Below are 72,089 nucleotides of genomic sequence, written 5' to 3' on the forward strand. Positions count from 1 at the left end.
TTAAACATTCTGAATCATGTCCATTTTAACGGATGCCCAAGTTAACGGTTTTTCACAAAATATATATAGATAAATATGCTATTAGCATAACAAAGAAACAATAAGAAACTCACCATATATCTACAGAATAAAAACAGCTACACGTCCACAAATGAATGCTAATTACGAAAATTTCAACAATATATAAAGGAGAAAAAAAACCCAAAGAACAAAACCCCATTAACTCCTAATTGTATTGCCACTGCGTTCCTGGGCGTTGCCCATAAGTCGACTACATATGGACATAACGAATGCTGATTAGGGCTCTATGCTTTGCAGGACATGTTCTGCTTTTGAATGGAGGTTATCTCCCTTTCTTGTTGCTTATCATATATATGGTTCAATTGTTTGATTTTTACTAACACATATATACACATTGTGTAAGCATGAATGGGATGGTAGTTATTTTCACTTACCTACTATTGGAATTATAAACATATATGTTATAACAGTGTGTAGCACCTGTGCGAAGCAAGCTTTAAGACAATAAGATATATGGCGGTCGATGGCAAACAACAAAAGTATATATCATCACAGACAAGTACAGTGGATGATAGTTATTCCATACGGAGCAACAGCAGATGGTAGTTTTATTAGGAATGCCATGAAGGATGAAACAAGGAGCCCGTGTCTGCTTACTCAAAGCTATGTACCCATTGCGTATAAATATTTATAATTTAATTCGAAAGTAATTGATACTGAAAATTTTGTATTCAATCGGTACATTATCAAATTATTAGAACCAATATTCAGCAATTCATACTATAGTGTTTCGGTATAAAAAATCATTCATATACATTTTATTTTGTTTATGTCATGCCCAGATTATGGTTACATACATGAAGGTTTTAATCTTTATGAGAAAATATTTATTTTATTTTCATGTTTTCGTCAATCTCACAGAGATGCCTTCACTTCAATCGTCAGTCATCATTTTCTCAGATAATGCCACATAGCAATAGGTTTCCTCAATGACGTCATCATTTGGTTCCAATGGGATAATTCTGTACCGGAAGTGTTTGCTCCGACTATGATGTGGCCAAGAGATGGCGTGCGGTTCTCAGGGATCACTTCAGACACAGTAATCCTAAGCTGGACAGTCTGTTGGAGAGAACATTTTTAATTAGTGTGATTATCAACCAAAAGCTCCACGTATTTTTGCGGTAAAAAATACTGGATTGATGAGTGTAATTACATCATGCATTTCAGAAAAAAACTCAAATTCGTTAAAGTAAACATTGGATAGACTTTTGCTGCCAAAACATCATGATAAAATTATAGAGATTAATAGAAAGTATATTCCTCCTATTTCTGTTGTAATCTCATTGAGATACCAGTATTGATAAACCAAACACATACTTTACAATAGAATGGATTCAAATATTTCTATATCCACTCTATTTTCAGTAACGATAAACATACGAGAAAAAAAAACTGTTTTCAGTTTTTTTGCCATCAAGAAGTTGATTCCCATGTGTCAAACAAAATAAAACACGGAAATGAGTAGTTGATTAAAATGCTAGAGAGAACTGATGATTTGCAAACACAAATGCTATCAGTTGGTATTTGTATTGTAGTGGAAGAGGTAGGATGCGACCGTCACAATGTTCGGCGTGATATTTTAGGTGCCAGCTCCTGATACGTTGGATTTAATCCTAGATCAATTGACACCACAATGACCTTTTTGCACGAGAGACGATAAAACGATGTACGTAATATTGTGTTTGCGTGGATTATATCGAATTAGACGGCATGATTGCATATAATTCATGGAATTATTAGGAATAACAATCGACACTCATGATGTATGAGGTCAAACATAAGAAAATAAATACATGTATATGAAAAGTACATCTAAAATTCAATTCATCTTCTCAATTCGCATTTACCGAGTATGGATGACAATACATTCTTACGTTAGCTTGGATCTGAACGAATTATAACGACAATTAATGCTGGATATTTTCAGTTTTACTTACGGGTAAGGCCGTGGCAGGTACAGAGAAGATCATCGCCTCGTTAAATGTCGGGTGTCGCTCACGTCTTTTCACTGACGTTTTCTTCTTACTCACCTTCCTTCCATTCTGTAGAAGGTACACCTTCACGAACGTATCTGTTAAAGGAACATGTAGACACTATAGTTACAGCAGTGACAGTGTAATGCGAGAAACATACTGGTTTATCCCCTCATAGCACCACCATGGGTATGATCCCAAACGTCAATCAATGGTTGCATTGTGTGAAGTTGATATTCCATGTCCCTAGTTTTACCTTTGCTGCTGCAGCTGCTTTTAAACTAGTTAACAATATATGTTTTATAGATAACTAAGAGATAAAATTACATCTAATACTTTATCGTTAAATGTACCCCAACTACTTTTCATGAGAATGTACCAGTCATAAACATATCACCTTTAGCAGTATGTCCTCTATATATGAATAACTACTGAGAATTCTTCTAAAAACGAGAACTTCATATTACTAGCACCGCATCATGTATTTCATTCGCTTTAGGATTCTTCTTTAACAAAGGAAAATCGAGTTATCATTTAGATATTTATTTAAAACTTGCTTTAAAATTAATTTCTGTTTTCAAAAGTAGGACTTCAATTAATTGGAAATTGATTAACATGCATACTTATAATAAAGAACAGAGAAGAATTCCCTTCTTAATATATTCTCCAGGAATACACAAACTCAGATATTAATTTGTATGATCTTGACTTTAGGACACAAGTTCTCATAGAATGACGCCTAACCATATAAGTCAAAAGCAGATAAAGTAGAGAATGATTAACCACACACACACACACACACACACACACACACTCACACACACACACACACACACACACACACACACACACACACACACACACACACACACACACACACACACACACACACACACACACACACACACACACACACACACACACACACACACACACACACACACACACACACACACTTTGAAAATACGATGATTAAAATGAAATATGATTCATCTTTACTGAATAAACAATATGAATACTGTCTTTGAAATAAAGGAAACTTGACATATTGAATTTCTGCAGTCTGATAAAATCATCTGAATAGGAATTTGCTGTGGATCTTTTCCATAGAACATATGAAAATGAAGTTAGTGAGTGTTCCCACGAGAGGAGGCCTACCGAATTCAGTCCTTTTAGGACTATAAGAGAGTTCTCTAGTTGCGTTAAATTGGCATGTTTATCGAGAACCTACATCTATTTAGAATACATAGCACTTATATTTTGAAGCAATGATCGTCCTGCCAGAGCTTTACAATGGGTCCACTATTATTCCCTCTTGGAGGAAATTAAGATGTAAGTGCTCCATAAATGGATATTGTCTCCCAAACAGTGTTCTCATATGAAACATTCTCAGCAATACATTTTCGTCTCGAAGAAAACATTGCGCTGGCGCTGATGCTCCCATGAGAAAATATTAGAACCTTTACGTTCCAGTAACACCAATATTACTTCTGAAAACACAAATAAAAAAATATCCATCGAGCACCTAACATTAGCTTAGAGGTCTGGCACTTAGCCATTTAAGCTGGTTGGATCTTAGATGCATGTTTTGTCTACCTTCTCCTTTGAAAGACATTTTACACAACGGTATTAAAGGGGCATTAACATCTATAAGAGATACATCGTGTAGTTTTATTATACCTCCATATCTATTCATTGTAACACAACTAAGCATTCGATTCCTAAATACTTTAGATCAATAGTATATGAAAGATGGCGACACGGGTCATTGTATCTGCTGGTCCGATATGGAACATAGCAGTCGATTATCATCCAACAGCGTCAATTCGAGGACTCATCCCCATCAATTATTTCCCTAACGGCAAACAGGCGTCGTCTATCTCAACTAATTTGGGACAAGAAAAAAAAGCATATATAAATAAAACCCCAGGGGACTTTATCATCGTAAAAAGTATAGGAATATCAGTTGCCCCTGAAGGTGTTGTTATTAGTAAGTCAAAACTGCAGAAATGATTTTGAAACTAACCATTATTACCGAGGCGAACAAGTCTCAAGACGGTAACGACACTTCCATTGTTGGGAAGGACATATCAGTATATTGCAAGCAGTATATCCGACGTAAATAGTTCAATGAATCGAAAATGTAGACAAAGGCAGAGATGAATACCATTCGATCAAAAGAATATAAACAAAATCATAGTCCAAACTCGAAATTCGACGAAATGAAGTCAAAACATAAACAAAGGGAATATTTACACGGAGACCTTTTGAATATTTACAGGGAATAAGACCTGGTATTCAGGGAGTGGCATCTTAATTCGTCGAGGAAAATCGCAATGTAAATGCAGTTCAATTCAACAGCAAACGTAACAAAGATATGCACAAACACATTTATAAGAAACAGGTTATGCAACAAATAAGATTACCATTGGGATGGAGAAGTTGTATAATATAGAATATACAGTGTATGTGTATATTGATGAGGAAGACTGACGGATGGACAAGTTATGCAGGCTGCGTATATAGTTTATAAACAGTTATATACGCGTTTCTTTCCAGTGTTAAAAACAGTGATATAAATATATATATATAATAAAATATTTTGTTAAGTGGCTCAATTTTAAGTTTAAAATCAAGAAACCGCAGATGATGATGCATATCGTGAGCATATTTTGCACACCGTAGAAAAGCATTACGCTCTAGGTAATTGGTTTCCTATCATATGTCATGCAAATACAATCAACGCACTTAGCACAACAAGAGGATTTGAGAATTTAAATGAACACTGTTTTCCACTTCAGTAGAAACTGCGGCAAACAAAATAGGTGATGGAGTTTAGAACACAATGCACGCAATACAAGGCAAAACACAACGACGCATTTGACCCTGATTGTCAAGTTTTGTTTATCAGTAAAAGAGACCTTAAATGGATCCAGTAATGGACTGGATCAGCTAATCTGGACAGTACCAATATAACTCCAATGTCTTATCAGGAAAACAATGAAATATGCATTCCGTGTCGGCTTCATTTGTGTCGGAGTGGGCTGCAAGCCAATACCTCTTGGCAGTCATGTCGAATCCCGTCAATATTTCATACTGATCATACTAGTAAAGGACCGGGTAACAGAATACTTAAAATTAACCACAATGAAAATACTATTTATTAATCTAAACTTTATTAACACTACTTGTGGACTTGTTCCCAGTGGACTGTTAGTATACGTGGGTTGACGTAACTTGCATGCCACTTTCTAGTTTATTCGAATAGTGACTAAGTCGAGGAATATATACTTGTATGTGATCTTTTTCTAACCTTCACAGATAAAAGAGAATCACGTGATTTATTGAATTATGAGGCAATTGTAACTCCCCATGTAGAGTTAGATATTTCATACTATCAATTTTGGTTTCCTTTTTGCCCTTAATATCACTAACGCGTCGCAGAAGGATGAAATAGCTATCTGATGCAACTGAATGAACTATTCGGTTCTACTCTAATTCTAAATTTGTGTTAAAAACACTTTCAGATTGCATGTGATTAACATTGTTGGTGAACGTTTAATGTTAGAACCTGATGTTTGCGGCAACCTGCATGACACGTTCTAATTCATTCGGATAGGGGGACGTAGTATGTACCATGTTTAGATATGCACACATGTGCTTGATATTCTTTGGAAATTATCAGATATATGAACATTATTTAATTCATTAATTTACGGGGTTAGTACATCTTCCTATATAGATTGCGAAAGGACAACTCAGTTGTATGATATAACGTGTCTTTCGTGCAATCATAACTATAAAGTTTATGTAATAGACATCAAGAATCGAAGCAGAAACTAATAAGGTTAACAAGATAGAAATTACAATTTCAAAGGCGAACACGGTCTGTAAAGGTTCGCTCTTTTTACACCACATTCATCATTTTGTTGAAATGTCAGGAAAAGTGCAGATCACTGATCTCAGACATGTTGAACAATCATGGGAAACGACGAAGGTATACATTTGAATATCAAGTCAGCTTTAATGCCAAACTCAGAGAATGTAAAAAAAGAAGAAGAGATTTTCACTTGTAAAATGAGAAGCAAGAACGAAAAAATTATCAAACAATCATTATAAATACAGATACACAAAAAGTATTACAGTCATTCTTAACAATCAAATTATGTGTGTGAACCTTTTTTTCTGGCATCGAGAATATGTATAGCGCATTATTCCATACAAATGTCAAGTATATGTTGCAATGAATGTACTTTATGAACAGTTATGCGTGTTAGTTGAGCTTAATTGGTGACCTTTCAATCTCGGAACAAAATATTCATAAGTTTTCCCGTCGTTAACTGACATTTCCTATTTTGATTGACCAAGCTTTACTTGGCGGGCGTCGTCGATCAAGCAGAAGGCGCTTACTCTGCCGGGTCACATTGTCTAATTTTCCTTTCACTTTTTCAGGAGCCTCCGTTTGAATTTTCTTTTTGTAAATATTTTGCCCTAAATTGATTGAATATGAGTTTAGATTACGATTATATTGACGTTTTCGTATTTTTTGTTGTTTGTTGAATTTAGGAAATCGAAATAGTCAAGTAAAACATCTGGAAACACCAAACCACGTGGCCATGTTGGAACAGAGTTTCCCATACCCGTGATATATATTAAATTCCACAATCACTTTTACTATACTGCATCATGGGAAAACATCATGCGTGCTCAGTTGTAGTAGGAAGTGTCAAAGTAAATCACACCATCCTCAGCCCTCAATCGCATTTACTGGTCAATCTCGGAGCTTGTACCTTCATCTTTATCAGCTTTGGAACCCAGATGGTTTTACATGTATATATATACGAGTTCTCATTCCACTTTAGGGAATAACAGTAATACTACAAAGTCAGCATACTCGAAATAGCATTCATGCACAGGACGAGCTATATCTACGTTCGTATGCTGATCTAGATTTTGATAAACTAATTATGACAAATTATCTTATAATATCAATACATCTCCACTATTTATCAATTGAACACTCTTTGACATCTATTTGATTTTCGAATGTATTATTATCCACTTGTATGTATATTAGCATTGAAATGATATAATCTGGTTATATTTGTTATTTCAAACCACTTGATCAAAGAATTGGCTCATTTACTGAGTAATCTCCAATGAATACCAAGATTCGGTCCCTTTTCCTATATCGTATAACTCATGCTTTGTTGATATTAATTTCCCTCTTCTAGCATCGTGTCCTTCTTGCTCTTCAACGTTTACTTTATCCTTTGTTTACCTAACGAGTAGACAACCCTACATAATCAACACGACAGTTAGAATGTAAATAGTTTTCGATGTCTTTTGGCTTTGTTAGGTCTTCTAACCAAACCTTTGGAGAAGACACACATTTGTAACCAAACAATTTCGATGCTCCAGACCGTTTACACGGAGGAAAGACAGGAGATTTGGTTAAATCGGTAAATGTCTCATTAACATAATGATGAAGGTCATTCAAGGATGGTGCCTACTCGATATGAAGGAACAACCAGTACAATGCTTATATGCCACATAAAGAGAATTTAGACTGATATCATCAAATCGTCCATCTCAAATATAAAGAAAAATAGATATATGACGTATGTAATAGACTCTGTATCTTTATCTATTATGCAGTCATCCTTGTTCTTCTATCGGCCTGAAACTCACATCCAATATCTTTATCTGTTTCATACACGCATTATGTATCTTTATCTGAAAAAGTAGTTATACCTTATGTTTACTTATATCTACTTCATATTTACCTATAGTTTCTTAAAAACACCTTTGTATCGGTACCTCTTTTTATTTCATCAGTGCTTAACCAAGTTTCTTATTAGTTACTCACCCTCTGTATTATAATTTAGTACTTATCACTGTACGTATATTTAGTATTAGCATCCTGTTTGCTTTCTTTGTTAAATATTCATCTTTTGTATCGTTACTAATTTGGTACTTACCCAAGTACCTTGATAAAGTATTAACTCTTTTTTGTTATCTTAGTGAAATATTAACCCTCTGTTTGTATTAATTCAGAAAAATAACCCAGAATCTTTATTTAGTACTCATCCACTGTTAGGTATCTTTGATAAATACTCACACTGTATATCTTTACCTTTTAAGTGATAAACCTGATTCCTTTATTTAATACTCACCCCCAGAATCCTTGTTGTCGCACCATTTGAGGTTCCTGGCCTTGACCACAACCACGGTTAGACGTTGAGCAGTGGGAAGATAACTCAGGGAAAACATAATGTCGCCATATTCAGTAGGTTTCTGTACAATGAAAGAACGTGTTAAATTAGAAAATTGTTAATAAGTCTTATCAAAACACAAATACAGGTAGTCTGCTTATTTACTCCTCAGCAAACCGAAGAAGGTTTCATGCACTGTTCTTAACAATAAACCGTTTAATCGAGCATCACTTGCACTACTTATGTGCTGCAAATGAATATAGATAACTATTGAACTTAAAGCAATAGCATCACACTGGAAGTAACGATAACACATCTAGATAAATGTGCAGTACAATAATTCATATTGAATATGCACCAATTTAAATGTTTATTTTTTGGTGTTTCATTTTCTCGTGGTTTACCAAAACCTTGAAACTAATATGACGGGAAATTATGAAAAAGACTGCAGTTTGCTAAAACAATATTATGTTTCTCCTCGACAATCTCGGAAATAACAGCCCCTACTCTATTCAACCTACGTGTACTATACACGTTTCAACTACTATTTTTCCAGTCAGGGAAACAAATATCGTAAAGTTTTGATCTCACTATTTGCAGATTATTTCCATCCCTAATTTTTGCTGATGTTTTCCATAATTAAATGGTATTATTCAAATTTTTATGCAGAAACCCTGGATTGAATATTAATTTTAGCATTGTCACCAATTGATGACCAATGAAAATAGTATGGTGAAAATTATGACACGTTGAAGATTAGCCATATTCACTGACAACGAACACGACACATACAAGTATAAAGCCTCTGTGTTAAACTTATGAACAAACACAAGGCTATAAATGGATACATCCCTACCAAGAGAGGAGGCTCGATAATCAATATTGATAGATTACCGGAAATACTGTTGCGAAGGGATTACAATGACGTCATAATTAAGTGATTTGTTTCCGATTACCGGCGAAGGAATCTCTTTGATAAGTAGAAATACAGTTGACAAAAGGAAGTTGGAACAATCTACGCGCCCACGCCATTACACGGGCAAACACGAGGTTAATTTGAGCTGAAAGCTTGTATGAAGAATGACATAAAATTAATCTTTCCAACATATTGTAATTGATATGTTGAAAGGGAGGGGCTGTATGAAGGGTGACTTGAAACAAAAACATCAAGAGAAATATTGTATCAAACTTACAATTTGATCACAAGCACTACTAACATATGTACGAAATGTACTGTTTGCTATTGAGCTGTTTAATGGGGTATTATAAATTTGAATCCGTAGGGGAGCAATTTTAGCACGAGATTAACAATACATAAGAGCAACAGGGACCATAGAGCTAAAACAATTCGGTGTCTTCTGAGGACAATAGAATAGGGATTTCAGCTAATTGTAGGTCCTAATTACTTTTCTTAATTATCAAATCAAATATGACCCAGATGTATAATTCCAATGTCTAATGCTATGTCAACACTATCTTAGTTTGCTGGCACCATCCTTCCCCTTGTTCTGCACATGTCGTCAGCTGGAGGTGTTACCGCGTCGCCCGCATAGGGAGAGGGAGTGTTTAAATTAGATATCGATCGTGTTGTTATGATACATTGTTTAACGTGAAATTAAAGCTAAAAATAAAATTGGAAAAAAAGGATCGTCGTTCCATGACAGTTTGATTAACCGTTTAAAACTTTCCGTTTTTTTCACTGATTAGTGACATGAGCTATGCAGCTATTGGTGGTCTGAGGATTCCTGACAATGAATATGTATTGCAATTCCGTATAAAATTGTCTTTGCCACCAGCCAAATATGATTGAGAATGCATAATTTAAGTGGTTGAATCAGAACCATAATGACAAAAGTTTTATTTATTTATGCTTATTTGTATATCATATATTATTTGTATATAAACTTGCTTTGTAACTCAGAAACAAATTTGTACATGCATAAACCCAACCAATTTCTCATTAAAGCAACATTAGTCAAATACTTTGGACAGAGTAAATGCTTCGAATTGTGAATACTTTTAAATTTGATTTCTTCTAGAACCACTGTTAATTTTACGAATATATTAATATTGACGCAAATTTTTATGTGGCTTCTTCGGGTAATATAGCCAAACATATTTTAAACATTATATACTGTTACAGGACTGATACCTTTCTGATACTAACTCCTATGCTTAAGTAAAGAATATTCAGAAATAAATTGAGAAAAGGTACAGTTCTAGACAGAGACATATCAGTTAAGATGGCTACAAACACCAGGCTTCATGAGGTAAAACCTTTATATATATATGTACAAGAAAAATGAAAAAGGACGGATAGGAATGAAAGTAATCAATATTCTATTTAAAGCCTAAAGAACCGAAAACAACAACTGCAACACGTACACAATACGCCGTCGGTGATGCCAATCTCTTACCTCATCAATATCGCGGAGATTGAGCCACATTTTGATAGGAATACGCAGGTCTATGTCGCCTACCCTGATTTCGGACTCGCCAATGACCTTGTGACGAGCGTACTTGTCTACAGAGAAAACCTGAAAGAGAATTGTCCTGCTATCCAAGTCTTCAGGCTCTACTCCAAACAAAAACCTCTCCTTAAACACGGGGTCTGTCGAGTTCTTCTGTATCTATAAACAACAATGTATATCATATTGCTTAATTATTTCATCAAACAATATGTTTAGATCACAAACGAAACGGAAACAAATGCATAAAATTAGAAATTTCTAAACTATATATAAACTTTCACGAAGTTTACTGTATGAATAAGAACCTCACGTTCGATGAAACAAGGGTAAAATATGAACAAAAGAAATATTTACAAGGACACCCGACCTGTTTTCATAAAACCATTTTTATACTTTAATACGCATTTTGTGCTGAGGCTGAAATACGTTCGCTGATAAATCTGATAACTGAATTGACTTTTTTATGAAGACGTCAAGTGAGATATTATTTTCAATGCCTAGGTTTTAAGCGAGTCTAACGGAAGTTGGACTTAGTACAAATTTCATTAGCATGAAATTGTTTAATGATTACAAGTAACATCAGGTGTTCCAGAAGGGTAAGTGTCTTCAGCGCATCGACGAATTTAGTTGAGGAATAATTGATAGAAATTAATATAGTGAAAGGGTCAGGTAATTCACGAATATGTGTACACATACTACACCAAGCTGTTCCTACAGTGTTTTAACGACATTCATACAGTGTTTTATGGATCAGAACATGAATGATTCATTTCATCTCATACTTAGTTTAAAATGTCTTTATGGATCAGAATGTAGCTGATGATTTTTGAAGGAATACATTAATGTATTAACCAATAGTAAATACCGATGTGATGAGACATATTCATCATACTTCTACGGATCACTTTGTAGCGACTAGCTGCTGCCAAAGCTCCTTCTAATCACATTACAGAATGTGTAGGCATGCCAACAAAATAGTATACCATATCGATTTACAAATCAATCACTGCAATTAATTTGTGTTTTAGGTCTCGGTTTTGCTTGGAATTTACATCAGAAACGCATTAAATGTTCATTATAAACGCATACAGGCGTTGTTAGTAAATGGTGAAAGAAACAACGTTTGATGATTTGTTATCTTCTACATGCACTTAATTTAATGTTTCCTAGCAGGAGCGACGCTCCGGAAGAAACACGTGTGAGTTACATCAATATCAACAGTCTCTCCAGAAACACTAAATAAGTTACAGAGTTCCAGAAAATGCAACGAATATGGCAACTTTATTTACGACCGCAAAAAAGACAGCATAATCGAGCCATGTGTCTATTCGATCAACATGACTTAAAGTCATAAAACTGCATTGAAAAAAATCCGGTTAAAACAATATATCACAAGTATTGATTACAGGAACCGCAGCCTTATTAACTGTTATCAGTTAACATTGGAGGCTTACACAAAAAACAGTTTACATCTTAATTGTATATTCACTAGAAGTTTCGATTCCCTCTGCTTGCAGCCTTGCAATCAGCAAGATCGGCATTGAAGCTGACTATTTATAACAAGGCAATGTAGGCGTTAAGCGTCGTCGTCATAAACTACCATCGCCTATCTTAGAAAATATTTGCTGGACCAGAATTTCACGGCTTCAACTGTAGTTTACTTTGTTTAAAGATCACGTAAAATATATTCGTTTTAAAACTTCTAGACAAATTGTTCAATGTAACGAGCTAGGTTTAAAGTCGTAACAGAGCAAAATTGTTCTTTTGTGTAAGTGGAATGACGTTAAAAATTGTATTAAATGTCGGCAGCAAATAACACTGATACACAAGTCTAATTATCGAGTGGTTCCATCAAAGAGTCCGGAAAGTGGGTAGACATTTTTATATATAAGAAATCGTCTTACGTCTGTGTATAGTTGCTAATTGATGATCAAAATGACTTTTATTACACTTAAAAGGCTTTTCATCACTAATATTCCCCTATTTAGAAATTTTAACCATAATAAGATTGATATACTTGATATTGCTTATATCTCCGATAACGACACTAAATACAGGAAGTATCACATCACATCTGGTAAACCAATTTTAAAGAAACATTTGAGCATTAAGTATACATCTCTAAAACTTCATTCGTGAAACATTTCGGCATCTAGAAATAGTTTTATTAAAAGAAGTTCTTGCATGCTAACTAGACAATGATGGCCTTGTTTGAGGATTCAGGTGAAGTATTTGATACAACGGTTAACATGAAAACAACTTTTTGTAATGGTTCCTCTGGGGTTAGAGTGAGCTGGATATCTGTGTTCTCCTCCGTCACATATGATATTTTCCAACGATTAACATACTATGCTCTCATAGTCAAGAATTCTAATGCATATATCATGTTTTCTAAATTACATACCTGTTATATCTAACGCAGACATAATGTATGGTCCGAGACTCTGTGCAAGACTAATGTATGATATGGTTTACAAGTCAGATGCATGTTATGATCTCCAAGCCTGTATGCTTTGACTTCCAATCGAATGCGTATTATTGTCTACAATTCAATGTTTGTTATGATCACAAAGTCAAAAAGTCTGTAATGATCTTCTAGGCAGATGTGTGTCATGGTCTACAAACAGAAGTTTGCTAGGTGTGTTATGGTCTACAAGACATGATGTGTTATGGACTGAAAGACAGAAGTGTATTTTCGTCTACAGGATAGACGTCTGTTATGGTCTACAAGACATAAGTGTTATGGTCTACAAGACAGACGTGTGTTATGGTCTACAAGACAGACGTGTGTTATGGTCTACAGGATGAATGTGTGGTATGGTCTACAAAACAAAAACGTGTCTTTGTCTACAAGACAGATGTGTGTCATGGCCTCCATGTCAGAAGTGTTTTATGGTCTACAAGTCAAATATGTGTTTTGGTCTACAAGTCAGGGGTGTGTTCTATATGGGTCTATAGACAGATGTGCGTTATGGTCTACAGGATGGATGTGTGTTATTTTCTACAAGACAGATATGCGTCATGGCTTAAAGGATAGAAGTGTTTATGGTCTACAAGTCAAATATGGGTTTTGGACTACAAGTCAGAGGCGTGTTTTATATGGGCCTATAGACAGCTGTGCGTTATGGTCTACAAGTTTGATTTGTTATGGTCTACAAGTCAGAAGTGTGATATATCTACAAGTCAAAAAGTCAGGAGATCGTTAGTTTTCCAAGTCAGGCAAACGCTTCGTCCAGTTAGCTATACGGTATGGTATTTCACCTATGTCTAGCTTACAGATTTCACTATCTATATATTGCGTGTTACCAACTTCCTGAAAACATGATAAATCTAAGCTTATTGATTGCTAGTCCCGGATTACTCGCGAAGATAAGCGCGACTCGGGAATGGACCTTTCCCTTTCGGTATATATGTTATCAAATTAGCATGTCTACTCTGAATAGGTGGCGCCAGTGTTTTTCGTCGGATCGCTAGAGTCTATTTTAGTTGCTGCAGAGAAGGAAATAATACATTGAAAAGTTTGTTTTAAAATAAATATAAACCTGATTAGCATGAGAATAAAGTAACGGCAGAGGAACATGCTAATTCTTACATTCACTATATTGACAACAGGTAGTACTTCAACTTGCATCCGCCTGGGTCGGTTTACATATTTACCATGAGAAGAAAAGGAGACAACATCGTTGATTTGTGGGAATCTCCTATATTGGAGCAATAATATTTCAACAAAGGGTTGTTTTTATTTTGTGGTTGATTCACGATATGGAATACATCGTTCAACTCTCTTGATGTAAACGAGTAAGATAATGAGAGCGAAGTCGTAACCTGATGTAACATTGGTTCAGTTTAAGATACTGAGACACAGGTAAGGCCGAATCCTGTTGTAATATTGATTATGTACGTTTTAAAATAACAGCGTAAGATACTGAGACAGCAGTAAGGTCGAAACCTGTTGTAACACTGATTCTGTACCTTTGTTTGGAACTTTGCGTCTGTATCTGGCTGCATGATACCTCGGATGTAAGTGTCCAATGTCCCTGAGTACTGGTTAGGTGTCAGGTCGCGCGCTTGTATGATACTGACCACGAGCTCAGATACTTCTCTGTCAAATACAAATATTTACAACGGTATTAAAACCAATTCCATTGTTATTTCAATCTATAAATAGGTGACAATGAAAATATGCCTTTCTAGCAAAGTAAGTGCCAAAGTATCATTCTTTACAGCGAGAATATATATAATATATATATATCTAGTACCACTCTGATTAATCACGTGATCAGGCAAACATGAATCAAGATATGTTACAGAATGTTCCTCCATCGTTAAACAAATGTTATACATATAGTTACACAGCTGATTCACACTCGACAAGTTTTCGCACGGATAACCTATTTAAATAATCACAAAAAATGAGATGAAATGGAAAATAAGTGTATTAGTCATGAGTTTTCTGAGTGTATAACGGAACCTTTTAATTAGGTTCTTGTAGATATTTAACGAAATACAGATACACGTACAAAAATATCGTAAAACAACTTTACGTGAAGTCGTACATCGTTATCCTCAAAACTGAAAGACAAACTATGTATTTAAGTTGAAAGTGTCTATTTCCCCAAGATACTGATCAGAAACGTGATCACGTCTTTAAAAAAACATGGATACTGTACGACAGGTCCATTGTAAAGACATTTGCAAAATGCAAAATGGCATATCATTTATTGCTGGCAATTGGCGCAACAGGAACGTTATAAGGATTACCGGAGTGTATAGGTAGGATTACTGGAATGTATAGGTAGGACTACTAGAGTGTCTTGGTAGGAAAACTAGAGTGTATGAGTAGGATTACTAGAGTGCATGGGTAGGATTACTAGAGTGTATATGTAGGGTTTCCAGAGTGTATAGGTTGAACGTTTTGATGTTTCGCCAAATAAACAAGTACTAAATATCAATATTGTTGTAGTTTAAAGTAAGCCATACAGAATGAATAGCACATATATAAAACCGACACTTCTTCAGTTTTTGCCCTTTGTTTACTTGAACAAGAGTCGTTATTTTCTCTACTTACAGCCATTTTGATTTATCTCCTTTTCTCGTAAGGTATTATTTTACTGGCACAGATCATCAAACATGTATTTCTGACTTTGCATGACACAAAACGTTTAACCAATAGAATTTTTAAGCACTTGATTCAGTAGATCGCCAGTGACATATTCAAAACAAGATTCAAAGAGATCGTAAAGCAAGATATACAAGTATCTTTCTTTTCTTATCCTTTATTCTCATGAAAAAGGCATGACATAACTCCATAAAGAGATGTTAGTAAACTCTACATACACAGTTAAGTCACTAATGGGGATGTTCAATCTGTTGCTAGTAATGTATTCTACATACACAGATAAGTGACAAATGGGGATGTTCAGTCTGTTGCTAGTAATGTCTACATACACAGATAAGAGGCAAATGGGGATGTTCAATATGTTGCTAGTAGTGTCTACATACACAGATAAGAGGCAAATGGGGATGTTCAATCTGTTGCTAGTAATGTATTCTACATACACAGATAAGTGACAAAGGGGATGTTCAGTCTGTTGCTAGTAATGTCTACATACACAGATAAGAGGCAAATGGGGATGTTCAATCTGTTGCTAGTAATGTCTACATACACAGATAAGAGGCAAATGGGGATGTTCAATCTGTTGCTAATAGTGTCTACATACACAGATAAGAGACAAATGGGGATGTTCAATCTGTTGCTAGTAGTGTCTACATACACAGATAAGAGACAAAAGGGGATGTTCAATCTGTTGCTGGTATTGTATTCTACATACACAGATTAGTGACAAATGGGGTGTTCAGTCTGTTGCTAGTAGTGTCTAATACACAGATTAGTGACAAATGGGGATGTTAATTCTGTTACGTAATTTGACATGGAATATTTAAACGGTCAGGCATATAAAGTCTGTTTGGATTATATATACATATTTCTTTGTTATAATTTAAGGGGAGTATGCTATTGACTGACATAAGACAATCAAGAAACATTGGATTTCCTCGTAGCAGGTAACTATTTCAAATCAATAATTTCGAATATAAAAACATATTGACTATTCGGTTTGTGTCTAAAACTATGTTATGGTAACTAGTCACTTGCCAGATGGGGAGTTAGAAGTGACCAACCTGTCGTATTCTAATGCAAATTCCAGCTGTCCAATCTTCGGCATATCCGGTTGCATCTCAAGTACTGATGAGTCCGAGGCAACACTATCGCATGACTCTGCTCTCCGTATCGTGTGAGGTATCTCCACCTCGGAGGCTTTAACGGAATCAAAAGGAGAAAATCTGGTCAAATAGTTCCAGTATACATGGTAAAACACTGGTAATCTACATGTAACATGCTATGAGACATATCTTTCGTGTTGGTAAGTACATTTGGACATTGGTTCCCTATGTATAACCAGTGAAAATTGATGTTTGGTGTTTCAGTTACCAGTCGATATGTAACTACCAGAGGATTTACAAACAGTAGTAAGGGATACGGTGTGATTCGATAACATGATGACTATGGCCCTGTTGATAATACCATTGTTATACATGATAAGTTTGATCGTTATTGGTGTACTTATATGTGGCAACGCTTGCAATAAATGGACAGATAGAATACCTTCTGGAACAGCATGTTGAAGAACCCAGTGATTTCTTTCTTTTTCTCCACTGGAGTTGCCCATATGGACTACATTTTTAATATATTATTGAAACATGTATGCCCGCAGAAATTAAAACGGGGAGAATTTGTTTATATTTGTAAATGATAAGTATTGCTATTTAACCTACACTTAGTTAAAATGTGAGTTTATCATAACAGTACAACAACAAAATATTGACTATATGATGAATTCAATTAAATATAGATTTTGTATTTCGTTAAAACTACTTAGCAAGTATAAGTTGAAAAACTCTGTAGGAAGGACGATGAAATAAATATGCATTAAAATATATGATGTCAATTTACTCTGCTTCTTACCGACGGACACCGGACTGCTGCGGGCACTTTCTTCTTGTCGCGGAGGCGAGTAACTGCGAGGTGGTGAGTAAGTTTCAGTCTGCGCGTAGTTGGGATCAGATTGGATGGTATCATACTGCACAAACTTTCCACTGGTGTCCAGAACAAAGTCTGATTCGGAGTTGACCTGTATAACACCAAGTAAGAAAATAATCGAATATGTCTATATATTAATAATGATTCACAATTAAGAAATATAATTACAACTGGTAATCTACCTTGCGATAAAAAAATACGGGATATAGAATTTTTTTTTGGGGCGATGGTTTGTTATCCGATATATTAAAGTAATTCCATGCTTTATCTGAATTAGTCAATGCATTTATACGGAAATGATATCGTTTAATGATGCGACCGATTTCGGGTAGTAGAAATTCCTTTCTGTTTTATTAAGAAATTTGTGAAATTTCAACTTTATGATTAACTTTACTTCTAACACGTACTTCATCGCAGTTAAATCAAATACTAAACACACCCTGGATACGCCCTCACAACAAGTGTATAAACACACGAAGATATGTTGTTGATGTTTATTTAACGGGTTTTGGTTTTATCACCTGAAAACAATTCGCCATAAAGCAGGTTACATCTCCGGAGTGTCATATAAATAATCAATAATATGAAAGTGGGTATTGACTTTCCGGGATATATATGTGTTTTATCCCAGGCGTATAGCAATAAAACGTTAGAAAAAACTGTAGATAGAGCTCATGTTAAACAAATAAAAGCTATTATCACATACAGACATAGAAACTATGTGTGGGTGCATTAATGGAGAATCATGTTTGTTTCTTGTTGGTTAGCAAATACATTTCATGAGTTGGACAGATTAGCAACATTTTACAGGAGTACGAATGCTGACTCGAATACATCAGAATTAAACTTTGGGTCATCAAACCGTTTTAATTATGGGAAGGTAGAAATTGATAAGTATTTATGTTGCTTGTACATACATAAGTCTAGAATATGCAAAGACATGAATATACATATAGATTAATTACAATCTTGGTAAAACTTTTGCTACATGTCACAGTGTGAAAGATATTAGCTTAGTTAAATTGATAGATTACGTAATCTCACCGATAACTATAAATATGGTGTAATTAAAACTGTGTAAATTACCAACAGCCCTAACGATCAAAGCATTAAATTGTTCTGAAGATGGAAGAAGTCTCCTCACATCTGCATTAAGTCGGAGGTACAATAGATTCACATTGTATGTGAAAACAACAAACCAGTATGGAGAAAGGGACCAAGGAGCAAAGGCGTTAGTTTCTTTTTATAGTGAAAAAAATTGTCCCCACTGGGTATTTGAAGGTGTGTCTTCAGCAGTAAGGTACATTAACAAACAATGTCAGTACATCGTAACAAATATCGAACGCATTCACGTGTCCAAAACAGCTGATAATTTGTGTTAATAGAATAAAGAAAGAATAAACGATGTTGTTTTATTTATGTGAAAGTCTGGGAAAGAAACGTTCTTTCACGAAACCCTCACCGCGAAGTACTTAAACACGTTTCAAATAGAGTTTCGGTTTTAATTGTACATTTATGTTTGGCAATCGAATGTGTTGATACGCAATGTGCATGTAATTTGGTACAGTGTCTTGTTTCAAAGCTCTGTTCGTTGAGATACGTACAAATATTGTCATGCAATCACGATCCAGGCCAATTCAATTAGCGCTGTTGTCGAGTTTCTGGTTATTATCCATGGGCGCATATTTCAGACGAGGAGTTATCTCCGGAACCGACCCATGCCCACGGGGACTCAGCTCTCCTGACGAAGTTTGCATTGCTAGATGATATCGCGTGATCTTTGTTGCCAATAAGTGTTTTTCGTTTGATTATATTTAATACCAAGTAGAAACCAAAAATGTCCAAGATGAATGTTCAAGTAAGAATGGATTGTGGATAATTATATTACAGTCAACAAAACCTTTTACATATTCCAAAATGGTCTGGGATAAAATGACACAAACAACAATGGAAGTCGGGTAACAGCAGGATTGATCGCAAGTGGTTCTATTGAAACAAAGTTCTGATAGCAAAAAGTGAGAAGACACTTGGACTGCATTTGTTAGCTATAATATGGACAACGTAACTCATCTTATTAGAGCCATAAGGATAACGCCAAGTTACACGTATTCGTAAATATCAACATTTGGAAACGACAGAGTAATAAATACTGTTCATCGATTGGTTGTCTTTTACCAAGGGCAACAAATGCAGTAATGTATCTCTAGTGAGATGTCAGTGATGGCGCTACCTCTCCAATGATATGGTATTTATAGCGCCGATTTACCCAGCTCTAGATCGTAATGTGGGACTAAGTCTAGCTTCAATAGTCCGAGTCTTTATCTTATCAAGAATCTTCAATGATAGTTCGATAAGAATACTTAAGAGTAGAAAAATGCATCCCACTGAAACTCTCTCAATTCTACAAACAAGATTCCAAACGTGCAATTTGATGCAGGGGAAATTATCTCACTAAATGGATAACTAATTCCTTGTCACACACACCAGTTGATTAAGAGAATGTCGTATTTGAAAACGAAAGAAATGCCAACAAGTTGATGGTATTGTAAATTGGGTTGTCTTTGTTATCGATTTTGGTGCATGTCACCTCGTGCCGTCAGGCAATGCATCATTTGTAATGCCGAGCCGTCACCAACATTCAGTCCTAAGACAGTACTGAAGGTTTATCTTCAGACGTTGTCTGATTGCACCTGTGATTAGCAAAGCACCATCACTACACACATTGATGTAATTGTTATATAGATTCCATCTCACACACAAATTCGATTTATTTGTTGTCCAATTCTGAAGAAAGTCACATTAAAAATGGATATTTCATCTACTAACCTTTTTAGAAAATACATAATATGTAACTGTTTTAAATTATTTTGTGATATTACATAAAATTTATATTTCAGTTGCAACCATAAAAAAATCCTGTTTATTCACCAAACAACTATTCTTCCTATGCTAGTTTTGAGTCATTATCGATATAATTTTAAATTTCATTAGAACATTTGAAGCATTGAACTTATAAAGTTGTTAACATTTTAATGAATATTATGTAATATTTTTTACTTACCATGTATCCGTTATACTGTTCATGTTGTGTTAATACAGCTTTCTCCTCCCCAGTGGCAAAACAGGAAGTGACGTTGTAAATCCCAAAAAGACGAATCAAAATGGCGATTACTACCGCCGCTACCATGCAAATCCCGAGAACCAGGAGAGCTATCCCCACGTCACTCATTTCTCCATGGAAAGAGATACGTCAGGTTGATGTAGTTTGCTAGATATTAACAGAACACACTGCGATGGGTTTTTTTTTCATTCACCTGGGGCACTGATGGGTCATAGCGGAATCTGAAAGTATTAATGTTACATTACAACCAATTAACGCTCAGTGTTACAATACGATTTCATGAACAGAATTAATCTACTAATTGATACATAAGACAATGTTTGACCAGCACACAAACCCTATATTAATAGCGTAAATGATTTCTGGGAATTGTATTGGGAAGTGCTTTGTATGTCAGACGATTTTATTCTCTTTCATCACCTACGGCTTTTGAGCAATCTTTAAAAGTTGATATCAGAATGGTGGTACTGTGTACTGTAGAAAAATTAATTTCATCTTCGGAAGACGTAGAGAAGAAATCGATATCAAACTTCAACGTTAATTAATATTGTAATCTACCTCACGGGACAAGTTCACTATTAAAATGTCACGGATTGTCGGTGGCATGACCGTATAATAGGGCTACGTTGATTACAAAACAGAGCAAACATCAAAAGTGTATGGCTAATGAGAAACTGTTCATGCATTATCGATGGAAAACACTTTTTCGACTGTTTTATGGAGGTATTTATTGGCTAACTGGTCACCCAGAACCGTACTAGTGTCTTCAAGTCAGTTGGTTCTAGAATATTGAATTTATAAATATTTCATATTTGTGATATTTGCTCTCATGAATATACATCCATCAGATAATACAAAATGTTTCGTATCAAATACAGACTTTACCTTTTTTGTTCAACAGTTATTGGTATAACCTCATTATCACAACCCTATACCAGCATACCTACCACGACCCTGCTACAAAAACACCCTACCACTCACTTACTACAGAATAGTTCCTACCACGATCCTACTCAGCATGTGATCTTACCACGATCCTACCAAAGAATGTGATCTTACCACGATCCTACCAAAGAATGTGATCTTACCACGATGCTACCAAAGAATGTGATCTTACCACGATCCTACCAAAGAATGTGATCTTACCACGATCCTACCAAAGAATGTGATCTTACCACGATCCTACCAAAGAATGTGATCTTACCACGATCCTACCAAAGAATGTGATCTTACCACGATCCTACCACAGCACGTGATCTTACCACGATCCTGCCACAGCATGTGATCTTACCACGATCCTACCACAGCACGTGATCTTACCACGATCCTACCAAAGAATGTTATAAAAGCAATAAAAAATGTAATCACGATAATTAGAATACAGGTTCAGTTACGTCACAAAAAATCTATGCACACTTCTGTGTATACTATTTTTCTTTAATTATCCACAGATTCTGTTACAAAAAAACCTGAAGATTTGAGCAGTAGTATAAAAATGTAGTTGTGTGTTCCTGCGACGCGTTCATTAAGTCAGGCGAGAAAGACTAGATTTTGTAACTGATGTTAGTACGGACTCTTAATTACACCGTAAGTGTACTTGAGAGGCTTATGGCTGTATTTACCTAAGCCATCAGACTGGTCTGTCAGCTTCGACAGCATGACGCTGCCAATGTAGACCACATATCGATTCTCTCCCTCCAATTACGATAGATACTAAGTTTTTTCTTCGTCTTGTTTTACGATTTTTTTGTCATCAATCTTAATTACGTTGTCTAATTACGGACGGTATGCTGTCGTGTTTGACACGGGGGGTCTGACATCAGATGTCACGTGAATTGTGACTGCTAACGCCACAATCAGACCGATAAGTTTGCAGTGCGAGTTTATTGACGAGGTCAGTCATACAAGACAAGTGGAAAGTAGGTTACATGTATTTTATACACGATATGACTATTATAAACAATATCCTTCACAAACCAGTCTAAAGGATAGCACAATACCTCTTAGTGTTTGGGCTCATCAAAATGTTTGAAATGACCTTCTAGTTTCGCCTCATAATGCCTACAAATTGCTGGTGCTAGCAATATTTTCTGCTTGGAAAATCAGAAAATGCAAGTCTTGCTTCTGTACAGCGGTATGCTCAGCACTCATCTGTTTCTGTGATACTTGGTAATCTGAACTAAAATGCATTGTTGATCCCGTTTATATGGTGAAGTCAGCATTGTAGCAGCGCTAGCAACTCTGAAAATGACACCTTTTTTGAAGATCTCCTAGGCTACTCTCTGAAAATTGATATATCAGCCAAACATTGTACATGTAATAACATGGAATGCCAACATCGCTCAATTAGTCGTACAACTAGAGTTTTAAAAAATTTGGTTTAGATTTCACTTCTGGTGAAATGAAAGACACATCTGTAAAACGTTGTAATAAAGAGTACAAAAACAATTAAACGCAGGAAGATAACAACAATAACGGAATGACAATAGTGATAGTATCAATTAAGGAAATATGACACGTTCCGACTGTGAGATACAAAATGCAGGGAATAATATCTATCTTATCAATAGGTACTTACTATTACAAATACCATGTTTTCGTCGATATGTCAAGGGAAGGTACGTATTAACCTTAGAGCTTTGTCATATATTATCAACTGCATACATTACCCGTGAAAACATTGTTTTTGTCCTATAGAACTTTCAACCTCTTTGTCGATATTTTTTGTTTTAATTTTGTCTAAATTTACACTATGTTAATGAATCTGTTGCTGTTTTTTTTTTCGTAGAAATGCTGTACCGACATGAAAACAGCCGATAAAAAATGTTTTCTGTTTCTCCTGGGGAGCTGGGAGACAGAGTGTCTCTTCATGCTCCGTAAATGTCATTACGAGTCGTACCACTGTACCCATTACTGTACATGATAAGGTGATGGGAATAGGGGTGGGGCGGGGTATATTTTCACAATCTTTTATCATTCTATAAAGGCATGGAGATATTGATGTTGATTCGGGTCTGAGTGACAATATTAAATTACGATGCTGTTACAAAATTACTTTCCCTTATCAATATTTCTAGAAATTTTTTGGGTCTTAATAAACCACTTTATCAATGATTCTATAATTACCAAATATGTTATTGACTCTAGCAATATCACACGGTTGTGCTAAAAGATCACGCCACACAACTCTCCTTCGTAATCAAACACAGAAAGTACCGTTGACACCTATCCCATTCTCTTCAACACCGAGTCCGGAAAAGAGACCCGCTTAAATATTCTACAAAATCTATACTCCACACAAGAACATAACAGTCTGTCTTTACAATGTCAGTAAACGAACTTTATTCCAACCAATCGTCATATCACCTAACCATTAAAAAAATCCAAAGTATTACAATACTAGGATACTTCATCATTCTTGGTCATATAAAGCGCAGGAATTCTGTGTTTTCAACATAGCATATAGAATGGTGTCTTATTGGACAAACTGATTCATTGGTCATGTGTGGGATTAGACAGTTTTTGGTGTGATGGTGTCAGATTTGAATATGATGTGACGAGGCCCAGACGTCATCGATTTGTGTGAACGACATTAATGAAAAATGAACTAATAAACCAGGACATTTCTGACGGTAAGCCTGTCTATTTCTCAGTCTTGATAAACCAGGACATTTCTGACGGTAGACCTGTCTATTTCTCAGTCTTAATAAACCAGGACATTTCTGACGGTAGACCTGTCTATTTCTCAGTCTTAATAAACCAGGACATTTCTGACGGTAGGCCTGTCTATTTCTCAGTCTTAATAAACCAGGACATTTCTGACGGTAGGCCTGTCTATTTTCCAGTCTTATTAAACCAGGACATTTCTGACGGTAGACCTGTCTATTTCTCAGTCTTAATAAACCAGGACATTTCTGACGGTAGGCCTGTCTATTTTCCAGTCTTAATAAACCAGGACATTTCTGACGGTAGGCCTGTCTATTTTCCAGTCTTAATAAACCAGGACATTTCTGACGGTAGGCCAGTCTATTTCTCAGTCTTAATAAAACAGGACATTTCTGACGGTAGGCCTATCTATTTCTCAGTCTTAATAAACCAGGACATTTCTGACGGTAGACCTGTCTATTTCTCAGTCTTAATAAACCAGGACATTTCTGACGGTAGGCCTGTCTATTTTCCAGTCTTAATAAACCAGGACATTTCTGACGGTAGGCCTGTCTATTTTCCAGTCTTAATAAACTAGGACATTTCTGACGGTAGGCCTGTCTATTTTCCAGTCTTAATAAACCAGGACATTTCTGACGGTAGACCTGTCTATTTCTCAGTCTTAATAAACCAGGACATTTCTGACGGTAGACATGTCTATTTTCCAGTCTTAATAAACCAGGACATTTCTGACGGTAGACCTGTCTATTTTCCAGTCTTAATAAACCAGGACATTTCTGACGGTAGGCCTGTCTATTTTCCAGTCTTAATAAACTAGGACATTTCTGACGGTAGGCCTGTCTATTTTCCAGTCTTAATAAACCAGGACATTTCTGACGGTAGGCCTGTCTATTTTCCAGTCTTAATAAACCAGGACATTTCTGACGGTAGGCCTGTCTATTTTCCAGTCTTAATAAACCAGGACATTTCTGACGGTAGGCCAGTCTTAATAAACTAGGACATTTCTGACGGTAGGCCTGTGTATTTTCCAGTCTTAATAAACCAGGACATTTCTGACGGTAGGCCTGTCTATTTCTCAGTCTTAACAAACCAGAGTAAGCATTTTCTTCCGGATGAAATAATGGTTTACTTGGCAGAGGAAGTGAAGCTTCAAAATCATAGGAAAGCCGAATTCTTAGACATCAAAGAAAAAGCATGTTCACAATCAACTATGTTTATGTTCATTTTATAACTTAGTCGCCTTGCTGCTTCAGAGAATCATAAATACTCAAAACCAGAGATCCACCTAGCAAAGTTGCCTCTGTTGATATCAGTATCCATTTTCTCTGACGATGATTGAAACGTCGTTACACATAAGATGGATCTCGTCGATGATGTACAGAGTGTAGAACACATCAGTCACGTCAGTAGCCTTACTGTTACAATGTTTATATAAACATATCACGGAAAAGTACACTAACTTGTACTAAATCGTTATTTGTTCAGTATATAATGCCTATTATTATGTCGTATTGTCATTCAATATTAGTGACCTGTGGATAAACAGTTGTTAATTGACATCGTTATCATGTTTCTGTATATGTTTAGACACAACGAGTTGTAACTAACAGGTCAGACATCACCAAGTGCTTGACATTTCCAGGAACCACAATACACATCTCCTTTATCATTTTTCACTGTGATAAATATATATATATTTAGTGCTACGTAAAAAAAACCCCATTTATTTTGTACATTTTAATTGTCATGTATAAAACTGATATCATTTTACGGCATTGTATTTAGAAAACGCCATAACAAGACAACACTTTTCTCCTGTAAGCAAATCAAGATAGAAGCGCGTCTGAATCTCACTAAACTATGGACGGACGAAAAAAGCCCCACTTACTGTGACTCCAGTTTAATGCGTATTATTTAAAAGGATCGGGCGTGCCGAAGTCATTTTCACAGTGTTGTAGTAATAGGTTGCTAATCCTTTAGATAAATATTAAGAAGTCACAAAACAGCTCATCATTGTTTGGCATAAAACTATATAACGTTGTTACCGAAACTCGCTTTACATGTTCTTCAAATACTGGTGTATCATCGCTTGTTACAATAGACGAAAATTTGAATATTGGCTTACATTAACTGTCTACTCTCGTATGCCTTACTGACTGTCATGTTCAATCTGACAGAAACGAGCTAACAGCACTTCTAATCCAACACGTCTCCGAGAAATTCACACACTCTTTGGAGATATGCTGTGTGCAAAATTTATTTCAGTTTAAAGTGACAGGCCATTCTGTCGGTTAGGATTCGATTCGGAGTCGTCTTGCGAGAAACCCATTAGTCGGATTAGTCTACGGAATCAGCACGATTGTACAATGTGTGATTAAAAATGGCGCAGCCTGTTGCAAGTATCCATGGAAATAATGCAATACGGAAGAAAACTGTTTAACTGATATCATATTCTTTATCAATTAAAGACATAGCACATTCAGCTTCGAGATTGATGTGATACCTACCAATGACTTATCAAAAGATTACCAAAATAAAAATTGTTCTAATTAACAACGATTAAGAACATTTTGATGAAATATTTGAATATAGAACCTTCCTTCAGATGATTTTTTTTTGCATAGATAAATGCAGTTTCGATGGCGATAGTTGTTACATAAAATCGTTTATGGTATTTCAGGTAGCCTGCATTTCGCTGAGCGTTAAAACATTATGGAAAAAGAAGAGATCTTTGCTTAAATTATGTTCAATAAAAACGTGCATATAGGAAGTATACACTAGACGAGGAAATTGTAAAAGATGTCTTTAAAATATATTTCTCAGTCCCTCCCTCCCCCTACATGTTCGGAGATGAACAGGACAATTCTATTCCAATTCCAATCCGCTTTGCTATTGCAGAATGATAAGAGCGAAGATCTGGTTTTGGCAGTAGTTGTGGTTATTGGGGATGTGTCTCTGGTGTCACATATGTTAGCTAGTTAACCTGCAGCCCAAATTGTTACAAATGGGACCAGATATTTCTTTCCTTTCTATATGTTCTTCTCGGCGGTTGTTTCTTCAGATGATATCACAATATGTTCTTAGAAACGTATACATATGAAATAAAACATTTAGATTTTACATCCCCCACACACACATACACACCAATTGATTTCTTTTATTGTTCAAAAAGTGAAAAAAGGACAAATCAACAGCCTCATTAACTTTGGGATGAACTATACATTTTAAGTTGTACTACAATAGACAATAGACATATGATTCCCATACTTTACAGATGTATGACATTTTAAGTGGTTCTACGATAGGCAATAGACATATGATTCCCATACTTTACAGATGTATGACATTTTAAGTGGTTCTACGATAGACAATAGACATATGATTCTCATACTTTACAGATGTGTAACATTTTATGTGGGACTAAAATTTACTAGTATTGAAGGTTTTACTCTTCAACAATACCCATCTCTCCCGTTTCCTCTGGTTTTAATGTACGATATAAGTAAAGAGAGACAATCATGGAAGCTGATTTCATTTTTTGCGTTTTCTTATTTACTACTGTTGAGACTTGTGGATAACATTATTGTGTGTTATCGTTTTTGAAAAGTCAAACACGTATTCAACTGCCCACTCTTCATTTTTGTATGACAACATTAAATGCGTGGTTGTCTCACATCGGTTACATGTGATATCCGATTGCTAGGTTTATAAGCTCAGAGAACTCTGTTTTTATCTCTGGTTTAGGAGACTGAGCAAGAAAATTATCGGTACGATGGATATACAGTCATACAGCTTGGTATTAGGGAGAAGTCATACAGCTTGGTATTAGGGAGAAGTCATACAGCTTGGTATTAGGGAGAAGTAATACAGCTTGGTATTAGGGAGAAGTCATACAGCTTGGTATTAGGGAGAAGTGATACAGCTTGGTATTAGGGAGGAGTGATACAGCTTGGTATTAGGGAGAAGTGATACAGCTTGGTATTTGGGAGAAGTGATACAGCTTGGTATTAGGGAGAAGTCATACAGCTTGGTATTAGGGAGGAGTGATACAGCTTGGTATTAGGGAGGAGTGATACAGCTTGGTATTAGGGAGAAGTGATACAGCTTGGTGTTAGGGAGAAGTGATACAGCTTGGTATTAGGGAGAAGTGATACAGCTTGGTATTAGGGAGAAGTCATACAGCTTGGTATTAGGGAGAAGTGATACAGCTTGGTATTAGGGAGAAGTGATACAGCTTGGTATTTGGGAGAAGTGATACAGCTTGGTATTAGGGAGAAGTCATACAGCTTGGTATTAGGGAGGAGTGATACAGCTTGGTATTAGGGAGAAGTGATACAGCTTGGTATTAGGGAGGAGTGATACAGCTTGGTGTTAGGGAGAAGTGATACAGCTTGGTATTAGGGAGAAGTGATACAGCTTGGTATTAGGGAGGAGTGATACAGCTTGGTATTAGGGAGAAGTGATACAGCTTGGTATTAGGGAGAAGTAATACAGCTTGGTATTAGGGAGAAGTCATACAGCTTGGTATTAGGGAGAAGTCATACAGCTTGGTATTAGGGAGGAGTGATACAGCTTGGTATTAGGGAGAAGTGATACAGCTTGGTATTTGGTAGAAGTGATACAGCTTGGTATTAGGGAGAAGTGATACAGCTTGGTATTTGGTAGAAGTGATACAGCTTGGTATTAGGGAGAAGTGATACAGCTTGGTATTAGGGAGAAGTGATACAGCTTGACAATAGGTAGAAGTGATACAGCTTGGTATTTGGTAGAAGTGAAACAGCTTGGTATTCGGTAGAAGTGACACAGCTTGGTATTAGGGAGAAGTGATACAGCTTGACAATAGGTAGAAGTGATACAGCCTGACAATTGGTAGAATTTATACAGCTTGACAATAGGTAGACGTTATACAGCTTGACAATAGGTAGAAGTGACACAACTTGATATTTGGTAGAAGTGACACAACTTGACAATAGGTAGACGTTATACAGCTTGACAATAGGTAGAAGTGACACAGCTTGGTATTTGGTAGAAGTGACACAGCTTGGTATTTGGTAGAAGTGACACAGCTTGGTATTTGGTAGAAGTGATACAGCTTGGTATTAGGGAGAAGTCATACAGCTTGGTATTAGGGAGGAGTGATACAGCTTGGTATTAGGGAGAAGTGATACAGCTTGGTATTAGGGAGGAGTGATACAGCTTGGTGTTAAGGAGAAGTGATACAGCTTGGTATTAGGGAGAAGTGATACAGCTTGGTATTAGGGAGGAGTGATACAGCTTGGTATTAGGGAGAAGTGATACAGCTTGGTATTAGGGAGAAGTAATACAGCTTGGTATTAGGGAGAAGTCATACAGCTTGGTATTAGGGAGAAGTCATACAGCTTGGTATTAGGGAGGAGTGATACAGCTTGGTATTAGGGAGAAGTGATACAGCTTGGTATTAGGGAGAAGTGATACAGCTTGACAATAGGTAGAAGTGATACAGCTTGGTATTTGGTAGAAGTGATACAGCTTGACAATAGGTAGAAGTGAAACAGCTTGGTATTCGGTAGAAGTGACACAGCTTGGTATTAGGGAGAAGTGATACAGCTTGACAATAGGTAGAAGTGATACAGCCTGACAAGTGGTAGAATTTATACAGCTTGACAATAGGTAGACGTTATACAGCTTGACAATAGGTAGAAGTGACACAGCTTGGTATTTGGTAGAAGTGACACAGCTTGGTATTTGGTAGAAGTAATACAGCTTGGTATTTGGTAGAAGTGACACAGCTTGGTAATTGGTAGAAGTGATACAGCTTGGTATTTGGTAGAAGTGACACAACTTGACAATAGGTAGACGTTATACAGCTTGACAATAGGTAGAAGTGACACAGCTTGGTATTTGGTAGAAGTGACACAGCACAGCTTGGTATTTGGTAGAAGTGACACAGCTTGGTAATTGGTAGAAGTAATACAGCTTGGTATTTGGTAGAAGTGACACAGCTTGGTATTTGGTAGAAGTGACACAGTTTGGCATTTGGTAGAAGTAATACAGCTTGGTAATTGGTAGAAGTGACACAGCTTGGTATTTGGTAGAAGTAATACAGCTTGGTATTTGGTAGAAGTGACACAGCTTGGTAATTGGTAGAAGTGATACGGCTTGGTATTTGGTAGGAGTCACACAGCTTGGTATTTGGTAGAAGTGACACAGCTTGGTATTTGGTAGAAGTGACACAGCTTGGTAATTGGTAGAAGTGATACAGCTTGGTAATTGGTAGAAGTGACACAGCTTGGTTTTTGGTAGAAGTGACACAGCTTGGTATTTGGTAGAAGTGACACAGCTTGGTATTTGGTAGAAGTGACACAGCTTGGTATTTGGTAGAAGTGACACAGCTTGGTATTTGGTAGAAGTAATACAGCTTGAAAATATGTAGATATTTTCTTTAAACGAAAGCGCTTCACGTGTTGTGAATATATATATGACGCTTTTAACATTAGGAAATAGTTCACCTGTTCAAAGTATACATGATATGAAAACAGATACAACGGATGCATTTTACATTAACTTTAAAAGATACAACTACCACGACATCACGAAGTTGTCACATACAGGCCCCAGTTGCCCAGAGCCTTGTTAAGTAACTAGTGGTTAGTGAAAAGTTTCAAATATTAATCGTACAAAAATAAGAAGATTCGTTAATATTTCACAACTGCAGGTTTGTTATACAGGTCAGATTGATGGTTTTTCAGTGACAATTATAATTTGAAAACCATTGTTTTTTCAGTGACAACATAATTTTTTTCATACTGACCAATGCTTAACTCTAGCAACTTTAGTCGGGCTGTCATAATTAACCAGTTATCGATACATGGACCTAATTCAATATATGTAATGGACATATCATGCTGTGATTGCTAGGAAAGCATGACGATAAAAAGCGAGTGGCTGGATACTTTTACCTTATGGATGTATAAAACACATATCAGACTCGTTAAATCAAATAAAAATAGCTTTGTTTACATCTTCATTCTTTTTTATTTAAGTTTCATTTATAGCCTTTTAATGGAACAGAAAAATATTTGAAAAACAAATTTCCACGAAATTCCACGGAATCCATGTTATTTAGGAAAAAATAGGATATTACGTTAAAATGGATTATTTTCTGTTTCCCATATTGGAAAATGAAGTGCAGCAACGCATTGATTTTTCGCATTTAAGTTACTTTCTGAAACTTAACCTTTCAAGATCTCATCACAGTAACAAAAGTTGAATTTCGTCTTTTTGTCCCTTAATAAGCAACATGAACATCGATCTCTGGTTTCTAGATAAAGCACACTACACTGGATTATACAAGTTTAAGGAGCAATAGGCGATAGAGAAATTTTCCCGCATGGAATAAATAAGTCGTATAGATATAGATCCTTCGGCACGCCATTTTCAAAAACTTTCAAAACTAGAGAAAGATATCACGTCAAACGATTGTCAACCCAAACTCCAAATCGATACAACGAGGGGAAAATAAAAAGAAACGATTCATATGAAGAACCCAGAACAAAATCAAGGAGAAAAAGACCAGATATTGCGGTAAGGCACGCAATGTCATAGCCTTATGAACGACACCCGCAAGGTAAATATCAGTCAATTCTAACAGGTAATGTCAGGTTCCGAAATGAGAACAAGGTAAACTTTAACGGAACCACAAGGATACAAACCAGCATCGAACACGCCCAACTTCACACTGTACAATACTACTACTACTACTATAATATAATAGTAAAACCTTCTTTGACGAATGGTACATATTTAGAATAATGGAATAGAATAATACTTATGAAATCACTGGGACAGCCATGAACCTTTCACAAAGTCTTCATCATCCTGTATCTCTCAAAACCTAGAGTGTAAATGAAGAAGCATTATGCTTTTAAAGACCCGAAATAAACACAGTTCAAATAGTTATCTACGACGTATGGTCAATAATAGCAACATTTTAACCTCCCGTGGCAGCATATATTGGGATCATTATCCTCCTTGCTATGCTATGGCTAATATATTCATCATAGCATTTACATAAATTTCAAAATTACAAATATTTTTAGATAGGAGACATGCAGATATCGCATTAAGTATATCACAGTTGAACAACTCTATATCCCGGAATTGACTGACACCTTTATATGCGCGAATATTCGAACAAGGTTTATCTTAGTTGTCAATTCATTGTTTCTGTTTTAAGATAATTTCTGTTTTGAGATAATTGTACCATTCGCAATGATGGAATTGTACTAATGACCTTTACAAGGAAGGCGACCTACTTATCAACGTCAGTTAAGAGGAAAGTAATTTACTTCTGTCACTCGCTAAATAGGTGACCTTCCTGGTTACTGAATAAGAGATAACCAGAAACATCTTCTTTATTGATATAAGCCGTTCACTGTCATTCATTTTTCATCACGTACGTTGACGTATTTCAGCACTAATTAGATTCCCGAACTGTACGTAGAGTGCTGCTTTGTACAGCGGATGAGGCTAATACGTTAACACACGACTTATTCAGGATGAAGGACAGACATAGAGATACAGTAATGGTGATATCACGTTTGATTGTAACTAGGCATTCATTAATGAATCAAAACTACTTGGAATGCTGAAATATTTACAATAGTCAACCACAGACATAGTAGTAACATCGAGGAAAGCCAGACAAACGGTCAAGAATGTTCGTGACAACGCATACGCAAGACTCAAACATCGGCAAGATTTTACCAATCATATTAGTAGACGAAAATTCACGACTGTCATTAGGCAAACAGCACACACCAAAAAATCTTTGATAGCTATTTCTGGTGTAAATTGTCTGATACATACGATTTCGTTGTATTAACCATAGTGGATTGGCGGCCTGATGGCCGTATCTATTGCGATGTCTAGCATCCTTATGGTTCACAATACTAGCAGACAATGGTACATAAAGCAACGTAATAAGATCAGGTCAAGTCAGGGTAATTTGTCTGAAGGAATGACAATGATATCATTGTCGTCACAGATGTATCATAACCAGGAAATATATGAAAATATGAAATGTTCCTTAGTCACAGATTACTGATCATGATAAGCATTATCTTGGGAATGGCTGTACAACGAACAGGTTCGCACAAGAGAGGGCCAAAAATGGTGTTTTAGTTAGGATGTCGATCTAGCAGGCTTGAAAATGTGAAATTTTGCATATTTCTTACGCAAGTATAATTACAGACGAATGTATTTGCGAAAATTAGTATAATGTTTTTGAATAAACAGGTATTCGAAATATCGGTTTTAGCACAATTAAATCGTTGGCGATGTGTCGGTGATACACTAAACATAGAAAACTACATTAATAATTTATTAATGACCCTTCAACACTTAGACATTCCAAGACCAGACCTAAGATGTATCGTCGTAATGTTGAACAGTGGATCCCAGAGTCCGCTATCCTGAATATCGAAATTAATTACTGTATAATTTAAATCTCATTTTGACACTTCCAAAAGGAGCAACTCTTTAATACTGACCACGTTGTTCTGATGAGAAATAAATGCATTCATAAATATCCTTTTATTTGGAACTGTCGGTGATGAAGGAAATTGCTCAGATTTTGGTTCTTGTGTGGCCGGAATTAACGATGGTGAAATTAGCAACATTATGATTACACTCAAACAACTGACTCCCGTTATGAGGATAAAGGTCTTAAGCCTGATTACGTCTCTAATCACCGAGAGGAACGACAGACTGAACACTGTGTTTACTTCACAAGAATGGACCTATCTTTCCCATACTAGGTAGCGCAAGTGTCCTAACCGAACTCGATTTCAGCCCTTTGTGGCAATGGGTAAATATAATGCGAAGAGTTAAAAATATACCCTGGCTACATGTAGTGCATAATGGTAATTTTTTTGTACAGAACAAATACTGTCAGATTATTTAGCAGAGACGATATGGTTCATCCAAAGGGGGAGATAATGAATAAAAAGGAAACATAACTTCGGTATGGCCGAGAGGAAACCAGGGGAGATAATAAGCAAGAAAACAACACAAGCTACAAAATAACCGAAAAAGATATATAAAGGCAGATAATGCATGTATTTTAAAATTGCGATTTTGTTTTACGTTATTACCATTTGAATGCTGACTCGTGACCCGACGTAGTACAGCATAAATATAATAACCAACTCATATATGGAAATGTTAGTTTTACAATGATAGCACAACAGGGTGCAAGAAAACTGCCGGAAAAGGCACACAATAGCACAGCGCGGTACTCTGAATGTTCAGGTGGAATCAGGCAAGCTACCTTTACTGGCACGAAACAGTATCAACATATTGTTGTGATGCCATGGAAACAAGCAAAATGTAGACACAAATGATTAATCAGCGTCCATGTGTTCGAAATTTGCGGAATCACGTAGACAAGATGCAGCATTTAACGCTAATATGCTTCTGTTGAAAGTCTAGGATGTATACGGTATGTTTATGCCGCATGTAATGCAATGAATGAAATCATCTGTTATCACCAGGCGTACAGGACAACAATGTGGAATCCGAAGAAATTCGGGCAGTAAACACGACGTAAATGTTCACGTGATTGTTAGAACAGGTTCAGTGTTCTCGCCTGATAAACTGGTTACTTTGAGGAGTTGTCAGACAACAATCCAATTTATCACCGACAAACATTTTTAAAACCTTTATTTTGGTTCAATGACCAGGCAGGGAACGAATTCGAGCCAAAAGCGACACTTGTACATGTTAAAGTAAATGTCAGACACCAAACCATTGCACGTCAGTATCAGCTTGTTGATTCCGTTGGGGAACCAAGACGAGTACACTGTTGGTGTATCTCGAGATCCCTTAACGCTAGGAACAGCAATATTATATATTACTTTTCTAATGTAAACACTAACTGACCAACTCGGTCAGATTGAAACAGTCTGCCGACATTTTTATTGCAAATCATGGATCGTGGGACTTTTCCCTGTGAGATACAAACACAACAAAGTAGTACCTTATGGTATTTCTGCACTGATCAGTCTGTACTAATTGTCAGACACAGCAGAACATAGCTTATCTGGATTCTAAGGGAAATGACATTCATTTTAGGTTATGTGCAACTTATACTGATGTTGATACAACAGAAATCAATGGTCTAAGATATGACAAAAGCAAACAACTGGCCTTGGTAATGATGCAGTAGAATAATATGTTCCTGGTTCTGGTTCATAAGCCAATACAAACCAGTTGCTCCTGGTTGTATGGCGATAGAAACCAACTGGTCGTGGTTGTAATTTAATTGAAAACAACTGGTGGCCGTAAAGCAAAGGAAACCAAGCGGGTATTGGTTATAAGTCAAGTAGATCTATGGCACTAACAAACAACAGACACTGCCTGCGAGGCAATAGAAACCAACTAGAAGTAGCTGCGAGGCAACAGAAACCAACTAGAAGTAGCTGCGAGGCAACAGAAACCAACTAGAAGTAGCTGCAAGGCAACAGAAACCAACTAGAAGTAGCTGCGAGGCAACAGAAACCAACTAGAAGTAGCTGCGAGGCAACAGAAACCAACTAGAAGTAGCTGCGAGGCAACAGAAACCAACTAGAAGTAGCTGCGAGGCAACAGAAACCAACTTGAAGTAGCTGCGAGGCAACAGAAACCAACTAGAAGTAGCTGCGAGGCAACAGAAACCAACTAGAAGTAGCTGCGAGGCAACAGAAACCAACTTGAAGTAGCTGCGAGGCCACAGAAACCAACTAGAAGTAGCTGCGAGGCAACAGAAACCAACTAGAAGTAGCTGCGAGGCAACAGAAACCAACTAGAAGTAGCTGCGAGGCAACAGAAACCAACTTGAAGTAGCTGCGAGGCAACAGAAACCAACTAGAAGTAGCTGCGAGGCAACAGAAACCAACTAGAAGTAGCTGCGAGGCAACAGAAACCAACTAGAAGTAGCTGCGAGGCAATGGAAACCAGCTGGTCCTGGTTGTGAGGCAATCGGAACAAACTGGTCCTTATTTTGAGGCAATCGAAACTGACTGGTCCTGGTTATGAGGCAATAGAAACCAACTGGTCCTTATTTTGAGGTAATCGAAACTGACTGGTCCTGGTTATGTGGCAACAGAAACCAACTGGCCCTGGTGATGTGGCAATAGAAACCAACTGGTACTGGTTATGATGCAATAGAAACCAACTGGTCCTGGTTATGAGGCAATAGAGACCAACTTGACCTGGATTGTGAGAGAAAACAAACTGACTTGACAAGGTTGCGAAAATTAGGAAAACAAACCAAGTGGTCTAGATTGTAAGACAATAAAACCAACGAGATTAGGTAGTGAGAAAACGCCCAAGCCAACCCAAATAACTGAGGCAGATTGTGAAGAAAACAAACCAACTGTTCTAGATTATAAAGAAAACAATCCATTCGGTTTCGATCGAGAGAATAAAGAACCAACCGGTCTATATTTCAAGAGAACACAAACTGGGTGCAAAAACAGTTTTTCTGACTGAAGTTTGATATGAAATCAACAAAACGTATTTGTAGTTAATGGAAAATTGAGTGGAAAACACATCTTCATATCTGTATCGCTCTTTCTATATTGGGAAAATGTCCGACGTATTATAGGACGGCGGATCGTATGAAACAGCAAAAATTGAATTAGAATTTCATAATTAATTAAAGTACCAACCCTTGCTCCCTTATGACTTCCCTGTATTATTTCTAAGGTAGCTAACGACTTTTACACTTAATTTCCTTTATACGCATAATTCATTTTGACAGCAGGTCATAAATTCCTTCCAGTAATACGAGCTAGTAGTGATATCATTAATCTTATATGGATGTGTAGGTTTACCCTCTCTCAAACCAATCGAATTTAAGTGGCCAAGGGTTAATTAGTTTGAGAAAATTGGCGCACTGCGGTGGCTGAAGTATACTGAACGGAGGATGGATTCGAACAACTCATCTACTTAACAACTAAATTGTGAAACCTTGATCTTAACCAACCATGGTTAAATTACAAACCGTAAATTGACATGATATTTCGAAGCGTTGCAAACTAGTTAAAATGTTCCTATATCGTGTGTCGAAATCTGTAGAACATTTTATAATCAAAAGATATTTTTACCACTTTGTTAAGCTGCCGCCTGACACCATCGTGCATTTTTATCACATTTGTAAGCTGCTTGAGTTGATTTCCGGCCAAAGGTGAATCCCAACAATCTCAGTTTCTTTCAACCGGAAACGGATGTAGCACGCCCTCTTCTCATTTCCTGACGCCACCGATATATCATAGCGTGTTTAACAAAACAGGAACATTGTCTCTCGGTTAATTATGCACGTCGGAATTGGTCAGCTTTAGGGTGTCTACAAGGACAGAAGGTTGGACGAGTTTTTTTTTTGTGACGCTTAGAGAGTTAATGATGTAGTAATTTTTTGATCGATTGCAAGGTCCGCCCACGCTTTCAGTAACGTACCTTTCATACTAAAGCGACCTGCGACACGATGCGGTACTGCTCTGTCACAGCCAGGCACAGTAGAACATCGCTACATTGACATCATTTGATCAATAATTTACCTTGTATGCTTAGACTCTAGGAAACAAGCTGTGATGATGGCGGGATCAAGGTAGGGATACTTGAACACCAGTAAATATTGACACAGCTTCAAGGATCAGAGTTTGGGCAGGGTCTATTTGTACTTTGCTGAATAAGAAAAATATTTATATTAAAGTCATGTAAACATTTAACAAGTAGTGTTACTGGGTAAATAATCGGGATTCAATAAGGAACTCTGACCAATGACTAGCTTTAATTACATATAGGAACATTATGTTACAGCTTTCATTATCAATATCAGTCAAATGAACAACATAATTCGGTATTTTATACATCACCTCAACAACTCGACTGGTCGTTATATATCAAATTATCAATATCGATCATCTAATTACATTTTCCCATGAAAACATTACTATATTTAAAGTAATAAATCTACAATAGTATTTAATAAACATCCGCAAATCTCCACTGGTATAATTGAATCATACAGACAGTTCCACAATATACTACATATCATATAGACAGTCCCCCAATATACTACATATCATATAGACAGTCCCCCAATATACTACATATCATATAGACAGTCCCCCAATATACTACATATCATATAGACAGTCCCCCAATATACTACATATCATATAGACAGTCCCCCAATACTACATATCATATAGACAGTCCCCCAATATACTACATATCATATAGACAGTCCCCCAATATACTACATATCATATAGACAGTCCCCCAATATACTACATATCATATAGACAGTCCCCCAATATACTACATATCATATAGACAGTCCCCCAATATACTACATATCATACAATATAACACATATCATATAGACAGTCCCCCAATATACTACATATTATATAGACAGTCCCCCAATATACTACATATCATATCCGCCAATATAACACATATCATATAGACAGTCCCCCAATATACTACATATCATATAGACAGTCCCCCAATATACTACATATCATATCCGCCAATATAACACATATCATATAGACAGTCCCCCAATATACTACATATTATATAGACAGTCCCCCAATATACTACATATCATTTAGACAGTCCCCCAATATACTACATATCATATAGACAGTCCCCCAATATACTACATATCATATAGACAGTCCCCCAATATACTACATATCATATAGACAGTCCCCCAATATACTACATATCATATAGACAGTCCCCCAATATACTACATATCATATAGACAGTCCCCCAATATACTACATATCATATAGACAGTCCCCCAATATACTACATATCATATAGACAGTCCCCAATATACTACATATCATATAGACAGTCCCCCAATATACTACATATCATATAGACAGTCCCCCAATATACTACATATCATATCCGCCAATATAACACATATCATATAGACAGTCCCCCAATATACTACATATTATATAGACAGTCCCCCAATATACTACATATCATATCATATAGACAGTCCCCCAATATACTACATATCATATAGACAGTCCCCCAATATACTACATATCATATCCGCCAATATAACACATATCATATAGACAGTCCCCCAATATACTACATATCATATAGACAGTCCCCCAATATACTACATATCATATAGACAGTCCCCCAATATACTACATATCATATAGACAGTCCCCCAATATACTACATATCATATAGACAGTCCCCCAATATACTACATATCATATAGACAGTCCCCCAATACTACATATCATATAGACAGTCCCCCAATACTACATATCATATAGACAGTCCCCCAATATACTACATATCATATAGACAGTCCCCCAATATACTACATATCATATAGACAGTCCCCCAATAATATACTAACACATATCATATAGACAGTCCACCAATATACTACATATCATATAGACAGTCCCCAATATACTACATATCATATAGACAGTCCCCCAATATACTACATATCATATAGACAGTCCCCCAATATACTACATATCATATAGACAGTCCCCCCCAATACAATATAACACATATCATATAGACAGTCTCCCAATATACTACATATTATATAGACAGTCCCCCAATATAACACATATCATATAGACAGTCCCCCAATATACTACATATCATATAGACAGTCCCCCAATATACTACATATCATATAGACAGTCCCCCAATATACTACATATCATATCCGCCAATATAACACATATCATATAGACAGTCCCCCAATATAGTACATATCATAAAGACAGTCCCCCAATATACTACATATCATATACACAGTCCCCCAATACTACATATCATATAGACAGTCCCCCAATATACTACATATCATATAGACAGTCCCCCAATATACTACATATCATATCCGCCAATATAACACATATCATATAGACAGTCTCCCAATATACTACATAATATATAGAAGGTCCCCCAATATAACACATATCATATAGACAGTCCCCCAATATACTACATATTATATAGACAGTCCCCCAATATACTACATATCATATAGACAGTCCCCCAATATACTACATATCATATCCGCCAATATAACACATATCATATAGACAGTCCCCCAATATAGTACATATCATATAGACAGTCCCCCAATATACTACATATCATATACACAGTCCCCCATATACTACATATCATATAGACAGTCCCCCAATATACTACATATCATATAGACAGTCCCCCAATATACTACATATCATATCCGCCAATATAACACATATCATATAGACAGTCCCCCAATATACTACATATCATATAGACAGTCCCCCAATATACTACATATCATATCCGCCAATATAACACATATCATATAGACAGTCCCCCAATATACTACATATCATATCCGCCAATATAACACATATCATATAGACAGTCCCCCAATATACTACATATAATCTCCGCCAATATAACACATATCATATAGACAGTCCCCCAATATACTACATATCATATAGACAGTCCCCCAATATACTACATATCATATCCGCCAATATAACACATATCATATAGACAGTCCCCCAATATACTACATATCATATAGACAGTCCCCCAATATACTACATATCATATCCGCCAATATAACACATATCATATAGACAGTCCCCCAATATACTACATATCATATAGACAGTCCCCCAATATACTACATATCATATCCGCCAATATAACACATATCATATAGACAGTCCCCCAATATACTACATATTATATAGACAGTCCCCCAATATAACACATATCATATAGACAGTCCCCCAATATACTACATATTATATAGACAGTCCCCCAGTATAACACATATCATATAGACAGTCCCCCAATATACTACATATCATATAGACAGTCCCCCAATATAGTACATATCATATAGACAGTCCCCCAATATACTACATATCATATCCGCCAATATAACACATATCATATAGACAGTCCCCCAATATACTACATATCATATAGACAGTCCCCCAATATACTACATATCATATACACAGTCCCCCAATACTACATATCATATAGACAGTCCCCCAATATACTACATATCATATAGACAGTCCCCCAATATACTACATATCATATCCGCCAATATAACACATATCATATAGACAGTCCCCCAATATAGTACATATCATATAGACAGTCCCCCAATATACTACATATCATATACACAGTCCCCCAATACTACATATCATATAGACAGTCCCCCAATACTACATATCATATAGACAGTCCCCCAATATACTACATATCATATACACAGTCCCCCAATACTACATATCATATAGACAGTCCCCCAATACTACATATCATATAGACAGTCCCCCAATACTACATATCATATAGACAGTCCCCCAATACTACATATCATATAGACAGTCCCCCAATACTACATATCATATAGACAGTCCCCCAATACTACATATCATATAGACAGTCCCCCAATACTACATATCATATAGACAGTCCCCCAATACTACATATCATATAGACAGTCCCCCAATATTACATATCATATAGACAGTCCCCCAATACTACATATCATATAGACAGTCCCCCAATATACTACATATCATATAGACAGTCTCCCATTATAGTACATATTACATTGACAATACCCAAATATGTTGCTCATCATTTAGACAGTACCCCAATATGTTGCACATCATTTAGACAATATCCCAATATATTTCATAGCATACTGACGATCCAACAGTATTATGTGCAATTAAATTATTGTTTTTTATTCGATTCTTTCAATTTTTCTCTTCCCTCACAAACTGTTTGTTCTATTTTTGTCAACACTTTTTATCCAACATACTAATATATATCAAACTACACATGCTTATATGTTAGCGACCGGTAGTGACATCTGATTGGTTGTGACATCTGATTGGTAGTGACATCTGATTGGTTGTGACATCTGATTGGTAGTGACATCTGATTGGTTGTGACATCTGATTGGTTGTGACATCTGATTGGTATTGACATCTGATTGGTTGAATGGTAATATTGTCCGGCTTTCATGAAAATTGATGTTTAGGTATTGTTATCAACGTAACAGTAACGTCCGTTATATGATGTGACAACATTTCTGTCATATAAAGGCTTCTGTCTGGTAGAAATTTGTATATAATGTGATTTTGATGAAAAATGGCAGAAGGTGAGGTATACCATCATAAGCACAAGAGTGACATCAGTTTTCTGCCTAAAAACAAAGTCATCGAAATTTAGTTCCGTCGCTTTTCTGATGTACGAAGCGTGCTGTGTGAGCAGGACTGCAAGAGTGTTTACGCGTTTGGACTAACGCGGATATCTAGATAATTCAACGAGCGACTTTTACCTGGATCATGAAGATAAAGGATACAACTTGCAGAAATATTCCACACATCTGCAGTGTTGATACCGATTATAACAAGATTCCGGTTAACCGTAGGTATACAAATTAAATTCAGTTAACTTGTACTGCGGTCAGATCGAGGACAACAGATACAAATTACTGTGTAATTATGAATCAAATCTGGCAAAGTAACATGTGTTCTGATCTAAAGTGAATCGATTTGTAATTGGTTTCATTAATCAATCATACCGACGTATGTATATAATGAGCATTAATCATGCTGGTGTTTTGGTGGATATATCGGCGACAGATTTAACATTCTCTCCCTAACATATATTTCACTCATATTACAGTTGGTATCAACTTATTAAGGATAGCGTGTACATTGCAAATATTGAATCGGTCAAAGTACGGATGATTGTTCAAAGATAATGGCCGCCAGCAATTCGTCCCTGATGGCCTCCATTGATCGGAGAAACAAATATCCATGTGATATGTCCCAGGGGTGGTGTGGCATGTATATGATCATACATAGTATGAGAATGCGGTGGTCACAAGTACACATATTATTGGTAAATGTCAGATTGTGATTTTCCATTTCTACATAATGTAAAGAAGTGTCAATGACATTCGATTGTTATGGAACAGAAAATAGGTCGTTGTTTCTATTTCTCTAACGGCTTTCATACACACAACTAGAAGACTTTTCGTAAGTTCTCTGAGTTACAAATGTCGGTAGGGACACTTATGTAGATATTGGATTTACAATTGTAAATAAAATTACCAGGTAAATGAATCTCGATCACTGCTGAACGGACCAGTCATATCGATTACTGACACATGTATTCACATCCATGACACCTGTATTTGAATCATTCACAGGTATAGCACAACTGTGCAGCGTATGAATTATTTACGTCATATATTTATGTGCGTGGCGTACCTAAGCATGGTCCATTCAGGCACGTGAATGAACCATTTTTGCGCATGATACACTCAATCATGGAACATTCACATGTTATACCTGTGTATTGATCATTTACGTGTGTGTAACGCTTGTGTATGGATCATTTACGTGCGTGCATGTTTGAACCACTAATACCACTGTCTCGTGTGTAAGGATCATCCACGTGCATTACACACATATAGGTGAATCAGTAACGCTCATGGAAAATGTCAGGAATCATTTACATGCGTATCACACTTGTGTTTGGATCATTCATGTGCGTAACGCTCGCACCACCTGACACACGTGTATAGATTGTTCACGTGCCTGATACTAAAGAACAAAGTCAAGGATCAAGGCATCGTTGGTTCCTGTATATACAATCAATAATATCGATACAAATGTCATGTTCATTCTCGCTGTAAAATTAAGGCAGGGTATCCCATGGAAGTATAATCAAATATTAAAACGCTTTCCAGGTATATCGCTTCGGGATGATACACACCTACTCGTTGTAGTTATATATTACAGCTGTTATCATATCAAGTCACAATATCATTTTATGTTTTTTGAGAATCAAACAATTGAATGTAAAGCTGGCTAAATCGAGCCATCCTGGAAATGATATATATTTTTTTGTTGCATGGCGATGGAACGGAACAATCAGGACTTTATCTTCCGGTATTGGTCTGTTTCAGGATCAATAGTCGATTGCATACCTTTTTGAGATTGTTACAGGTTCCTGATAGAAACATCTTAACCTTATAACGTAATGATTGACTCTACCTTAACAATTCCTGTCCCAATAACATGTACACATACAATGTACGCGTGTGCAGAAACATCTGTACTTATCCGGGTTCTTACCTTTTTTGGACCAGCTTTTCCAATTCTTTTCCCTCCTCCCGATTTCCAGTAGCTACGTGACTATCAAGCCTTGTCTTCGATCACATAGTAATAATCCTACACTTCAATGTCCTGTGGCTTTCGAAAGTAATAAGCAGTACAAAATCAACCTCCTGCTTCCCGAACCGACTAATTCTACCAAACTGGATCCAAGCCTACCACATTCCGGGTTCAGCGTGGATCGATATCGCTCGGCGATCTGCGAGTCTTCCGTCAGCTCCAGTTCTAGCCATTGGAACCAAGTTGAGACGAAACTTGAAGTATTATCAGACAGTTCATTCATCAGATTTTGTTTTGTTATAACATACATTTTGTAGATCCATAGTTGATGTTCTAGCAGAGAGATAACTTATGTTTTATCTTATGTCATTAAAACATTCACTTACGTGAAGGATTTCCTTTCTTTTTAATGTCTGTATTTTGATATAATATTTGTATTCTGTATTTCTTGTGTTTTGGTGAGAAGTTTCCAAATAATTGAATTTGTCAGAATCTACAGACATGACAGCGAACATATAAAGAAAAAGTCTTTAGCAATAATACGATGCTTTTAACATCGTAACTGCATGAACTCCAAACTAACAATGTGAAAACCACAGAAACACGTTGGCGACGTGCACTCCAAACAGAAATTGTGAAAACCATAGAAAAACAAAACTTCATTTACTCCAAACTGACATCGTGAAAATCACAGAAATACGTTTGCTACATGTACTCCAAACTGACAGCGTGAAAACCATAGAAAAAACAAAGCTACATGTACTTCGAACTGATATCGTGAAAACCACAGAAACACAAAACTACATGTACTCCAAACTGACAGCGTGAAAACCATAGAAAAAAAAACAAAGCTACATGTACTTCGAACTGACATCGTGAAAACATATAAACACAAAACTACATGAACTCCGAAGTGACATCGTGAAAACCACAGAAACACAAAACTACATGTACTCCGAAGTGACATCGTGAAAACCATAGAAACACATAACTACATGTACTCTGAAGTGACATCGTGAAAACCATAGAAACACATAACTACATGTACTCCAAACTAACATCGTGAAAACCACAGAAACACAAAACTACATGTACTCCGAAGTGACATCGTGAAAACCACAGAAACACAAAACTACATGTACTCCGAAGTGACATCGTGAAAACCATAGAAACACATAACTACATGTACTCCGAAGTGACATCGTGAAAACCATAGAAACACAAAACTACATGTACTCCGAAGTGACATCGTGAAAACCATAGAAACACATAACTACATGTACTCCGAAGTGACATCGTGAAAACCACAGAAACACAAAACTACATGTACTCCAAACTGACAATTTTTCCGTGGTTACATCATCTGTCACATACCTGAGTGTTGTCTTGAAGATAGCTTCGATTTTAAACCTCTGGTTTTTCAATTTCCAAAAGGGCAAGTCCTACAGTCTCTAAAAAGAGTAAAAAAATTATGCCAAAATACAGAGATAACCTTATTACATTCAGCATTTACAAAGGTTAAAATGAATAGAGGAAATGCTAGCAATGATTATGGAAACTGAAATCCTCGTTGTACATAGCAACCTTTGAAACATAGCATGTTCGTTTACAGTAAAGTAATGTTAAAGAATAATATGTAAAGTTCTCTATTTCCCCCCACCTATATGTGGAATTGTATTTCGCTCATTTCCAATTTTCGAGTCGCCTTCTCGATTTTAATACCGTGGGCCATAGCAGGCATGACGAGCCTTGAGGGACAAAACAACAGATTTTTTTAAAAATTCGTTTCGTTTAATTCTGTTTCTTCTGCATTTGCATTGAAATGAGATTATCGTTAATGTATAATCCGGCATTTAAAAAAATCATAAAGAGAAATTGACATACTTTTTATTTTTATTGTCAAGACATGATAGAAGCTATTTGATTCTTAGCGATACAATTGATTACGTTTGTGTAGCTGTATGATATTGACAGTATCTACTATCTATAAATATCAATTAAAGCCTGCAAGTAATCAATTTCCCTTCCATAATTCCAATTTTATTAGCTCTGTTAAAATATTTGCAAATAGGGTAATATATTTTCGTTTGCGCTGTCATCTACTGTATGAAACATACCAGAAAAATAATCCACAGGTAGTTGATACCTTAAACACTACACTCACCAGAGCGTGAAATTATTATCATTTCTTAAATTTCTCTTCTAAGATATAGAGGTCAATCGTTTAAATAAGGAGAAAATTCAAAACTTGAAGCGCTACACTAAAATTGTTATAATTGATAACAGATTTCTTCCCATATTTGTAGATAGGTATCAAGGTTCCTATGTACACCGACACTCCTTTATATGTATGTCTTTCTCCACAATTTACCATTGCAATAAATTTTCGTTACATGCATACGAGCAACCGCGATCTGCGTTCTTTTCTATCCTTGATTGATTCCCTAGCATATCATTTGATAAAAAGTATTCACCAGAAATAATAACGATATTATGACAATGTTATATTATATACGTCAAAATGATGGCAATGCTGTTTATGATTTTCTTCATCTACAGGATCAATGTATCTCCGTTTCGATAGTCTATAGTCTATATATGAATTATGCTCTGTGTGACTGTACATGTTCGGAGTAGGTTTTGTCTTTGACGTTATTCTGTGCGGTTTGACTGACTTAGTCATCCTTATTAGATATACCGGAACGCATGCAAACACAAAAGAAAGAGCTCGAGTCATTTGAAATTGTCTAGATGCTGTCTTTGACAAATGTAGAGATAGGTTATTGCTTTGGGAACGTCTTTATCAAATTATGAGATAAATTTATTGCTTTGGAAATGTCTTTGAAATTTCGTATTGCTTAATATTATGCCGTGTCGTTCTTTAGGAAGATGTTTGGGCATGATATATCTAGATATTTGATTTAGCAATGTCCTTTTTATTGTGAATATAGATGATGGATTGCTTTGTGGAGGTTACAGTATTGATGTTATGAATTCAATTTGCCAGTCGGATTGTTGTGGTTATATGAGGTGATTGATGTGCCGTTTTGAGGTTGTTATTGTGTTATTTTTGTTGCTGTTTGTGATGTTTTCTGTAACATTGAAGGTGTTTTCTTGATATTTAGATTGTTATTTTTGTTGCTGTTTGTGATGTTTGCTGTAACATTGATGGTGTTTTCTTGATATTTAGATTGTTATTTTTGTTGCTGTTTGTGATGTTTGCTGTAACATTGAAGGTGTTTTCTTGATATTTAAGTTGTTATTTTTGTTGCTGTTTGTGATGTTTGCTGTAACATTGAATGTGTTTTCTTGATATTTAGATTGTTATTTTTGTTGCTGTTTGTGATGTTTTCTGTAACATTGAATGTGTTTTCTTGATATTTAGATTGTTATTTTTGTTGCTGTTTGTGATGTTTGCTGTAACATTGAATGTGTTTTCTTGATATTTAGATTGTTATTTTTGTTGCTGTTTGTGATGTTTGCTGTAACATTGAAGGTGTTTTCTTGATATTTAGATTGTTATTTTTGTTGCTGTTTGTGATGTTTGCTGTAACATTGAAGGTGTTTTCTTGATATTTAGATTGTTATTTTTGTTGCTGTTTGTGATGTTTGCTGTAACATTGAAGGTGTTTTCTTGATATTTAAGTTGTTATTTTTGTTGCTGTTTGTGATGTTTGCTGTAACATTGAAGGTGTTTTCTTGATATTTAGATTGTTATTTTTGTTGCTGTTTGTGATGTTTGCTGTAACATTGAAGGTGTTTTCTTGATATTTAAGTTGTTATTTTTGTTGCTGTTTGTGATGTTTGCTGTAACATTGAAGGTGTTTTCTTGATATTTAAGTTGTTATTTTTGTTGCTGTTTGTGATGTTTGCTGTAACATTGAAGGTGTTTTCTTGATATTTAAGTTGTTATTTTTGTTGCTGTTTGTGATGTTTGCTGTAACATTGAATGTGTTATTTTTTTGCTGTTTGTGATGTTTGCTGTAACATATTGATAAGTTGTTATTTTGTTGCTGTTTGTGATGTTTGCTGTAACATTGAAGGTGTTTTCTTGATATTTAAGTTGTTATTTTTGTTGCTGTTTGTGATGTTTGCTGTAACATTGAAGGTGTTTTCTTGATATTTAAGTTGTTATTTTGTTGCTGTTTGTGATGTTTGCTGTAACATTGAAGGTGTTTTCTTGATATTTAAGTTGTTATTTTTGTTGCTGTTTGTGATGTTTGCTGTAACATTGAAGGTGTTTTCTTGATATTTAGATTGTTATTTTTGTTGCTGTTTGTGATGTTTGCTGTAACATTGAAGGTGTTTTTTTTATATCAATGTTGGTGTCCATTTTGTTGTGGTTGACGTATCATGTTGAAGTTGTTGTTTCTGTTTTGTATAGATTACTGATTACTTTGGAGATTGGTCTCATTTTGAAGCATGTGTTCTTATTTTGACGAGATTGGTGTCATTCAGAGATGCTTGCCTTTTGGTTATTGCTGTCGGTTTTTAATTCATTATATCGTTGAAATGGTTCCCGTTCTTCTACTACCACTATGTCTGTCTCGTAAAGGTTGTCTTGTTATGTAGCGAGTAATGTCGGTTTGAAAAGATGGATTTGAGGTGATTAACTTGTGTTGTCGCTTGGAGATGTTGACTTAGTATCTTGCGGAGATCGGTCGTGTTGAAGTGGTTCTCGAATTGTTTGATGATAATGTTTGTGCGTTGGAGAAGAATACTTTGTTATCGTTTTCAGATTGATTTCGGTGATGATTTTGTGACCTTATTGTTACTTGCATGTTTTTACAGTGTGTACTATCGCTTTTTAAGGTTGATGTTCGTAATGATTTTAGAAGCTCGTGATGCAATGATACTAAAAAACTAGTTCTTTCAGTTTTTTTTTTTTTTTTTTGTTCATTTTCTTTTATGAGAACAATATTGATTTCACGTCACTTAAGCATCATTACTGTTAACTTTCCATGACGGACGAATTCATTTAGAAAATTGAATCATGAAACGTCACAGCATTTCTCTTACATGTCATGTAGTGTGCCCGCTAAATATAACCATCTGAAGCTTCGTTATGATACAAGGACATACATTAAGAGTACATCCAACGTTAACGAAACAAGAAATCACGCAATTTCAAGCCGAAATGGACATTACATTGAAAAGAATTCTATTAATCTAAATCTATTTATCACATTGTTCTCGTTTGTGTTTTCCACCCTGCCCACAACCATACCACTTTTTGAACTGAAAGAACGCCTTCGTTCTCTTGTTATGAGAACTTTCCTCATATGAGAGCTTTCCTCTCCAGGAAAGATGAACAGCGATATAGATATATGGTTGTGAACTATACTGTAACGTACCTCGTAAATATACGTCCAAATCAAAGAAGAAATGTACGATGATATAAGTCATAAGAATTATCGAGATAAAACATATTCGTCGAGTTTGGTGGTAAGATCTTGCAACAGACTATTGGCACACCTATGGGAAGTAAATGTGCCCGGTTGCTGGCTGACTTGTTTTCATTTTGATACGAGGCTGGGTGTATTGAAGAGTTTATAAAAACAGGTCACATAGACAAGAATGTTTTTTTACTTCACACATCGTATATACAAAATTGAGAACCAAAGACACGACAGACTCTTCTACATCATTCACTTATCTCGATCTTTAACTGCAACGAAACGAACATGGACAGCTTCTGACTAAGCTATATGATACACATGATGATTTCAATATCCCTAGGGTGATTTTTCCATTTATGGAAAGCAACATCCCTGCATCCCAACCTATGGTGTTTACATGTTGCAGTTAATTTGATATTAAACTGACGGACGAATTCGTGACAGGGTTTGAAGCTCGTTAGTTGCCTATTGATTGTGTTGTTTTATACCTAGTTCTCATTTGAGAACGTGACATTACTTGAATTGATGAAATTTTACATGGTGGGTGTCTTCGATGAAGCAAAAGACGCTTACTCTTCAAGAACGCATTGTCTACCTCTCCTTATACATTTTTGATGAGTCTTTCTTTTGTTCATGTTTTGCCCTAATTTTATTGACTTTGACATGCTGGTATTTTCTTCTTGATTTTTATCAACCTGGATTGAAGTAGTGCGCAGGTATATATTGTGTGGAACATCTCGAGTAATCTGAGAAACACCCAGTTGGTCAGACAGTTAAAGGACAAATACATTATCCCCTGAGCTATACGACCACGCGATTGACATACGTATTATAATATTCCTCGCGTATCCACGTAATAAGAGTATGCAGATATATAGATGTCATTAAAGCATAATTGTTTCCTAAAAAGCATACAAGATATGTACTGTACAGCAGTAATATTCCCGACAGTAATTGTCTAGCGGTAACGATTGTATTCTTCTCTATCGTTGGTGAGTATATGGCTTCACTATTCGCTACTAATAGAAAAGAAAACTAAACTCGTACAATATAGAATAACGTAGACTTACAGCAGTCATATTTAGGCTGTTTTATTTTTAAATGTTGCCTTTCAAATTCAGATGTGGCGACAGTTAAGTCTGCTGAATCAAGAACAACATATATGTGAAACGGAAGCGGAATCTTTATTTTGATTACGGAATTAATGGCGCCGCAAGACCAGTCTACTTGTAAAGTGGTACATATGTACTAAAGGACCATTTCTCGTGTCACCAAGCCCAACATTACAATCGATACTCAACCATCATTCCAGCACCGGAACTATATATGTATGTGGCATTATCGCAGGAAATGGTTTAAAAGTCAGTCTTGATCATCAAACATGGATTGCGTTAAGTTCCATGGGAAGAAATGTCTCGAATGTGATGATGTGGATGTACGAAATTCAATGCAACTTTATCAGCACACCTATTTGAGGACTAAAATAACACAAACGTTGCATCGTACAATCGATCAAACGTCCCAAAGGGTACATGATATGAACTGTATATCGGGCCCTCGTCCTTAGTTATAAGCAGGTCTGAAATGTTCACCCCGTATTTTCTGATAAAAATATGTTTAAAACTTGATGAGCGATAATAATGCCTGGCAGTGAACAAAGAGGTTAAGGACATTTTAGTGGCAATAGATATGCTGAGAGATGTACTAATGACTCAGAAAATACAAATGCTGCAGACACTGTAACAGAGGGTTGAATCACCGTCTGCAGGGTTTCTTTTAAATTTCCACTGGTGGTATGACCAAAACCGGTCTTGGATTTTTGTGATTTTTTAAAACTAAAATTCTTATATGACCATAACCATCAACAAATTGACTACTACCAAATCAGCCTGCATTATACAATTACATACCCAAATTCATTACAGATCTATACTTGTATCTCATACCAAAATACAGATCTATATCTGTATCTCATACCAAATTACAGATCTATATCTTGATCTCGTACCAAATTACAGTTCTATATCTGTATCTCATACCAAATTACAGTTCCATATCTGTATCTCATACCAAATTACAGTTCTATATCTGTATTTCATACCAAATTACAGTTCTATATCTGTATCTCATACCAAATTACAGTTCTATATCTGTATCTCATACCAAATTACAGTTCTATATCTGTATCTTGTACCAAATTAAACTTCTATATCTGTATCTCATACCAAATTACAGTTCTATATCTGTATTTCATACCAAATTACAGTTCTATATCTGTATCTCATACCAAATTACAGTTCTATATCTGTATCTCATACCAAATTACAGTTCTATATCTGTATCTTGTACCAAATTACAGTTCTATATCTGTATCTCGTACCAAATTACAGTTCTATATCTGTCTCGTACCAAAATACAGTTCTATATCTGTATCTCACACCAAATTACAGTTCTATATCTGTATCTCACACCAAATTACAGTTCTATATCTGTATCTCATACCAAATTACAGTTCTATATCTGTATCTCATACCAAATTACAGTTCTATATCTGTATCTTGTACCAAATTAAACTTCTATATCTGTATCTCATACCAAATTACAGTTCTATATCTGTATTTCATACCAAATTACAGTTCTATATCTGTATCTCATACCAAATTACAGTACTATATCTGTATCTTGTAACAAATTACAGTTCTATATCTGTATCTTGTACCAAATTACAGTTCTATATCTGTATCTCATACCAAATTACAGTTCTATATCTGTCTTGTACCAAATTACAGTTCTATATCTGTATCTCATACCAAAATACAGTTCTATATCTGTATCTCATACCAAAATACAGTTCTATATCTGTATCTCATACCATAGTACAGTTCTATATCTGTATCTCGTACCAAATTACAGTTCTATATCTGTATCTCATACCAAAATACAGTTCTATATCTGTATCTCATACCAAATTACAGTTCTATATCTGTATCTCATACCAAAGTACAGTTCTATATCTGTATCTCATACCAAATTACAGTTCTATATCTGTATCTCGTACCAAATTACAGTTCTATATCTGTATCTTGTACCAAATTAAACTTCTATATCTGTATCTCATACCAAATTACAGTTCTATATCTGTATTTCATACCAAATTACAGTTCTATATCTGTATCTCGTACCAAATTACAGTTCTATATCTATATCTCATACCAAATTACAGTTCTATATCTGTATTTCATACCAAATTACAGTTCTATATCTGTATCTTGTACCAAATTACGGTTCTATATCTGTATCTCATACCAAATTACAGTTCTATATCTGTATCTCGTACCAAATTACAGTTCTATATCTGTATCTCATACCAAATTACAGTTTTATATCTGTATCTCATACCAAATTACAGTTCTATATCTGTATCTCATACCAAATTACAGTTCTATATCTGTATCTCATACCAAATTACAGTTCTATATCTGTGTCTCGTACCAAATTACAGTTCTATATCTGTATCTCATACCAAATTACAGTTCTATATCTGTATCTCATACCAAATTACAGTTCTATATCTGTATCTCATACCAAATAACAGTTCTATATCTGTCTCGTACCAAATAACAGTTCTATATCTGTATCTCATACCAAATAACAGTTCTATATCTGTATCTCGTACCAAATTACAGTTCTATATCTGTGTCTCATACCAAATTACAGTTCTGTATCTGTGTCTCATACCACATTAAAGTTCTGTATCTGTATCTCATACCAAATTACAGTTCTATATCTGTATCTCGTACCAAATTACAGTTCTATAGCTGTATCTTGTACCAAATTACAGTTTTATATCTGTATCTCATACCAATTTACAGTTCTATATCTGTATCTCATACCAAATTACAGTTCTATAGCTGTATCTTGTACCAAATTACAGTTCTATATCTGTATCTCATACCAAATTACAGTTCTATATCTGTATCTTGTACCAAATTACAGTTCTATATCTGTGTCTCGTACCAAATTACAGTTCTATATCTGTCTTGTACCAAATTACAGTTCTATATCTGTATCTCATACCAAATTACAGTTCTATATCTGTATCTCATACCAAATTACAGTTCTATATCTGTGTCTCGTACCAAATTACAGTTCTATATCTGTATCTCATACCAAATTACAGTTCTATATCTGTATCTCATACCAAATTACAGTTCTATATCTGTATCTTGTACCAAATTACAGTTCTATATCTGTATCTTGTACCAAAGTACAGTTCTATATCTGTATCTCATACCAAATTACAGGTCTATATCTGTGTCTGATACCTAATTACAGTTCTATATCTGTATCTCATACCAAATTACAGTTCTATATCTGTGTCTCGTACCAAATTACAGTTCTATATCTGTATCTCATACCAAATTACAGTTCTATATCTGTATCTCATACCAAATAACAGTTCTATATCTGTATCTCATACCAAATAACAGTTCCATATCTGTGTCTCGTACCAAATTACAGTTCTATATCTGTATCTCATACCAAATTACAGTTCTATATATGTGTCTCGTACCAAATTACAGTTCTATATCTGTATCTCATACCAAATTACAGTTCTATATCTGTATCTCATACCAAAGTACAGTTCCATATCTGTATCTTGTACCAAATTACAGTTCTATATCTGTATCTCATACCAAATTACAGTTCTATATCTGTGTCTCGTGCCAAATTACAGTTCTATATCTGTATCTCGTACCAAATTACAGTTCTATATCTGTATCTCGTACCAAATTACAGTTCTATATCTGTGTCTCGTACCAAATTACAGTTCTATATCTGTATCTCATACCAAATTACAGTTCTATATCTGTATCTGATACCAAATTACAGTTCTATATCTGTATCTCATACCAAATAACAGTTCTATATCTGTGTCTGATACCAAATTACAGTTCTATATCTGTATCTCATACCAAATTACAGTTCTATATCTGTATCTCATACCAAATTACAGTTCTATATCTGTATCTCATACCAAATTACAGTTCTATATCTGTATCTCATACCAAATTACAGTTCTATATCTGTATCTCATACCAAATTACAGTTCTATATCTGTATCTCGTACCAAATTACAGTTTTATATCTGTATCTCATACCAAATTACAGTTCTATATCTGTATCTCGTACCAAATTACAGTTCTATATCTGTATCTCATACCAAATTACAGTTCTATATCTGTATCTCATACCAAATTACAGTTCTATATCTGTATCTCATACCAAATTACAGTTCTATATCTGTATCTCATACCAAATTACAGTTCTATATCTGTATCTCATACCAAATTACAGTTCTATATCTGTATCTCGTACCAAATTACAGTTCTATATCTGTATCTTGTACCAAATTACAGTTCTATATCTGTATCCTGTACCAAATTACAGTTCTATATCTGTATCCGTTGAATAGCAAATGAGCGTAAAAATTAATATGGATAGACGGAAATATTTAACACTACACTTCCTAAGTATGAAATGGATGGGCATACACATGCGTGGTCATTTAATATAGAATTAGATGTACTGTGATTAGAGCTTTGTTCGAGCATCTATAATTCGGTTCTCAATAAATGTTCCTTGAAAAAGCATATACCGTGTATATAAGTTTAAATAGAATTAATACATTTTTAGGAAATTATGTATAAGGTCTTACGGTGATATGTTATATTTCTTGCAAAAATTAACCCTCTTCGCTTCCTCATTATAGCAAAGTGCAGTTCAAAATAATTGTTGCGGGAACAAAGAAAAAAACATTGCCGTTTTATTTTCCTAAATGACGCTTTTACACTGTGATCGACCGTCATTTACAAAGTACAACATAAAAATATTAGATTAAACATTACTAGGAAACGAGAAACGTGCTAATTAGCAAGTTGGAAAGAAGCATTTTGTTTTATGTGCCTTTCCGACTTCAATGTGGTTGGCATTTACGAACTTTAAGTACCTTTTGAAGGAAATTAAATTACACTTTTTTCATTTCGTCTTACGGAGAAAAAAATCCACGAATAGAAATAACCACAATCAGCCACCATAAATAGTTGCTGACGGAGTCAATTTGTACACGTTCGTTTAGTTCGCGATGGTTGACCCTTCTAGAGGTACCGATGCTCACAAGAAGTCTGAATGAAGGTTGATACTGAGTCTTATATGTTTGAAGACATCAACAGGAAGATCTGGAGCAACCATTTTTTTTTTCAAATCATAAAAGATTAGGCACTATGAATGACCTAATCATTGAAACATTATGAGCGATTGAGGGAAATAAGTGTGAAAACAAGATGATGAAATGCGTACCCAAGAAATTTAATCAATTTTATAATTTTCAATGTTAAATAATATCAAAAGCGAGGTATATATTTATATACTGAACTTTGCCAGTATTCAAATTAATTATAATGAGAAAGCAGGTTACGGATACAAAAGTCCACAATCAGTGTATACCAGCACCAATCAAAATGTTTATTATTCCAATTTTCCGAAAGGGGCATGCAGACTAATTTCATAAGTCGTTATGTTGATATATTTTTAATGTGTCGTCTCGTGTATTTCTGAAACAAAGGGCAGATTTAAAAGGCAATTTGCGGTTTGTTCCATGTCTGGCCCCGAATTCAGGACAGATCGCATCAAGTCTACTTAATCACAACCATTACTTTATTTGAAGAAAAGTTCAATGTCGAAGAACAGTCTGATCTTGAAAGGACAAGAATGAATAATTCATCATCAATTGATTTTTCATCAAAAGGTTTCGTAAACGTTGAGTCTTAAGAAGTCCGTTTCCTTATCACTTACAGGCAATCTAAATTGTTGTGATACTCAAGCATGATTAGCCAGTATTTCTTTTTGGAAAGTTTGCATAACACATATGGGGATTTTCTTTGTTATGCAACAACCTAAATTATTTTTTCGTGAAAGAAATATAATAATGTCTGCAGACAAGGAACACGTTATTGGATGCTTTACCTGCAGGCACAATGAGATACATGTCGTGTAAATCTTGAAGTGAGGATGTAACATTAGGATCGAAGAACTCAGAATTGAGTTTTGTTTTCATTTTACACTTCAAGCTAACTGAAAGTGAATCCAATGCAGCGGGTTCTCGTTTCATTCCCTCTCTGATATGGTTTTCAACGAAAGTCATAAATAATTGAATTTTATATTCTAATTAATGAGGCAATGCTGTACATACAGATATATTTGACACCGATATTCTTTTTACAACTATCGTTTCACACCATCTTAAAGACGACACTACGTTATCATCCTTATAAATTTACAGCTATCGTTTCGTGTAACATCCCTAATCTCCAGATGTATTGTATTCCGTTACTTAATGGTGTCGTATTACATCCAGAGTAATAAATATTATTATTATCCTTATCATTAACATGACAAACGTATATATTTTTTTCATTGATAATTAGAAAATGTCATTTAAAATATTACTCTTTGGGTGCAGAAATCAAGACGAAAATACCAGCTACTAAAAGTAATTAACAAATCCTAATCCAAACTCAAATTCAGAAAAGAAACGACAACATATATCAAAAGAAAGATTTACATGCAGACTCATGAAAAATCACAGGAAGAGTTTGACCAGGTGTTACAGAAGAGTAAGCATCGGCGACATCCGTCATGTAAACCTTGGTCAATCTAACTAAGTAATGTCACGTTCTCAAATGAGAACAAGGTATACCACAATGGAATCACCAGGAATACTAACGAGCATCAAACACACCCAGCTTTATATCGTACAAGGAATTAGAATATTTCTCAATGAGATCACTATGACGACCGTAAAACTTTCCCATAATTTTAATCAACCTGTATTTTTTTTTTAAATCCTATGTTACGAGTTTTTCCGCCAGTTAACGACTTCTTGCACGAATATCGTCATAATGGAAACATGTCCCATAATATCGATTCAACTGCGATATGTAGTTTTATATAGATTAACAAACGTAGGATAAAAAGCATCTCTGCGATATTTTTTCATTTTTTTTCTTTCTTTATTATTTTCAAGAACCTTACAAGAAAACATATTTAGAAAAAAATTAACATGGAGAAATATTAGTTTTTTTCTTTTTTCCTTTTCTTTTGCATTTCCACCAAAAAAATGTAAAAACATCCGAACGCTTAGATTTTCTGGAAATCACATTTTCATGTTATTATCATTATATAAAAGTTTCAAGAAAATTTAACGGTTTATTGTGAAAGGGTCGAGCCTCCTTAAATGCTTGGGTGTTATGATGTCAGCTATTGATTATTTCAGGTCGATGGCGTTAATACGTTTCCACTGCATGCAGACCCGTGTTGGTAGCGACTATCTTTCCATATGCCAGATATTGTTTCTGACTGTTACCTGATCCAATGATTGATGACGTCTTCTTACCAGCAAAGTGTTATTAAGAAAACAAGGCAGTGACTGTGCTAAGGAAAAATAACGTGCTTCGTGGCGTTACAGAGTGTGTATTGTCGACATATTCACCTCGGCTTATCGGAAAAGCATCACGCGTTCAACTATCCAATTAAGCCCCTGTACAAGGGATGAAGACGGTGACGATCCCTTGGCCTGATCTACATACATTGTACGTCAACTTGGCAGCGCTACTCAATGCCTGGTAATTGTTGCTGTCCATTGCTTTAATGATAAAGCAACACATTTCATTGGGCATTGTATGATTTTTTTGGATCGGGAGAAGGGATAAGGGCATTATTAATACTAAATTGTTTATTGTAGTTAGCTTAAGTAAATCTTGAAACATCAGGCAACCAATTGCTTAAACATAAAATGGTAAGACAGAAAAATGAAAGCGGACAACAATGAAAATGTTTCATATTCAAAGAGATAACTAAAGTTTATGTATATATGTTTTTAATTTGTCACGAGAATCATGTCATGTTGTTAATCACTACACAATGGAAACAACGTTCTTGAGGATGTTATGTAGTGATAGCAGTAAGACAGAATCATTATTTCTCATTTCGTTTTGATCTGTAAGAAATCTAGGACACGGAACACCAGAGTAACATCTTTGAAAGCACAGAAGCAACCAGGAGACACCACATAAATAGAAAACAAAGATACACAACACCATAAAAACTTCAACGTTGGAGGCACAGAGGCCGCCATAACGCTACAAATTAAAAGGAAACACTACAGGAATTTAAGAAGGCGTAGTTGCAGCCAAAAAGACATCAAATTATCATGAAACAAGGCGACACGGTGCTAAACTCGAGCAGGGGGCATTTCGAGGCACAAAGACCGTCATTAGATATTAAAGGTTCAGGAACAAAAAAAAAAACAAAAACAAAAAAAAAAAAAAAAAAACTCCAAAAGCTGAAAAAATCTCCTTAACATTAGGAACATCAAACATCAACTGAAAGGGGGGAAAAAAACCAAAACAAAACAAATTTGTCACACATTCATAATGAATCAATCAACAAAATACTGAAAAATAAATAATTCAAAATGTTTTTGTATTTGGGAATACAATACATATACATAATATACTGAACAATTATTTAATTACCAGCTGTAGGGGAATGGAATAGCATTAATTCTCTCAACACTGCTGTAACAAAGTCATCTAGATGTCTGCCTACCGGGATATCGTATTACATCAAACGTTCAGATATGCTTTTCATTTCCGCATGAATGCAATATCTGCTGCCATTTTTTTGTTTGGTTTATCACAGCTCTACTGATTAATGAGTTGTAACATTAATCAGATTAAGTTGCTGGTATGTGCAGAATATTGGTGTCTTTCCAATAAAACATATTAAACACGATGTGCAATCAATAGCCAATTTTAGAAGTTAATATCTTAAACTTGAAATCGATTTTTTTTGTGGTATCACATATAGCAAGTTTGGAAGTCTGAGTGATTCCTATCTTAATACTTCTATGTAAAACATGTACTTTAGTAAATTGTTCTTCTATAGTTTCCTTGCTAAAGTAACAAAATACCAGCATGTATACATAATCATAATCCGAACTCAAATTCAATTAAGCTGGGTAATAATATTTACATAAAAAAATTACATGGAGATTCATAAAAAGAGAGTATAAGACCAGGTGTTCTGGAAGAGTAAACGTCTTCTGCTTCATCGACGATGTCCGCCTGTAAATCTAGTTCATTCTAAGTAAGTAATGTCAAGTTCTCAAACGAGAACAACTATACCTATACAACAACGGAACAAACATGTAAATTGACAAGCATCAAACAGGTTTAACTTCATATCGTACAAAGAAATCGAATATTTCTCAATGCGATCACTATGGTGACTGTAAAACGTCCCCATAATTTTCATCGACCTGCATGCTTTGAAACCATGTGTTACGAATTTTTCCTTCAGTTCACGACATTTGCACGGAAGTCTTGATGTTGGGAACAGGCCCTTAAATATCGACGCAATTATGGAAAATTGACGACGTAAGCGTTTCTTAAAAATAGAAAATAATGACACAGCATATCTTATACAGTTGAAATAAGCGATTCAAGCCAGTTATATATGGTCTTATCGATCTCAATAACATATACGGTATTACTCCGTCATTTTAACGTGATTTAGTCGCCACTGTCCCTGTTGATATCTCCAGGGATAAGACATCGTGTTATACAGTTTTCGGACAGATAATGTAATTTACACCATTAGTCCAGTAAGATATTCAATTACACATGTTTCTCTCCAAGCACGTGATTTGATTACTGGATTATGGTGCCAGAAGATACAGAGAGTTAATGTCTTGCTTAAAAATCGATTATGAAGACTTAATTACAACCAAACAGGTTACGGTAATCTCATAGATAAAATTGGAGTTTGCTCAGCTAAATACACGGCGAAAACGACTTTGGGCAGTCTTTAAACTTAGCGCTCCATAAAGAGAGGTCAGTATTTGGCAAAACGCATATAAGGTTTTTTGGTATCATCACAATCATAAGATACATAGTACATAGCATTGTTGAAAAAACAAAACAGTACGTTCACAGACTTTTTGTTTGCAAGGTTTCTTTTAAGTTAATCTGGATTTCTTATTGTTTAATAATTAATCAATCTCATTATCTTTTAGTACGAAACTTATGAACTCAAAATAAGTTAATTTGTTAAGAACGTAATGATTGCAGGACAGTATGTACGTGTTTAATGTAAATGTTTGAAGGATCAGTATAAGGAAAATTTGAAACAATTATATATCTATCTCCTTGGTGCATCTAGGGTCAAAATGTTATTAGAACAAAAAACTTATTTCTACGACTTTTTATACATATAGGAGATATTTACATATTACGACATTACAGATGATATGTCTTAATGATAATAAATTCTGGATAGAAAAAAAAAATGAACACCAGCATGTTGAAAATTTAATTTAAAAATGAATCAACAATGTCATATTTGGTAATATATTATCATTCATAACCAAAATGGATATAGCTCTCTAGAAGATTTCGGTACATCAAAAATATTATTGAACGAAATGAATGAATATTTAAATAAGAAAAACATGCTTTGACAATTGTGGAGTAAGAATTTATCTGATATTTTTAACTTACAGATAATATATTGCATGATATCAATTGTCTACTATACCTTTAAAAACAGAAAATAGACGTTTGATCTCTAAATTGGAGGAAAACTGATGATTTTTTGTTATGCTGGAATTTAATTACTAATCTTATCATTAAAAACTCATCTTTATGATTTAGTTTTAAAACAGTCTTTCTTTCTGTACTTACCATAAATGAAAGCCCAGTTATTGGTGCGGTTCGAGGCTTATTTGAATTATTATTTGTATCAAAGCAATTTACAAATGTTAGTTCAAAACTCTAGGCCTACTGTAAGAAATTATTTGTTGAACAAAATATGATAAAAAAAAACACATTAAAACGAAATTAGAATATAAAAAATCCAAGTAATATACCAATATAATTAATGTAAGCAGGGTAATTGTTGATGATGGACACTATGTTGATGAATTTAGATAAATGTTTGGTATAATGAATGTTCAAACGAAAAGGGTTATCAAGTTAAGATAAACTTAACAGAAATTGATATTAATTAATTTTAAATGTACAAATTATGAAAACATGTCGTAAGAGTATACTTAATTGATAATTAGTTACATTCTAATCAGTTAAACACAAAATGTCGTGTATGGATTTTTTATCAATACCAAATATTGTTAAAGCTCTTGGCTAAATCTGAAATACATCCTTTTTATTATCAGGTAATTTGCCGGGATCTTCTTTATCCATACTAGTGTGTGCACTGACAACTTAAACGATTATAACCTAACAATGATATACGCTTACGTATATATAGTGACCGCTGTTCGATATCGATCACTGTCATTGAAGAATTACCTATCATAGTTCATATGTACCCTGTATTCATTTGTCATACTTATCAGCAGCTGATGAATTAACAAATTATAATCCGAAGGAAAAATCGGTGGTAGTAATATGGAGCAATTCTATATATATATATAAGATAAAAAGATAAAAACTTTGTGTATCGTATATACAGAAAAAATTAATCATGTTAAGTGATTAATTTTCTCTCTCTCTCTCTCTCTCTCTCTCTCTCTCTCTCTCTCTCTCTCTCTCTCTCTCTCTCTCTCTCTCTCTCTGTCTCTCTCTCTCTCTCTCTCTCTCTCTCTCTCTCTCTCTCTCTCTCTCTCTCTCTCTCTCTCTCTCTCTCTCTCTCTCTCTCTCTCTCTCTCTCTCTCTCTCTCTCTCTCTCTCTCTCTCTCTCTCTCTCTCTCTCTCTCTCTCTCTCTCTCTCTCTCTCTCTCTCTCTCTCTCTCTCTCTCTCTCTCTCTCTCTCTCTCTCTCTCTCTCTCTCTCTCTCTCTCTCTCTCTCTCTCTCTCTCTCTCTCTCTCTCTCTCTCTCTCTCTCTCTCTCTCTCTCTCTCTCTCTCTCTCTCTCTCTCTCTCTCTCTCTCTCTCTCTCTCTCTCTCTCTCTCTCTCTCTCTCTCTCTCTCTCTCTCTCTCTCTCTCTCTCTCTCTCTCTCTCTCTCTCTCTCTCTCTCTCTCTCTCTCTCTCTCTCTCTCTCTCTCTCTCTCTCTCTCTCTCTCTCTCTCTCTCTCTCTCTCTCTCTCTCTCTCTCTCTCTCTCTCTCTCTCTCTCTCTCTCTCTCTCTCTCTCTCTCTCTCTCTCTCTCTCTCTCTCTCTCTCTCTCTCTCTCTCTCTCTCTCTCTCTCTCTCTCTCTCTCTCTCTCTCTCTCTCTCTCTCTCTCTCTCTCTCTCTCTCTCTCTCTCTCTCTCTCTCTCTCTCTCTCTCTCTCTCTCTCTCTCTCTCTCTCTCTCTGAGAAACACATGGTTTTTTAACTTTTTTTCTATATATGTATATAAATCTTGGTTTGACTTTTTTACATGTACACCCACGATGTAGAGGATAATCACGCCCAATAGTAACTAAACAGTTTTAGGATGTTGGCCAGAACCTGTAAAGAGGATGGTATAACTTTAGTGCCTCCAGAGGCGTATTATAGAGTTATAATACTTTTCGAGTATCATTTTACTTTGTAACGTTAGTGTCTCCCGAGGCATATTACCCGGTTTCAATACTTTGCGATTATTATCTTTACTTTTATTCGTATGATGATCTACATCATGAACAGTAAAAACAATCATTTCGCTGCCAGTTATGGCTTGACGCTTCATTATAACTCGTAATGTCGGTACATTTCAGTAACGCGGCCTTTTTCGCAAATACGCCAATAAAATAAAAAGGAGTGGTGATTAGTGTATTACTCATGAGACTTAAAAGAAGAGAGGAGAGGGATATACCATTTTTTATCTATTTTCTTTCAGATTCCTATTTTTTTATTATTTGTGACGACACGTTTAAGAATAAATAAAAAAAAAACATTGACACATATTCTCACTCAGTACAAATTCATAATTAGAAATTTATTATTTCAAACGGGTGCTAAGGATAGCAACATGGTCTCAGAAGTGGTAAAAACACGAGAACCATTTCGTGAATACCCGAGACTATAATATGTATAACATACTCAACTAATCATGTCCTATCTTATACATTTCTCGGTAACGGAAAATGGTTAACGCTTCCAATGGCTTTAAACCTGAAATCCAGGTGAATAGAAGATATGATGTACTCTAATCCTGATTGGTTAATTTTTTTTCTGTAAACTTTTGGTAACATTAGTTTTAAACCATTAATGAATATATATGTTCTGTATATCTAAAGTGTTTAACTTAAAGATAAAAAAATATATATCATGAAAGTTTGAAAAGAGGTTTTTATAAGTCGAAAGATATCTTTAAGCTCAATCAACAGATCGGAAGATCTCAGTCCGTTCTATGATAAAATGTTTCCACGAATCAGGATGATCACAAATAAATCCGTTTGTTTTTGCTCTTTTGACCACTTTGGATCTCCACAAACAATATGGCAGTGTTTGTTGCGCTCGCTATATATTTAACGATATAAACAGGTATATTCGATTAAGGCCTTGAATGGAAGGTGACTCTATAGATAGAAAAACAAATTTAATGGAGCATTGTAACAGGACTCTGCTCCTGGCATAACATATTTGTTTTTTTTCTTTTCTCGTTCTTTATCTGACAATATTTTCTCCTAAAGTTTTAGGCGACATTCTAATGAAACTTAAACTATGTACGCGTGTGTGACTGAAAGGCACAGTGCATTTTTTTTTCATTCCCCATCGTTTGTCATAGAAATATAACACACCAACTAAGATACATTTCCACTTTAAGGGATTTTTGGCGATATCTCCGTATTGTAACCATGGGCCTCGCCTGTTACTTAGGTACCTGGTTTTGTAAATAGTAGTGCTGGTTTAAACGCCATTGATGCATACTTTTCTTTCTTTTTATATAAACCAAGCATTTTATATATCTTCTTATTTTAAATACTTAAGTATTCTGTATGCTTGTTGTAAAATATGTAACTAGCTCCATGATGCTTGTCACATGAACCATGGCGTCACGAACCAGATGGTTATTTACGGTAGAATACTAAACCTAGGTATAGAACTCAGAATTCGATAAAAAAAAAGTTTCATGGTGAAGTGACCTTTATACCGCATAAGATTCAACTCTTTATTATCCAGGACCAATCTAACACGAGTTACCTCTCTTGTTATTTTGTATCAACGAATATAGTACAATCGAAACGAGTGGCCTCCCTTGGAACGTCTCTAATCAAGAAAACATATATATCCCGAACTGATAGACCTCCACATTCGGTTTAAGTTTGAAAACGATTCAATTTCTTTGACCTGGATGAGCCGTACATGTCATATTGCACTCTAAATACATATTTCTTTCCAAGTCGGAACGACTTCTTGTTATGAAATCCTTTGTAAAGTAATACATATAATCATGTATGTCATTTGTGGAGTTTGTTCCAAGCTTCACACACGATTCTGCCTGTTGGGTCTGTGGCTTTGTCAGCACCTCATTGGTCATATTCATTTACCATTGTTTGGAAATTCAGCGTATCAATTTTTTTTAACCAGGAAACAAAAACATAAATTTCATCAGATGCATAGGTAGGAACTTTAACAATAAAATGCTTAATTGAAGAGACCAGTCGTAGGTCAAAAATGTTTGTAAAAAAAAAAAAAAAAAGAAAAAGAAAAAAAAAGCACACAAATTAATAGCACAATTAAATACTGCGTTGATTAAGAAATTCTTAAAGTATGATCATACTCTATCATACAGCAGTTTCATCCTTTAAGGACTCATAAACGATATTTTGGGTAGAAACACCTAGATGGCGACTAAGGAAAACCCAACGTCATCGAAAATATTGTCGAAAACCACACTGGAAGGTGTAGTTAATTCAATGAGATATAGATTTCAATGCCGAACAACTTCAGTACCGGACGATTTCGTTACCGAACGATTTCGATACCGGACGATTTCGATACCGGACGATTTCGATACCGGACGATTTCAATACCGGACGACTTCAGTACTGGACGACTTCAATACCGGACGACTTCAGTACCGGACGATTTCAATACCGGACGACTTCAGTACTGGACGATTTCAATACCGGATGATTTCGATACCGGACGATTTCAATACCGGATGATTTCGTTACCGGACGATTTCGATACCGGACGATTTCGATATCGGACGATTTCTATACCGGACGATTTCAATACCGGAAGACTTCAGTACTGGACGACTTCAATACCAGACGACTTCAGTACCGGACGATTTCGATACCGGACGATTTCAAAATGACGTCTATTAAATACATTTACTTAGATCACGACATTAAAGTGTCTTAAAACCGTGGAGGACACTCAGGAAATACAGATGGAAGAAAGAAAAACATTAAAAATCCAAAAGAGGAAGTGCATTAGCTTCTAATTAAATAAATCTAATGTGTTTCGATTATCGGATGATTTAAAAAGAACATCAAGTACATGGTAATAAACACAAAGCTGTGAAGCATGTAGCATGCTGTGTGCAAATGCCTACAGAAGTCGTGCGGAACAAAAGTTATGTCGTCAGCCTTGTTTGGGAATATATTCATGGACATTTACCAAGGAAGTAATCGTGGCGTTTATAACAACCAAAACTTTTCACCAAATTTTTTATATAAAGGGCCAAATAACATATAAAGATATTTGGTGCACTCAAACTGAAAGTACACGCTTCAGTTCCTTAAAAAATGTCTTTTGATACATATTTACCACCATATTTTCAAACTGATCTTTGTTGATCAAACAATATATCATTTGGTAATGTGCACTGTGGTTTTAATCCTTTTTCAGATGAAAAATATTACCCAGTCACACTCCTATGGTTACGACACTAAATGAGTCGTACCACAGGCCCTATGGACCTTTTTCATGGGTAGTCATCCAAGATGCTACAAATACCACCCACTTTTATTTATGTGGTGCGTGGGTAACATTCCATTGTTCCTGAAAGAAATCCTTTGGTCAAAAGTATCATTGGGGAAAGGAAGTAAATTTTCTAGGAATGTGACCGAAATGGGGAAATTTCGCAAATCTTTAAAATTCTTCTTCTACCGCAGGAGTGATAAGTTTTGTCCAAATTGGTCTGAAGCATCCTTAGGTGAAGCGGAATCAATTTTGTATAACGCAGGGTCTCGGTCCCGTAGGGTTTGAGGGGAAGGGCCCATAATACAAAATAAGGCATGTTCTTTCATAGAGTTATTTTGTAGGAATGGTTAGATTTTGTCCAAATTTGGTTTGTCCTGGTTTTACAGAATACACTGACAGTCTCAAAACGGTTTAATAGAATATTATGACATTCTCACAAGTGTTAAATAGAAAATACAGACAGTCTCACAAAAGGTTACTCCGACATCACCTGACGGTAAAATTTTAATTAGTTATTTTTTGTTTTGTATTTGTTTTATTCACTTCAAGTTTCCTTTCTGTGCTATCGCGATAGTCACAATCAATATCCAATGTCCAGCTTGACAACATCACATGCCAGTTTTGAAAACGAGACAGAATATTTGTAAAAACGAACACATGATGGTGAAGACTATTGACAATGACAAAAAATTCTTTGAAAAAAAAAATTATTTTCAAGAATATTATTACTATTCTGTATCGTGAATGTTTTTGTTTCTGTTTAATTTGCATTATAAACAATAATAGCAATTAAGCAGAATATACCCATCATCTTGACTGCTGCGTTTCTTGTTGAAACAGTTCGCATTCGCCATGTTGCTACCCTAGCGAAAATTCAGGGTTTTCAATTACTCCTATGGTCATCTTTCGACTTCAGGTTGAACACTGTAACCTACTTGTATTTCTATCGCGAATCATTGACACGTGAAGACATTTTATTTGATAGGTGATGAGTGTTCAAGTGATATAATTGGCAGTTGTTGGATGTTTTGGTTAGGCGGTTTGGTGTTCTGGATCGAGAGTTCGAGGCCAGAATAGGGCATGGCTAAAAATGGTCTTCTTTCGTCAGTTGTGTTACCATGTTCAAATATCAGTTAATGAACACAAATGGCATCATATAACAGTAATGTGTGTTGATCCGAAGATTCAGATTAAAATTTCTTGTCGAAATTGTACCCTTGTTTAATATATATCCTTTGTACAATTCGTATTCATGTAAATATATATATATATATACATTGCGATACAGGTGTTCTTACATTGCATCACATTAGACAATTTGCTACTATGATCATGTCAAGAATTTCCAGCTGTCTATCACTACAACTTTCAATCGTCGTTTTTTGGGCATGTCGGGATGGTCTAATCGATTAGACAGTTGTGGAATTTCTTGGCCAGGCGATTTTGTGAGTTCGAGGCCAAAAATTGTCCTACTTTGTTAGTTGTGTTACCGTGTTCATATATATGTAAAAACAATACCATTTTAAAAAACTGCAAAAAATTTAAATTGTTTTTCCGTGATGTTGTTTTAAATGAATATACCGCCTACTGTCAATCCAAAAATGAAATAAAGTGACTGGCTTATAAAAGCGTCATAGAATATTCTGATAATGTCAAAGGGTTTGTTAGAATATACTGACAGTCTCATAAAACATTTCATAAAATATGTTGACGCTCTCACAAGGGTTTTTGTAGAATATGCTGACAATTTCACTGCCGTTTAACAGAATATACTGACAGACTCATATCTTGAGATTGTCATGAGATTTCATTTAGACAAAGGCACTTACAATAATCATCGTATATTTACAGTCACATGGATTCTTTTCGTCATATTTAGACAGCCAGAGGAAATGATCAAAACTAACACCATACACTGATCGTGATGTTTGCGTCAAACTGAAATTCAAACGAAGCACTGTACCTATGTTTAAAGACAGCCTCAAGTACTGTCTGAAAGTGAGAATTAAACGTCTTCTACTCAGACTCGTAATTATCAACTATAAGAACATGGTTAGCAGCTATTTACACCCTTGATAAATTCCGTCAGCACGTATTCGTACGTGTGTCACAGTTAAATGATGTTTTTTTCCCGAACTACCTTGGAAACATTCTCTTGTAATTATTTAGGTTTGATTGTATAAGAGCAGGTGATGTCTTGAGCATCGACAAAGCAATCATATGAAGATATAACTTGAAAACAGGAGATAATGTGAAAGTACTAGGTCACCTTCCATTTACATGTATTTGTTTACGTAAACTTAATTCGTCATGGGAATTTTTCAATAATAATCTACATTGTTTCACAAAAACAATTGTTTTGATCACCATTATGCTGTAAACACTAACAGTATCGACCTTGTAAGAGAATCCCATAACCAGGGAGCAGGGAGTGGCAAGTCCAGGTTTCTAATATTACATGGCTGTGTGAAGTATAAATCTACGGATATGAATGGAAATCTCTCTCTAATTTGATCATAGTAATACGAGGAACAAAAAATCGATATAATAGACAAAGCCTCTCTAGATATATTAGCAACAAACCATTCCGTGTATCTACTGTTCGGAGGGCGTCACCGTAATTCACGTGTTGCCCTTTATGGCCGTGGAGTTGTAAGGTAGACCTCAAAAGCCTCGGAATTCGGTGATGTCCTTGAACACAACATTCTTGCTCGGCAATAGATTGAATAAAACATACCACGGTCTGGTATTGTAGTTCATTTTCTGTGTGCTATAAGTGGTATGCAATGAAAAATACTCTTTAAAATTGCGACTCATTTCAACAGAAAATCTCTAAATTGAACACACACATACAAATACTAATTAATTTTTGTGGAGAAACATCGGGAAATACCATTTGATGGTCGTATTCAAATAACCTAATTTCTTTAGAGTTTATTTGTATAATAGTGTAATAAGACAAAAATAGATTTACTGCAGTACCGTGACGTATACAAGGTATTCCAATGATAACGAATATTGTGGGCATGTCAACAATGACGAATATTATTTATGTCAACAATGACGAATATTATTTAGTCAACAATGACGAATATTGTTTATGTCAACAATGACGAATAGTGTACGTATGTCAATCATGACGAATGCTGTAAATATGTCAATCATGACGAACATTGTATGTCAACCATGACGAACATTGTATGTCAACCATGACGAACATTGTATGTCAACCATGACGAACACTGAAGGTATGTCGACAATTACGAATAGTATAAGTATGTCAACCATGACGAAAGCTGTAGATATGTCAACCAAAGCGAATACTGTATTTCAACAATGATGAATAATGTAAGTATATACGAACACTGTACGTATGCCAACCATGACGAACACTGTAAGTATGTCAACCATGAAGAACACTGTAAATATGTCAACCATGACGAACACTGTACGTATGTCAACCATGACGAACACTGTACGTATGCCAACCATGACGAACACTGTACGTATGCCAACCATGACGAACACTGTAAGTATGTCAACCATGAAGAACACTGTAAGTATGTCAACCATGATGAATACTGTAAATATGTCAACCATGACGAATAGTGTAAGTATGTCAACCATGACAACGTTGTATGTGAACCATGGCGAATACTGTAAGATTGTCAACAGTGACGAATACTGAAGGTATGTCAACAATGACGAATAGTGTAAGTATGTCATCCATGACAAATACTGTAAGTATGTCAACAATGAAGAACACTGTAAGTATGTCAACCATGACAAATGCTGTAAATATGTCAACCATGACGAACATTGTATGTCAACAGTGACGAATACTGAAGGTATGTCAACAATGACGAATAGTGTAAGTATGTCATCCATGACAAATACTGTAAGTATGTCAACAATGAAGAACACTGTAAGTATGTCAACCATGACAAATGCTGTAAATATGTCAACCATGACGAACATTGTATGTCAACCATGACGAATACTGAAGGTATGTCGACAATTACGAATACTGTAAGTATGTCAACCGTGACGAATGCTGTAAATATGTCAACCATGACGAACATTGTATGTCAACCATGAAGAATACTGTAGGTACTTCATCAATCACGAATACTGTATATCATAAAAAGTTGCATTTCATTGCTCCTTGTAATGTCCTAATAGATTACTAAGTTTCTTCTTAAAAAGCCTGTTATTTATATATATAGAATAACGTTAAAATTCAAGCCCAATCCTGGTGAAAGAAAACAAGTGACACCATTGTTATGTTTGAACTATACAATCAGCATCCTACCAAATTATCAGAACAAGTGACACTGGGTAAATACACCCAGTCACGAAGGCTGATGTCTCACGTGACCAGTACTTATTCAGGACCGATAATACTCAGCTCACTAAATGGCCGTGACGAGCTTGTCAAACACACGTGGCACGGATCACGTGGGCGGGGATCGCAGTGGACAAGTCTTAGCCAGGCTAATCGATTTCCTATGTTTCTATTTAAGCATTGATAAATTAAGCAGGATTAATTTTGACCTAGGAAGAGATTTATTCATAACCAGTACAGAATGTAACACACGTGTGATACTTTGGGTCACGGTGTGAGCACTTAGTCAACAATCTGTCGATGTTTACTTTAGCTAGCAAGCAGGTCTTTGGCAAGGAGATAAGCCAGTCAGAACGTCTACAGTTCTATGTCTTTGGAAGCTAGTTTATAACTAACTTAAAAAAATAAGCATTTTGAATAAAACATTAAATCGCATTAATTTTAGGACAAGTTCAATGCTCTTTGATTTATTTCAAATCGCTTCAAACATTGGACCAATTCAACTCACTTTGGAAGTTATTC

The 72,089-nt window shown here is 35.4% G+C and overlaps 1 protein-coding gene across 1 annotated transcript; it reads right to left on the bottom strand.

Moving 5' to 3' along the window:
• Positions 1-969: 969 nt before the first annotated feature.
• On the bottom strand, positions 970-21,068 carry LOC132544100 (synaptotagmin-12-like). Its single transcript, XM_060207667.1, has 8 exons — positions 20,901-21,068; positions 17,765-17,930; positions 16,921-17,056; positions 14,713-14,842; positions 10,687-10,899; positions 8,231-8,351; positions 2,019-2,152; positions 970-1,140 (listed from the first exon to the last, which is right to left on the bottom strand). The coding sequence occupies exons 1-8, from the start codon at positions 21,066-21,068 to the stop codon at positions 970-972; spliced, it is 1,239 nt and encodes a 412-aa protein (XP_060063650.1).
• Between the last annotated feature and the right edge of the window lie 51,021 nt (positions 21,069-72,089).

This window comes from Ylistrum balloti, unplaced genomic scaffold (assembly GCF_031769215.1).
Source record: "Ylistrum balloti isolate Yb309-2 unplaced genomic scaffold, AGI_CSIRO_Ybal_v1 Utg369780, whole genome shotgun sequence".
Lineage (NCBI taxonomy): Eukaryota > Metazoa > Mollusca > Bivalvia > Pectinida > Pectinidae > Ylistrum > Ylistrum balloti.

What these genes read in the sequence shown, in the direction of transcription:
- LOC132544100 (XM_060207667.1), bottom strand. Translation starts at nt 21,068, where the DNA reads ATGAGTGACGTGGGGATAGCTCTCCTGGTTCTCGGGATTTGCATGGTA. An exon ending in CGACAACAAGGATTCTGGGG is followed by an intron (nt 2,153 to 8,230) that starts GTGAGTATTAAA and finishes TTCCTTTAACAG; the next exon opens with ATACGTTCGTGAAGGTGTAC. An exon ending in TACCTGCCACGGCCTTACCC is followed by an intron (nt 1,141 to 2,018) that starts GTAAGTAAAACT and finishes TCTCTCCAACAG; the next exon opens with ACTGTCCAGCTTAGGATTAC.